A 71240-nucleotide genomic window follows, 5' to 3' on the forward strand; every position below is an offset into this window, starting at 1 on the left:
AGTGAGCGTGTAGGTTAGTCATCAGGGAGGATAGTGAGCGGGTAAGTTAGTGATCAGGTAGGTTACTGAGCGTGTAGGTTAGTGAGCGGGTAAGTTAGTCAGCAGGTAGGTTAGTGCGTAGGTAGGTTAGTGTGAAGGTGGGTTAGTGAGTGGTTAGGTTAGTGATTAGGTAGGTTTTGAGGTGGTAAGTTAGTGATCAGGTAGGTTAGTGAGCAGGTAAGTTAGTTAGCAGGTAGGTTAGGAAACAGGTAGGTTAATAATCAGGTAAGTTATTGAGCGGGTAGGTTAGTCAGCAGGTAAGTTCGTCAGTGGGTATATTAGTGAGAAGGTAGGTTAGTAAGCAAGTAGGTTAGTGAGCGGGTAGGTTAGTGAGCAGGTAGGTTAGTGCGCGTGTAGGTTAGTGCGGGTGTAGGTTAGTGAGCGGGTAAGTTAGTGAGCAGGTACGTTAGTGAGCAGGTAGGTTAGTGAGCAGGTAAGTTAGTGAGCAGGTAAGTTAGTGAGCAGGTAAGTTGGTGAGCGGGTAGGTTAGTGAGCGGGTATTTTAGTGAGCAGGTAAGTTAGTGAGCAGGTAGGTTAGGGAGGAGGTACGTTAGTGAGCAGGTAGGTTTGTGAGCAGGTAAGTTAGTGAGCAGGTAGGTTAGGGAGCAGGTACGTTAGTGAGCAGGTAGGTTAGTGAGCGGGTATTTTATTGAGCAGGTAAGTTAGTGAGCAGGTAGGCTAGTGAGCATGTAGGTTAGTGAGCAGGTAGCTTAATGAGCAGGTAAGTTAGTGAGCAAGTAAGTTCGTTAGCGGGTAGGTTAGTGAGAAGGTATGTTAGTGAGCAGGTAGGTTAGTGAGCGGGTAGGTTAGTGAGCGGGTAGGTTAGTCATCAGGTAGGATAGTACGCGTGTAGGTTAGTGAGCGAGTAAGTTAGTGATCAGGTAGGTTAGTGAGCAGGTAAGTTAGTGAGCAGGTGGTTAGTGTGCGGGTAGGTTAGTGATCAGGTAGGTTAGTGAGCAGGTGGTTAGTGTGCGAGAAGGTTAGGGATCAGGTAGGTTAGTGAGCAGGTAGGTTAGTGAGCATGTAGGTTAGTGAGCGGGTAAATTATTGAGCGGGTAGGTTAGTCATTAGGTAAGTTCGTCAGTGGGTAGGTTTGTGAGCAGGTAGGTTAGTGAGCAGGTAAGTTAGTGAGCAGGTAAGTTGGTGAGCGGGTAGGTTAGTGAGCGGGTAGGTTAGTAAGCAGGTAGGTTAGTGAGCGTGTAGGTTAGTCATCAGGGAGGATAGTGAGCGGGTAAGTTAGTGATCAGGTAGGTTACTGAGCGTGTAGGTTAATGAGCGGGTAAGTTAGTCAGCAGGTAGGTTAGTGCGCAGGTAGGTTAGTGTGAAGGTGGGTTAGTGAGTGGTTAGGTTAGTTAGCAGGTAGGTTTTGAGGTGGTAAGTTAGTGATCAGGTAGGTTAGTGAGCAGGTAAGTTAGTTAGCATGTAGGTTAGGAAACAGGTAGGTTAATAATCAGGTAAGTTATTGAGCGGGTAGGTTAGTCAGCAGGTAAGTTCGTCAGTGGGTATATTAGTGAGAAGGTAGGTTAGTAAGCAAGTAGGTTAGTGAGCGGGTAGGTTAGTGAGCAGGTAGGTTAGTGCGCGTGTAGGTTAGTGCGGGTGTAGGTTAGTGAGCGGGTAAGTTAGTGAGCAGGTACGTTAGTGAGCAGGTAGGTTAGTGAGCAGGTAAGTTAGTGAGCAGGTAAGTTAGTGAGCAGGTAAGTTGGTGAGCGGGTAGGTTAGTGAGCGGGTATTTTAGTGAGCAGGTAAGTTAGTGAGCAGGTAGGTTAGGGAGCAGGTACGTTAGTGAGCAGGTAGGTTTGTGAGCAGGTAAGTTAGTGAGCAGGTAGGTCAGTGAGCAGGTAGGTTAGTGAGCAGGTAAGTTAATGAGCAGGTAAGTTAGCGTGCAGGTAGGTTAGTGAGCGGGTAGGTTAGTGATCGGGTAGGTTAGTGAGTGGGTAGGCTAGTGAGCGGGTAGGTTAGTGAGCAGGTAAGTTAGTGAGCAGGTAAGTTAGTGAGCAGGTAGGTCAGTGAGCAGGTAGGTTAGTGAGCAGGTAAGTTAGCGTGCAGGTAGGTTAGTGAGCAGGTAAGTTAGCGTGCAGGTAGGTTAGTGAGCAGGTAGGTTAGTGATCGGGTACGTTATTGAGCGGGTAGGTTAGTGATTGGGTAGGTTAGTGAGCGGGTAAGTTAGTGATCAGGTAGGTTAGTGAGCAGGTGGGTTAGTGAGCAGGTAGGTTAGTGAGCAGATAGGTTAGTGAGCAGGTAGGTTAGTGAGCAGGTAAGTTTGTGAGCAGGTGGGTTAGTGAGCAGGTAGGTTAGTGAGCAGATAGGTTAGTGAGCAGGTAGGTTAGTGAGCAGGTAGGTTAGTGAGTGGGTAGGTTAGTGAGTAGAGAGGTTTCTTGGTTGTGTGTCTCATTTGTCTCTGGGTGGATTGATGGAAGATTCTTTAACAAGAATTACAGAAGGTGGTCAAATTATCCCTGTAGAAGTAAGACAATCTGGAAGACTGGTTGCTCCTGCAAATCCTTATGAAAACATCTTGACAAGCGCAGAAAATTAACCCCTGTGAGAGCAGGAGCTTAACTCTGGTAGGCTCCGCCCCGGGCTTCCTGGAAAACCTGTTCAACCCCACCTAAGGACAGAAACCAAACAAACACCACAGCCAAGCATGCCTGTGACAATATATTTGTGGGTGTGCTCCTGACTGGTGGATTTAAATGTATCAGTTTGTGTATTTAGTATATTGGTTTGGGTTACAGGCTGCACGGTGGTGTGGTGGTCAGCACCGTCGCCTGACTACTACACAAGAAGCAAAAAGGTTCCAGGTTCAACTCCCGCCCGGCTGGTTCTTTCTTTGTGGAGTCTGCATGTTCTCCCTGTGTATAAGTGGGTTCTCTCCGGGTTCTCTGGCTTCCTCCCACCGTCCAAAAACATGCATGTTAGGTTAACTGGTGTCTCTATAATTGTCCCTAGGAGTGAGTGTGAGCGTGCATGGCTGTTTGTCTCTGTGTGGCCCTGTGATGGACTTGCGACCTGTCCAGGGTGGTTCGGTTAGATTTAATTTGAGATTTTTGAGGCACCTCCCAGGGTCTCCTGAGTCACTCCAGCATATGAGAATAATTAAAGTGTGAGGTTTGGAACTGATCTTGAGTAGGTGTGCCTGCCTTTAGTTTCCACAACAATGTACGGGGCAGCTATTGAGCAAAAAACGGTAACAGTGATAAATGGATGAAACGCCTGCTGATACTGATGATTAGTCCTGAAATTCTAGGATATCACCGGTGTTGCCCACACTAAATACAAAAACACACCAGAAATCAAAACAGGCTCTGTAAGTAGCTGAAGGACCTGTTCATACAATAACCAAAATGCCAAAATAACACCACAACAGCAATTCTAACCTGCCTGGATCAAAGCCCACCATCAAGACAAACCTCTTTCCTGCATCATCATCATAAATTAGATTCTCCGATCCATTTTTAATCTATTAATTCATACTTTGGATGTTGTTAAAATCTCCTTCATTTTGTTCCCCCCTCCCCTTTACCCTGGATTGGATAGAGCGAGTAGAGAAAATGGATGATGGACTTGTGTCTAGTTTATGTCTTTTGTTTCAGTTTGAAATGAAACTATGTGAAGAGACGAAGAACAATAACACCTCACACAGCCCAAACTGGTGAAACAGGTCTGTACATATTTCCTCATTGAATCATTATTCAGCACAAAGCTTCCATCAGGTCATGTTTGCTGGGAGTTTAAAACCAGAATATAAAACAAATGTTTTGTCCCCTCAACATTACAGTGTGTGAGATACAGATAAACTTTTCTCATTGAGCAACAAAATGATCCAACTGCCTGATGGCACAGAGAGAAACCTGCTCCTCCCATAGTGTTTCAGGCCTCTAATGCGTCTTTTACCAATTTGGCCCTTTCTTCTATTTTCTCCACAGTGGATTTGACTGTTGTTAGAACATCCAGTTTTATTTATCAAACCTTGTTTTACTCCAATAAAGTTGGGTTTCTTTAAGTCAACTGAATCTGTACAAAGAACAGCTGATCTCCACAGAACAGACGAGTCCGACAGGAAGTCAGACGCCATAAAGATTAGGTCACTTTTCATGATAAAACACCCTGATTAATGAAGTAAAAGTAATCTGAAGTAGGTGGTTCTCAAGCATTCACCTCTACAACAGTTCCTATCTTTAATCTGTAATTATCAGTGTTAAAATCAATTCTTCAGACTTTAAAATGTTCTGATTTAGGAGGATAATAAGATGAACATTTAAACACATTCTGCAACCAGGTAAATAAAATGAGGACCGTTTGCTCGGTGTTGATGCTTAGCAATGATGCTAATGAGCTGTTATATTTTACCTTCAAATAAATGTTCAGAAAACAGGCCTGATGACAGTAATCAGAGACCTTAAGAGACTTTGTGGTGAATCAGCTTTCATATAAAGTAAAAGTGAAACCAGGACTACATGGATGTTATAAAAACCCTGTGAACAACATTCTCAGTCACACTCTGACATCTGTCTGCATCTGAAGCTTCAGCTCAGCTCGAAGAAGGTAGGATTCTTTTATAATGTTCAAAGCTGGATCAATAGTAGTTCAAATAAAATAGTGTAAATAAAATATGTTCATATTAAAACTGTCAAACATATAACAGAAATTATTCTTTATGGAAATTATTCCAGCAGCTGTTTTCTTTTATTCTTCAGCGTATTACATGTTTTTCATTTGTTTAACTTTAAATTTCCGACCTTCACAGATATGAAAGTTGTATAAATCAATAACTTACTTTTTGCATTAATTTTTTAATTGAATCTAATTATTTCTTTAAGAAAATAATTATCCAGATAAATGTCTTCTAACCCTGAACCGTAAATCCCTTTAAGTAATATGTTGTGTTGTTGTTCATCTCAGCCTGTATTCACCTCATTTTAAGACTTTTTATAAAGCATTTTATGCTTTTATATCTTGTTATACCTTGGAACTCACAGAGGGTGTACTTTCTTTTTCACACGACTGGTTCATCATAAATACGAGGTTGTTATTGAAACGCTGTCTGTGATCCAAAAACACTCAGGAAAAACTCTGCAGACATCAGTTATGATGGTCAAAAAAGAAACTTTTTCATAAAGTTCTTGGCTGAAAGAAATCATTATTCAGCACAAAGCTTCCATCAGGTCATGTCTGCTGGGAGTTTAAAACCAGGATATAAACTAAATGTTTTGTCCCCTCAACATTACAGTGTGTGAGATACAGATAAACTTTTCTCATTTGTCCCATTGAGCAACAAAATGATCCAACTGCCTGATGGCACAGAGAGAAACCTGCTCCTCCCACAGTGTTTCAGGCCTCTAATGCGTCTTTTACCAATTTGGCCCTTTCTTCTATTTTCTCCACAGTGGATTTGACTGTTGTTAGAACATCCAGTTTTATTTATCAAACCTTGTTTTACTCAAATAAAGTTGGGTTTCTTTAAGTCAGTTGACTCTGTACAGCAGTGACTGATCAAAGTACAGCTGATCTCCACAGAACAGACGAGTCCAGCAGGAAGTCAGACTTCATAAAGACATTTCAGTCACTTTTCATGATAAAACACCTGTGCAGACTCAGTTTTACAATCCAACGTTAACATATTCAGTCATAACCATTAACAGGGATTAAGGAGCAGAAAAACACAAGTTTTATGACACCACCAATAAGAAATGAAGAAGGACAAGGACGTTAAAAGACATCTTTTCTATCACCTTTAGAAACACTCTGAGTGTGATGTAAAAACATCTAAATTACAGTAGCAGCTCATCTCACAGCCTGAACCAACCACTCAGCAGTTTCTCACCATGAACAGATGAAAACCTGTCAGCTGACAGATATGTCCACGGTTTTGTTGTGTTCTTTATGAAGCAGACAAACACTGAGATAAAAACGGTTCAATGACATGAAGAAATGAATGAGCATATCTACACTACTAAAAAGGTTTTAAAAAAAGGTGAATTACAGGAAGTAAAAGTAATCTGAAGGAGGTGGGTCTCAAACATTCATTTATGGTCCATAAATTGTAATTTTATCATGTTTACACAAAATATTAAAATAATAAGAATAAACGTGGTTCTCATTTTTAAATAAATCAAAATAAAATTTCCAGTATTACATTAAGTTTAACTTCACTTTAACTATCTTCATCAGCCACAATAAAAATATAAGAGAAACATAAATCCAGAAAATATATGAAACAGTAAAAGTCAAATAAAAGACATAAAAACAACAATAAAATCAATCAGAGTGAAATTCAGTGAAAGACTGAAAGAATCAGACAAAACATCTAAAAACTGATGATTCTGTTTCCAAATCATGAAACTTCCTCTAAAAACATGTAATGTGAGTTTATCGGGTTTCAGGTCTTTTAGCATTTAATCAGTGTGTGATTAAAATATATCATGATAAGAGATATAATGATTACTATTATAACTAGTTTACTTTTACATTTAATGTATTTAGTTCAAGTTAAATTCTGTTTTTCTTGATGTTTGAACCACATAAATTGTAATTTCATTATGTTTACATGAAATATTAAAATAATCAAAATAAAGTGTGGTTCTGTTTTTTAAATAAATCAAAATAAAATTTCCACTACCCAACTTATTCAATATTTCTATGATGATTTCAGGTATTTTTATTGATTATTAGAAAATCCCAGATTTAAGTTTTCTGTCGGTTTTAACAGTTACTTTGTTAAGAGAGATGAATGTTTTATGATATATTTCTTCATGTGTTTGATACCAATGTGTTCTTCAAAAGAAAACAATAGATTAATCTAAACATGAGTAAACTGTTTTTCAGTTATGGAAGAAGAGTATCGACGTCGACCTCGACGTCGATATCGACCTGCACCTCGACCTGCACCTACACCTAGATTTTTTTCCCGCGCTCCACCTCCACCTCCACCTCCTCCTCCACCTGCACGTATGTTTCCTCAATCAACCAAAAGTCATTATTTGAAAATCTGATGTCATATCTTTAGTTTTTATTTTTCACTTTTTAGCGTTGTGTCTGGTTCTCTAGCTTAGCATGGCTACCAGTTCTCTTCCTCTATCTCCTGCTTTCACCTGCTCCTTGTGTCAGATGTTTAGTTACTCCTCTGCCTCCTTTAGTGGTAATGGTACATGTAACAAATGTAGTCTTTTTGTAGTTTTGGAGGCAAGGTTATCTGAATTGGAAGCTCGGCTCTGCACTGTTGAAAACCACCCGATAGCGAGCCAGGCCCCTTTAGCCAGTGCGGAGCCACCTAGCGTAGCTAGCTCTGTTAGTCGTCCCCGAGCAGATCCCGAGCAGCCGGGACTTAAGAGTGGCTGGGTGACTGTCAGGAAGAGGAGTCATAGTCCTAAAGTCAAGCCCGTGGTTCACCATCAACCTGTCCACGTTTCAAATAGATTTTCTCCACTCAGCGACACACCCGCTGAGGACAAAACCCTGGTAATTGGCAGCTCTATAGTCAGAAACGTGGCATTAGAGACACCAGCGACCATAGTCAAATGCATTCCAGGGGCCAGAGCGGGCGACATAGAATCCTATTTAAAACTGCTGGCTAAGGATAAACGTAAATACGGTAAAATAGTTATTCACGTCGGCGGTAATGACACCCGGTTACGCCAATCGGAGGTCACTAAAATTAATGTTGCATCGGTGTGTAATTTTGCCAAAACAATGTCGGACTCCGTAGTTTTCTCTGGACCCCTGCCAAATCTGACCAGTGATGACATGTTTAGCCGCATGTCCTCATTCAATCGCTGGTTGTCTAGATGGTGTCCAGCAAACAACGTGGGCTACATAGATAATTGGCAATCTTTCTGGAGAAAACCTGGTCTGATGAGGAGAGACGGCATCCATCCCACTTTGGAAGGAGCGGCTCTCATTTCTAGAAATATGGACGAATTTATTAGTCATCCAAAAACATGACATCCCAGGGTTGAGACCAGGATGCAGAGTTGTAGTCTTACACACTTCTCTGCGGCCTCCCACCTGATGCTGCCCCCCCCTCAATCAAAAAACACAAAAGGAGCAAATCCTCTTGTGCAAAAAAAAATTAAAACAAAAACTTTAACTGAACAAAAACATCAAACTATTAAATGTTGTTTGCTGAATATTAGATCTCTCCCTTCGAAGTCTCTGTTAGTGAATGATTTGATCTGTGATCATCATATTGATATATTTTGTCTTACAGAAACCTGGCTGCAGCAGGAGGATCATGTTAGCATTAATGAATCAACTCCCTCTGATCTATTTAAATGTTCATGTTCCTCCAACCACAGGCAGAGGAGGAGGAGTGGTAGCTATCTTCAGATCAGGGTTACTAATCAGTCCTAGACCCAAGATTAGTTTTAGCTCTTTTGAATCTCTGATTCTCAGTTTTTCCCAAAGTGGAAATCACAAAAACCTCTTGTGTTTGTTGTTGTGTATCGTCCGCCTGGCCCTTATTCTGAGTTTCTGTCTGAATTCTCAGAGTTTTTATCCCAGTTAGTGGTGAGTACAGATAAAGTCATTGTAGTGGGTGACTTTAATATTCATGTAGATGTTGAAAATGACAGCCTAAATATTAACTTTAATTCTATATTAGACTCTATTGGATTTTCTCAAAGTGTTCACAGACCTACTCACTGCCTTAATCATACCCTTGACCTTGTGCTGACTTATGGCATTGAGAGTGAACAGTTAACAGTGTTCCCTCATAACTCTGTCTTGTCTGACCATTTTTTAATAACTTTTGAATTTACATTACTTGACTACACGGTTTCTGAGAAGAATTCTACATATAGAAGGTGTCTGTCAGAGAATGCTGTAACCAGATTTAAAGAGTTGATTTCATCATCCTTTTCTTCACTGCCATGTGCTGATATGACACAGGATGGCTACCTAAATTTTACTCCAGTAGAACTTGACTCTCTTGTTGACAGCACTACAGCTTCAATGCGTACAACACTGGACAATGTTGCCCCTCTGAAAAGGAAGGTAATCAGTCAGAAAATGTTGGCTCCTTGGTATAATTCACAGCTGCTTTAAAGCAGACTGCAAGAAAGCTGGAGAGACAGTGGCGTTCCTCTAATTTAGAAGAGTCTCAATTAGTCTGGAAAGATAGTTTAATAACGTATAAGAAAGCACTTCGTAAAGCTAGAACTGCGTATTATTCATTATTGATAGAAGAGAATAAGAATAATCCCAGGTTTCTTTTCAGCGCTGTAGCCAGAATAATCCCAGGTTTCTCTTCAGCGCTGTTGCCAGGCTGACAAAGAGTCCGAGCTCTGTTGAGCCATGTATTCCTTTAACTCTCAGCAGTGATGATTTCATGAGATTCTTCATCAATAAAATTGTTTCTATCAGAGAGAAGATTAATGGAATCCTTCCCATTATTATCACTGATGTATCATCAAGTAGAGCAGCTTTAGAAGTATCTTTAGAACCTGAATTGTATTTAGACAGCTTCTGTCCAGTTGATCTTTCTGAGCTAACAACAGCAATAGTCTCTTCTAAACCATCAACTTGTATGTTAGACCCAATCCCAACCAGACTGTTCAAGGAGGTTTTCCCCTTAATTGACACTTCCATATTGGATTTGATCAATCGGTCTTTGTTGATAGGATATGTACCTCAGACTTTTAAGGTTGCTGTAATTAAACCTTTACTTAAAAAACCTACTCTTGATTCAGAAGTGTTGGCTAATTATCGACCTATATCCAATCTCCCTTTTTTGTCCAAAGTTCTTGAAAAAATAGTTGCAGTTCAACTTTGTGATCATTTACATAGAAATAATCTGTTTGAAGAGTTTCAGTCAGGATTCAGAGTGCATCATAGCACAGAAACGGCACTGGTGAAAGTTACCAATGATCTCCTGTTAGCTTCTGATAGCGGACTTGTTTCTGTGCTTGTCCTGTTGGATCTCAGTGCTGCATTTGATACGATCGATCACAGCATTCTGTTACAGAGACTTGAACATGTTATTGGGATTAAAGGAACTGCATTAGGCTGGTTTAAGTCATATTTATCTGATAGATTCCAGTTTGTTCTTGTAAATGAAGAATCTTCCTCACACGTTGGAGTAAGTCATGGAGTTCCTCAGGGTTCTGTGCTTGGACCGATTCTTTTTACTTTATACATGCTTCCATTAGGTAACATTATCAGACAGCATGGCATAAATTTCCATTGTTATGCTGATGATACTCAGCTGTACTTATCTATGAAACCAGATGAAACCTACAGGTTGGTCAGGCTACAAGCCTGTCTTAAAGACATAAAGACCTGGATGACTCAGAACTGTCTGCTTTTAAATTCAGACAAAACTGAAGTTGTTCTTTGGACCTGAGCGCTTCAGGGAGAAATTGTCTAGTTATATAGTTACTCTAGATGGTATTTCCTTGGATTCTAGTTCTACAGTGAGGAACCTTGGAGTTATTTTTGACCAGAATTTATCATTTGACGCACATATAAAACTGGTTTCTAGGACTGCCTTCTTTCACCTTCGTAATATTGCTAAAATCAGGAACATCCTGTCTCAGGGTGATGCAGAGAAACTAGTTCATGCATTTGTTACTTCAAGATTGGACTACTGTAATTCCTTATTATTGGGCTGTCCCACATATTCTCTGAAAAGCCTCCAGCTGATCCAAAATACTGCAGCCAGAGTTCTGATGAGAACTAACAGCAGAGATCATGTTTCTCCAGTTTTAGCTTCTCTTCATTGGCTCCCTGTTAAATTCAGAATAGAATTTAAGATTCTTCTTCTGACATATAAAGTTCTTAATGACCGAGCTCCATCATATCTTAAAGATTTAATTGTAAGATATTTTCCTAACAGAGCACTTCGCTCCCAAACTGCAGGTTTACTTGTTGTTCCCAGAGTTTCTAAAAGTAGAATGGGAGGTAGAGCCTTCAGTTATCAGGCCCCTCTCTTGTGGAATAAGCTGCCAGTAAATGTCCGGGAAGCAGACACCCTTTCCACTTTTAAGATTAGGCTTAAAACTTTTCTTTTCGATAAAGCTTACAGTTAGGGATGGCTCAGGTAATCCTGAAACATCCCATAGTTAAGCTGCTATAGGCTTAGACTGCTGGGGGACCTCATCTGTCACACCTTTCCTCACTTTTCTCTCTTTTTCCCCCTGTTTAATTTCAAAATTGATTTTATGTACATGTGACATTATTGTGGTTATTAACCTATGTTTCCCTGTTCCAACAGATATCCTTTGAATGGTGTTATGGTGTTTTTCCCCCCTCTTTTCTGTCTTCTCAAACCCCAGCTGGTCGAGGCGGATGGACACCCTTCCTGAGTCTGGTTCTGCCAGAGGTTTCTTCCTGTTAAAAGGGAGTCGTTCCTTTCCACAGTTGCCACAGGCACGCTCAGGACGGGAGATTGGACTGAAGACACATTTCGGTGCAATCTGTTGGTTTCCTTAGCTAGGATATTAATTTTTTGAATTAGCTCTATATGAATTAATTGGATTATGATTACAATGAATTGAATTCCAATTGGCTTGAATTGGACTATATTACTTAAGTGCCTTGAGATGACAATTGTTGTAATCTGGCGCTATATAAATAAAATTGAATTGAATTGAATTGAATACAATGAAGTCTTTTCATTTGTCTTTTCCCTTTTAGTTTTTGATGAACCGTGGAGGAGAATTAACTGGGGGTGAGAATCTGCAGCCCACAGAAAACAAGATTATTAATTTATTTACTGAGTCTTAGTGTCTGTTGTTTCAGTTTCATTAACATGATGTTTGTTTCCCTGCATAGAGACAATAGGGAGGTCCTAAAGACTGTGAAAGGCTACAAACCTCCGACTGAGGGTCAGCTGCTCAGGATTCTTCTACATGGAGCTGTTGGGGCTGGAAAGAGCAGTTTGGTCAATTCTGTCCAAAGTGTCATGCGTGGCAGAATTTACAGGCAGGCTCTGGCGGATAACACATCCGGTGACAGTTTCACTAAAGAGGTGAGAAAATCATTTAGTTAATTTAATTAATTGGTCAATTGCTATAGTAGATGGATAAAAATGTGGTGATTCTGGTGACATAATTTGTCTGAATGGCAGTCGAAATGAACAGTTTCTACAAAAGAAAGTCTACGTGGCCCTGTTGAATTATCAGATATAAACTTCCTACAGAGTCAGCTGAGAACTGGGCATAGGTCACTGGGCCATGAGTTTGGGGGCTAGAGGAACTGGCCTTTTGGTAAATGAGCTGGGATCCAAGCAGCTGTGGACATCCATGCTAGCTGAGCTAGCTCTCCAAAGTGTTTGACTGGGAACTTGGATGAAAGAGTCAGGAGACACAAACTAGCTGAGTTAGCTAAGCTGCTTCTCAGTAAAGTGGTCCTGAACCAAAGGGTCCCCTCAGTATTAGAGTATCCCAAACAGGTCAGGACTTCCAGGTTCAGCTTTTGACCAGGAACTCCTGAGCTAGCCATGCTAGCTGCCAAATGAGCAGGAACCTTAATGCAAAGCACTTGGCCTGGAACATTTGAGCTGGGACCTCTGAACATGTTGGGAGATGAGTCTGCTGCTCCTGGCCAGCGATCAACACCTTTCTGATGCTGTTGAGGATCATAGATGGTGAATACATGAAGATGGTGATGCTTCCACTTGCACTCCTAGAAATGAGCTTACTGTAAGAGATGCTTTCTGGTTCAGATGCTTCAGTACTCCAACATCAGAAGTGCTAAACAGAGCATGACATGAACAGAATCTAAGAAAAAAGGGAAGGCCAGTGACTGGGGGGATATTACATATTCATATTTAATATATTCATGAAGAAGGAAAATGGTGAAGTTGTATTTTTAGGCAACTTTGAAATGTGCAATTTTGAGGATTTGAAGAGACTGATCATTTCAGGAGTTGGACTATAAAAGCAGAACCAACTGAAATGCTCTGAAATGTGCATCACAGCTGGACCACAAAGCAGCAGCGTTCAGTGGATTCAGGAGTGATTTGGAGCTTTCATGAAGCTCAGTGTTAAAACAGAACAAAGCTGACTCGGGTCTTATCCCCGTCTTTGGCTTTTAAGCTAAGAGATGATGTTTATTCAGTGGAGGAAGACCTGCTCAGCAGCCTGTTACATGCACTAACGTGCACGCTCAGATAAATGTGCTGCCGCAGCTCAGATTACAACACAGTGACTGAGATCATCATCACACTGGTGTATCTTCACATAGTTATTAGATGTTTTCTGGTCCTTTGATATGATTCACTGATATTTATTTAATCTGTTTATATTATTTATTCATTTTTAAAAAAGCTTTTACTGAATGATTTTATGTCAGAAGCTGTACATATATTCTTCATATTTGCTTTACAGTACAAAACCTACAGAATAAAAAAGGATGATGGGTCATTATATCCTTTTGTCTGCAATGACATCATGGGTCTGAGCAAACATGGAGGTGTCCTGGTGGAAGATATCAAACTGGCTTTAAAGGGACACGTGAAGGATGGTTACAAGGTATGAATGTTTTTTGTAAAAAGTTTAATTCTTTTGAGTTAAATTTCTATTTATGGATATTAAAAGATGAAGATCCAAGATGGCGGCGCATATAGATGCAGTGGCTTTGCTCTCACTTCTAGTGCTTTGTTTAGATATTCGTTATGTATATCCTGTTTGTTTTAACTGCTTTTTGTCGAGCTAACTTCAGCCGACACGATCTGTTAAAAATCGGAGTTTCGGACTGTTACAGCGGAGTCCTCTCGTTCATACAACATCCCGGAGTTCATAACAAGGGATCTCTTTGGATCACGATACCAATGAGGAAGCTGAGGCGGTGCAGGGAGTGCAAGCAAGAGCGGGGATGCAGGGCCGGTGAGCTAGCTAGGTTATGAAAGCAGCCACACAAACCCGTCCCAGCCTCTCCCTCGAAAATGTAAGATCCCACACCAACAAAATGGACGAGCTGAGATTCCAGGAAGCTTGGGACAACTTCCCCAGAGACTGCTGTGTCCTTCATCACGAAACATGGCTACATTCATTGAGAATCCTCAATAAGAACGATATCAGCCAGAGACTGCTTGAGTCTTTTTACCGCTCCACCATGGAGAGCATCCTCACATACTGCTTCTGTACGTGGTTTGCAGTTTCACTCATGTCACCTTACTGCCTCAGGAGAGTATATATATATATATATATATACACTATCCTGAATGACTCATTCCATTCACTGAAAGGCCTGCACCTTACTTTTGGTTGTACTCGTTGTAATGACAATAAAGGATATGTGAATCTGAATCTTATAAATTCATTTAAAATTTGTTTTCCAGTTCAATCCTGTGTCTCAGCTGTCAGAGGGTGATCGTCATTACAATAAATCCCCAACTTCCAACGACCGTGTGCACGTTCTGGTCTGTGTGATTCCTGCAGACACATTAAGTTTAATGGATGATAAAGTTGTGGAGAAGTTCAGGAACATCAGAGCGGAAGCCAGTAATCTGAGTGAGAACAGAAATCTGTTTTTCTTCTCTGGGTTTGGGTTCAGTGGGACTAAACTTCTTCTGAGTATCAAATATCATGCAGCCAATCGTAGCAGAGCTCTGTTCTGTCACTTTGTCGCTTATTTACTTCTTTACTTGTTGTCCTGACAGAAATTCCTCAACTGGCCTTTCTCACCAAAATTGATTTGGCTTTTCCAGAAGTTAAAGACGTGAAGAATGCCTACAGGTCAATAGATGTGAAAGCAAAGGTATGTTTAGTTTGTAATTCTGAACTTAAAGTGTGTATTACACCATCATTTTCAGTCATTTAATTCTTAGTCTTCGGTACGTTTAGATTATCTTTGAAACCTTCATAACTCCAAACAGTTAGTAATCAGATCAGAACGAGGGAGAACGTTCTCTGGGGGAACCCTAACCCTCCTGAGAACAGAGGATCTGGATAAAGTGTCTTCTGATTGGTCGAATTCTTGGATGTTTGGGTCGATGAGACCTGATGCTGCAGTATAATCATGTTCAGCCCCTGTTCCAACTTTAATGAAATTCTCCAAAGCTGCGAGTTGTGGTTTGAGAACATGTGATGTTAATTTCTTCAATCCAGATGCAGAAGTTCAGTGCTGATGTGGGAATTCCCATGAACTGCATCTTCCCTGTGATGAACTACAGTGAGGAAACCGAAATGAACGATGACATCGACTCACTGATCCTGAACGCCATGAAACACGTCCTCCAATGTGGTGACGACTTCCTCGAGTTCACCCAGAATTAACCTGATTCTTCCTAAAACATGTTGATGAAGATAAATCACATGAAATGAATCTGTTATCATAACCTGCATGATTTTATATACAATCACACATAAAGCTCCTAAAAAGAGGAATGAATCTCCTCCGAGTGCTTTTACGGATAAAAAAGAAAGAAAATTGGAAGTTTCTTAAACAGAATTACCAAAACTGATTGGGTTTGTCCAGCAAAGCTCAACTATTAGAACACATGTAACAGTGAAAGCTGATAACAGCAGAGAATAACCACAAGAGTGTCTCATAAAGCAGTAAAATGTTGGTAGAAAGCTGTGAAGATGTCCAATTCCCTGCTTCCTATGGTACCAGTTTACCTCCAGCTTGTTTGGGTTTGTGGGATAACTGGATGTGAACCTGAAGCAGCTGGAAACAGCTGGATTCCCCTCCTGTGTTTCTATACTGGGACCAGTTTAAGCTGAGCTGTAACAGTGGCTGTATTTAACTCTGCATGTAAACGCACTGACTGACGTGGACATATATTAGATTTAGAAGCTGAACGAAAATGAAAAATAGTTTATAGTCTTTAGTTAACAGCATGACTTTCTAACAGGTTTTAAAATCCAACATTATGATTTTCTTTGGGATTAATTAATAATTTTTTCATCTACTTTCATTAAACTCTTGAACTGTAATATCTTTACAAACTATAACCACTATGTATCCTTGGTGAAAAGATGGAAGAAGTTATTAAAAACAAATCTCCATTTAAGCATTAACCTCTGTGTTTTTTATTAAATACATTATTTATCATTTTTAATTATCAGAAGGGCAAATTGATTAATTTATATTATATTATTTACTACATCATAACATATAATAATATATTATATCCTTTTTATAAAGGATATATAAAAGAATATAAAGTAAAAGGACATATTTACATGTCCGTCTTTATATTGATACATGCAACCATATTATTTAGTTATTTATCTATACCATTCAAATTGAATCAATTTCATAGTATTGTTTTGAGGCTTCCACAGTTTTCTACTTTTTTCCTCTGATTTTTATTTGCTTTTCCACATTTTAAAACAATGTAATGCTTGATTTAAGTAAACTTAAGATTTTGAACTTTACTTATTCAAATTTCAGTAAACTTTTAGTAAACTTGCTTAAATTAAACTTAACTTTTATTTCTAACTTGTGTGTTGGTGGTTTGAAATAAAGATTTACTTACAGAAGATTGAAGCAGCAGCACTAACTGGAAACAACAGAAAGTAACAGCATGCTGCCCTCTGCTGGAACTCAGCGTCACTGCAGCCAAACGATCAGTGTGTATGTGTGTGTTCTTGTTTTAGTACACAATGGGGACCTAAATGTGAAAGTACATCACCATATGGGGACCTCTGTAAATGTGGGAACAATCACTGTGTCCCCATAAATACAAAGGGAATTTTTAACTTGATTTCATGTTTTCAATGTTTGTGTGTGTGTTATCAGACCGAGCTGCAGGACAGACGAAATTACCAAAAGTTATGGAACAGCTCAAACTTCACTAAGTTGTTCACTTGTTCGAGAAGCTAACTGAGTTTTCCAAAGCCCAAATAATGCCTGGAATGAGACCCCAAATCCAGATGAGTTGAAGAGGAGACATATACAGGGATGCAGAGTAGGAACAAAATGGAGAAAAGGGAAGCGTAAGTTTAAACAATTTCTTCCTTTAATCATCAGGGGAAATGTGAGATCTCTGGTGGATAAAATGGACGAGCTCAGAGTCCTGATGAGGACACAAGCAGGAATATCAGGCAGAGACCTGGCTGCAGGAACAACTCTAACAGCTCTCTGCTCAGCTTTAAGACTATCCGGGCAGACAGAGACTGCAGACAGAGCGCTAACAGTAAAGGAGGAGGATCACAGAGCTGGTTAACAACAGATGGTGGAATCCTGGACCTGGCTGCAGGAACAACTCTAACAGCTCTCTGCTCAGCTTTAAGACTATCCGGGCAGACAGAGACTGCAGACAGAGTGCTAACAGTAAAGGAGGAGGATCACAGAGCTGGTTAACAACAGATGGTGGAATCCTGGACCTGGCTGCAGGAACAACTCTAACAGCTCTCTGCTCAGCTTTAAGACTATCCGGGCAGACAGAGACTGCAGACAGAGTGCTAACAGTAAAGGAGGAGGATCACAGAGCTGGTTAACAACAGATGGTGGAGTCCTGGACCTGGCTGCAGGAACAACTCTAACAGCTCTCTGCTCAGCTTTAAGACTATCCGGGCAGACAGAGACTGCAGACAGAGCGCTAACAGTAAAGGAGGAGGATCACAGAGCTGGTTAACAACAGATGGTGGAATCCTGGACATGTCATGCGTCTCTATACCCCAGATATTGAACTGCTGGCTGTGAATTCATTTAACCCTTAGAAATAGCTTTTTCATGAAAAAAAATGTGTCTAATATAAAACTTCAGAGTTTATGTAATTCAACTACAGATATGTCAGATATTTTAAATACCACATAAAACAGCTTGTTATGTGAGGATATGGTAGTGTAACGGTGATCAGCCGCCCTCCTTCTTTTTCTCCACTGATGCTGCATTTAACTTGTCTCAATGAACTAGATGAAACTGGCTTGATCTGGAAGACATGGAAAGTGGGCTGAATACATAATGAAGAGGGTAGCTTAAGGTGGACTGCAGGGGGACTGATGATGGTATCAATCTCATAAGGACAAATAAATCTGGGAGCCAGTTTCCTGTAAGTTTCCTTCAGAGGAATGTCCTTAGCTGACAACCATACCTGCGGACCGGAAGAATACTGGGGAGCGGGATGACGATGACGGTCAGCCCGGCGATGGTTGTGTTCGGCAATGCGAAGAAGGGCTTCTTTAGTCTGAGAGAAAATTTCAACTTGGGCATTGCTGCGGCTGCATTTTGGGTATAAAATCGACAACCCCCTATTCATTTTGGGCCACTTTTTGGTCCTTTTGGGGCACTTTGACAGTACATCACAGAGGTCCCTCTCCTTCCACTTTGGGGTACTTTTCGGTCATCTTGTGGCACTTAGGGAGCCCGGCTCCGGCTGGGGGGCCCTGGAGGCTGGTTCTTTTATAAAGTACCAGGGGGCTCGGAAGGAAGTTTTTGCCCAAGGAGGGGTGCTTAAATTCAGGTGAGGTTTCCAGGACAGGGGCCTGGAGCATGGTTCTTTTGTAAAGTACCAGGGGGCTCAGAAGGGAGTTTTTGCCCAAGGAGGGGTGCTTAAATTGGTAAATGGTAAATGGACTTGTACTTGTATAGCGCTTTTCTAGTCTAGCTGACCACTCAAAGCGCTTCACTACATGCCGCATTCACCCCACTCACACACATTCATACAGCACGTCTTAAGATATAACTACGTGCTTTTTCTAATCATTCACACACATTCATACCCCCAATGATACACTGGGGTTCAGTGTCTTGCCCAAGGACGCTTCGACATGTATCCTGGGGAAGCCAGAGTCGAACCACCGACCTTCCGATTGGTGGGCGACTGCTCTTCCTCCTGAGCTACAGCCGCCCCAAATTCAGGTGAGGTTTCCAGGACAGGGAGCCTGGTTCTTTTATAAAGTACCAGGGGGAATCGGACAAGAGTTTGGGCTCGAGGAGGGGTGCTTAAGAGCACATAACATCAGCGTCCGAAGTTCGACCGTCTCAACGCCAGCATTCGTCCTCATCCACCGGCTCTCCCGACCTCCGGGATCTAGGCTCCAATTTTTTTCCCACGAGAAGTCATTCGTCTTGCTGCCAAAAGCCGCTCTCATCCACCGCTTAAAACCGACTTCCAGGAGCTCCAATTTGGTGCACTTTTCCCCCGAGAAAAGTGTCCGAAATTCGGCCCTGTCAAGCCGGGAGCACTCGCCCTTGAGCACCCCTCACCGGTCAGTCATCCACTGCTTCTCCAAACCTCCAGGAACCAGGTCCACCACCTAGCCCTATGTACCCACACTTAAGCACCCCTTAAGCACATCCAGCCACACCTGCTGGAACTCCGCACCCCTGGTAAACGAAGGGTTCACTTTGGCACACTTTTCATTAGTTATAAGTTAATTAAGTGACTATGGATTAATTTTAAACGGTAAAGGTTTCCGAAACTGAAGCCGGTAAGAATGGGCCACTTTTTAGACAGTTTTAAGTGTCCGAAAATTCAGAATGTAAACGAAGGGTTAACTTTGGCACACTTCCGTCATTGAAAAAGTTTCCCGAATTGGACACCAGAGCTCCAGCGGGTGCTGACGGGACTGTGTGCCCGAGGAGGAGTGCTCAATTGCGGGTGAGGTTGCCAGGTCAGGGGGCCCTGAGTCTGGTTGTGTGTGCCCGAGGAGGAGTGCTGAATTGCGGGTGCGGTTTTCAGGTCAGGGGTTCTGAAGCCTGGTTCTTTTACAAAGTACCATGAAGTAGGCTCTGATGGGACAGTGTGCCCGAGGAAGAGTGCTCAATTCGAAAAGGGGTTTGAAGGGTTTTGGAAATGCAGCGTGTAAACAATGGGTCCACTTTGGCACACTTTCATCATTGAAAAAGTGTGCCGAATTGGACTCATTTTGGTGGATGGTCCAATTTGGCACACTTTTCTGATGGCACAGGTGGCCGAAAGTGAATACTCTCTCACTTAAATGCCACCTGGTGACAATAAAAGGTAAAGGTGGGCCAAAGTGCATGGGGGTTCTCACTCCCTAACGTACCTGAGTCCACACATGTTGTGTCCTCTGTATATGGTCCTGGACTGAAGGTATCTCCAGATCCCTTTCCTCCTCTGGCAATAATGGAGGCTGGTAGCTTCGAAGGGGAACAGCCCAGTATCTGAGGAGTTTAGGGAATTATGTGCGTATTCCACTCAGCACAGTTGTTGGCTCCAGGTGGAAGGATTGTTACACTGTGGTGGAAAAAATAATAATGATTATCCAAGCACTGTTAAGGTGAAAAGCACTCAGGCAGGTTTATTGAAAAGTTCTTGTAGAAGACAGACTTACAGTTTCAGTGCATGTCTTATGATACCCAAACAGGAAAACATGTGTCAGACTATGCAGGCTAACTTCTTCTTATCTCTTGATGAGCCGGACGGCCTTGTGAAGTGCGCAAAACAGAATGACCAATGAAATACAGAAATGTTTTATTGAAAACATCTTATGCCGGGAAATGAGACCAAGTTTCACAAGAAACAAATTAAATATTTTACTGAAACATCTTGTGCATCTTGTGCCTGGGAAGGAAGATCAAGTCTTACAAGTGATTTAAACATGACACAATAAATTAATAAAATTTTCCATTACTACACACAACAGAACGGAGTGCGGCCTCAAGCTCCTGATTGAGCCATTGGACTGGGGATAGTATCCTGGGATATGAACTGGGGTCCCCGGTCGGAGACAATCTCTCAGAAAAGGTTAAAAAAAGGTGAATTACAGACAGTAAAACTAATCTAAAGTAGATGGCTCTGAAACATTCAGCTCTTGTCATGGTCTCCAGCTCGGTGTGCCGACCTTCTTTGGTTCATCTCCTCTCTGTCTGACCCTGGACATGTTTTTAATCCTGATCTCCGCCCAGCCCCTGATCGGTTCTGCAAGTTTTTGACCTGCCTGCCCTGTCTGGACCTTTTGCCTGCTTCCTGGATTTTTGCCTTTGGATGAATACTTTTGGATTGTATGTTTGGATTTCTGTGGAACTCTTAGACCAGACCTGGATTTGATCTTACTTACTCCCTGAACTTGTTTTTGTGGATCTGGACTCCTGTGTTCCTCACCAGGCTTTCTGAATCATCTGTTTGGAGAAGGAACTTTGGCTCCCAGAACTCGGACCCCCTCACCTGCCACCTTCCTGCATCCACCCTGCTGTTGTGTCTCCCTGGAGAGGAGAGTCAGGCAGAGTCAGCAGTAAGTACTAGTATTCCTTCCAGATTTTTTTCCCAAGCATCAATAAACCTTCTTAACTCGCCTCCTCTGTCAGTATTTTTTTAGCCCAGTCACCACTTAACCATTATAGCTCTACAACAGTTCTTTTTTAAGCTCAAATTATCAGTGTGTGATGGAAAATTATTAATTCTCCTTTAGCATGTGCTGAGTGTTGTTTTTCTAGTGCATAGAAAGGGTGTGTTATTGTTATGTAATTATCAGTGTTAAAATTAATTCTTCAGACTTTAAAATGTTCTGATTTAGGAGGATAATAAGATAACATTTAAACACATTCTGCAACCAGGTAAATAAAATGAGGACCGTTTGCTCGGTGTTGATGCTTAGTAATGATGCTAATGAGCTGTTATATTTTACCTTCAAATAAATGTTCAGAAAACAGGCCTGATGACAGTAATCAGAGACCTTAAGAGACTTTGTGGTGAATCAGCTTTCATATAAAGTAAAAGTGAAACCAGGACTACATGGATGGTTATAAAAACCCTGTGAACAACAGTCTCAGTCACACTCTGACATCTGTCTGCATCTGAAGCTTCAGCTCAGCTCTAAGAAGGTAGGATTCTTTTATAATGTCTAAAGCTGGATTAGTAGTAGTTTAAATAAAATAGTGTAAATAAAATATGTTCATATTAAAACTGACAAACATATAACAGAAATTATTCTTTATGGAAATTATTCCAACAGCTGTTTTCTTTTATTCTTCAGCGTATTACATGTTTTTAATTTGTTTAACTTTAAATTTCCAACCTTCACAGATATGAAAGTTGTATAAATCAATAACTTACTTTTTGCATTCATTTTTTAATTGAATCTAATTATTTCTTTAAGAAAATAATTATCCAGATAAATGTCTTCTATCCCTGAACCGTAAATCCCTTTAAGTAATATGTTGTGTTGTTGTTCATCTCAACCTGTATTCACCTCATTTTAAGACTTTTTATAAAGCATTTTATGCTTTTATATCTTGTTATACCTTGGAACTCACAGAGGGTGTACTTTCTTTTTCACACGACTGGTTCATGATAAATACCAGGTTGTTATTGAAACGCTGTCTGTGATCCAAAAACACTCAGGAAAAACTCTGCAGACATCAGTTATGATGGTCAAAAAAGAAACTTTTTCATAAAGTTCTTGGCTGAAAGAAATTATAATTCAGCACAAAGCTTCCATCAGGTCATGTCTGCTGGGAGTTTAAAACCAGGACATAAACTAAATGTTTTGTCCCCTCAACATTACAGTGTGTGAGATACAGATAAACTTTTCTCATTTGTCCCATTGAGCAACAAAATGATCCAACTGCCTGATGGCACAGAGAGAAACCTGCTCCTCCCACAGTGTTTCAGGCCTCTAATGCGTCTGTTACCAATTTGGCCCTTTCTTCTATTTTCTCCACAGTGGATTTGACTGTTGTTAGAACATACAGTTTTATTTATTTAATCTTGTTTTACTCCAATAAAGTTGGGTTTCTTTAAGTCAGTTGACTCTGTACAGCAGTGACTGATCAAAGTACAGCTGATCTCCACAGAACAGACGAGTCCAGCAGGAAGTCAGATGCCATAAAGATATTTCAGTCACTTTTCATGATAAAACACCTGTGCAGACTCAGTTTTACAATCCAACGTTAACATATTCAGTCATAACCATTAACAGGGATTAAGGAGCAGAAAAACACAAGTTTTATGACACCACCAATAAGAAATGAAGAAGGACAAGGAGTGGATGTTAAAAGCAAACTTTTCTATCACCTTTAGAAACACTCTGAATCTGATGTAAAAACATCTAAATTACAGTAGCAGCTCATCTCACAGCCTGAACCAACCACCCAGCAGTTTCTCACCATGAACAGATGAAAACCTGTCAGCTGACAGATATGTCCACGGTTTTGTTGTGTTCTTTATGAAGCAGACAAACACTGAGATAAAAACGGTTCAATGACATGAAGAAATGAATGAGCCTATCTACACTACTAAAAAGGTTTTAAAAAAAGGTGAATTACAGGAAGTAAAGTAATCTGAAGTAGGTGGTTCTCAAACATTCAGCTCTACAACAGTTCTTATCTTTAAGCTGTAATTATCAGTGTTAAAATCAATTCTTCAGACTTTAAAATGTTCTGATTTAGGAGGATAATAAGATAACATTTAAACACATTCTGCAACCAGGTAAATAAAATGAGGACCGTTTGCTCAGTGTTGATGCTTAGTAATGATGCTAATGAGCTGTTATATTTTACCTTCAAATAAATGTTCAGAAAACAGGCCTGATGACAGTAATCAGAGACCTTAAGAGACTTTGTGGTGAATCAGCTTTCATATAAAGTAAAAGTGAAACCAGGACTACATGGATGGTTATAAAAACCCTGTGAACAACAGTCTCAGTCACACTCTGACATCTGTCTGCATCTGAAGCTTCAGCTCAGCTCTAAGAAGGTAGGATTCTTTTATAATGTTCAAAGCTGGATCAATAGTAGTTCAAATAAAATAGTGTAAATAAAATATGTTCATATTAAAACTGTCAAACATATAACAGAAATGATTCTTTATGGAAATTATTCCAACAGCTGTTTTCTTTTATTCTTCAGCGTATTACATGTTTTTAATTTGTTTAACTTTAAATTTCCAACCTTCACAGATATGAAAGTTGTATAAATCAATCACTTACTTTTTGCATTAATTTTTTAATTGAATCTAATTATTTCTTTAAGAAAATAATTATCCAGATAAATGTCTTCTAACCCTGAACCGTAAATCCCTTTAAGTAATATGTTGTGTTGTTGTTCATCTCAGCCTGTATTCACCTCATTTTAAGACTTTTTATAAAGCATTTTATGCTTTTATATCTTGTTATACCTTGGAACTCACAGAGGGTGTACTTTCTTTTTCACACGACTGGTTCATGATAAATACCAGGTTGTTATTGAAACGCTGTCTGTGATCCAAAAACACTCAGGAAAAACTCTGCAGACATCAGTTATGATGGTCAAAAAAGAAACTTTTTCATAAAGTTCTTGGCTGAAAGAAATTATAATTCAGCACAAAGCTTCCATCAGGTCATGTCTGCTGGGAGTTTAAAACCAGGACATAAACTAAATGTTTTGTCCCCTCAACATTACAGTGTGTGAGATACAGATAAACTTTTCTCATTTGTCCCATTGAGCAACAAAATGATCCAACTGCCTGATGGCACAGAGAGAAACCTGCTCCTCCCACAGTGTTTCAGGCCTCTAATGCGTCTTTTACCAATTTGGCCCTTTCTTCTATTTTCTCCACAGTGGATTTGACTGTTGTTAGAACATACAGTTTTATTTATTTAATCTTGTTTTACTCCAATAAAGTTGGGTTTCTTTAAGTCAGTTGACTCTGTACAGCAGTGACTGATCAAAGTACAGCTGATCTCCACAGAACAGACGAGTCCAGCAGGACGTCAGACTTCATAAAGACATTTCAGTCACTTTTCATGATAAAACACCTGTGCAGACTCAGTTTTACAATCCAACGTTAACATATTCAGTCATAACCATTAACAGGGATTAAGGAGCAGAAAAACACAAGTTTTATGACACCACAAATAAGAAATGAAGAAGGACAAGGACGTTAAAAGACATCTTTTCTATCACCTTTAGAAACACTCTGAGTCTGATGTAAAAACATCTAAATTACAGTAGCAGCTCATCTCACAGCCTGAACCAACCACTCAGCAGTTTCTCACCATGAACAGATGAAAACCTGTCAGCTGACAGATATGTCCACGGTTTTGTTGTGTTCTTTATGAAGCAGACAAACACTGAGATAAAAACGGTTCAATGACAGGTTTCAGGTATTTTAGCATTTAATGTATTTCATTATGTTTACATAAAATATTAAAATAATAAGAATAAAATGTGATTCAAATTTTGAAATAAAAAAAATGTCATAAATCCCAGATTTAAGTTTTCTGTCGGTTTTAACAGTTACTTTGTTGAGAGAGATGAATGTTTTATGATATATTTCTTCATGTGTTTGATACCAATGTGTTCTTCAAAAGAAAACAATAGATTCATCTAAACATGAGTAAACTGGTTTTCAGTTATGGGAGGATCTTCATCTAAACCTGCACCTCGACCTGCACCTCGACCTCCACCTCCACCTCCTCCTTCACCTCCAGCTCCACCTGCACGTACGTGTCCTCAATCAACCAAAAGTCATTATTTAAAAATCTGATGTCATACAATGAAGTCTTTTCATTTGTCTTTTCTCTTTTAGTTTTTGATGAACCGTGGAGGAGAATTAACTGGGGGTGAGAATCTGCAGCCCACAGAAAACAAGATTATTCATTTATTTACTGAGTCTTAGTGTCTGTTGTTTCAGTTTCATTAACATGATGTTTGTTTCCCTGCATAGAGACAATAGGGAGGTCCTACAGACTGTGAAAGGCTACAAACCTCCGACTGAGGGTCAGCTGCTCAGGATTCTTCTACATGGAGCCGTTGGGGCTGGAAAGAGCAGTTTGATCAATTCTGTCCAAAGTGTCATGCGTGGCAGAGTTTACAGGCAGGCTCTGGTGGATAACACATCCGGCGACAGTTTCACTAAAGAGGTGAGAAAATCATTTAGTTAATTTAATTATTTGGTCAATTGCTATAATAGATGGATAAAAATGTGGTGATTCTGGTGACATAATTTGTCTGAATGGCAGTCGAAATGAACAGTTTCCACAAAAGAAAGTCTACGTGGCTCTGTTGAATTATCAGATATAAACTTCCTACAGAGTCAGCTGAGAACTGGGCATAGGTCACTGGGCCATGAGTTTGGGGGCTAGCTGAACTGGCTTTTTGGTAAATGAGCTGGGATCCAAGCAGCTGTGGACATCCATGCTAGCTGAGCTAGCTCTCCAAAGTATTTGACTGGGAACTTGGATGAAAGAGTCAGGAGACACAAACTAGCTGAGTTAGCTAAGCTGCTTCTCAGTAAAGTGGTCCTGAACCAAAGGGTCCCCTCAGTATTAGAGTATCCCAAACAGGTCAGGACTTCCAGGTTCAGCTTTTGACCAGGAACTCCTGAGCTAGCCATGCTAGCTGCCAAATGAGCAGGAACCTTAATGCAAAGCACTTGCCCTGGAACATTTGAGCTGGGACCTCTGAACATGTTGGGAGATGAGTCTGCTGCTCCTGGCCAGCGATCAACACCTTTCTGATGCTGTTGAGGATCATAGATGGTGAATACATGAAGATGGTGATGCTTCAGGAGTTGGACTATAAAAGCAGAACCAACTGAAATGCTCTGAAATGTGCATCACAGCTGGACCACAAAGCAGCAGCGTTCAGTGGATTCAGGAGTGATTTGGAGCTTTCATGAAGCTCAGTGTTAAAACAGAACAAAGCTGACTCGGGTCTTATCCCCGTCTTTGGCTTTTAAGCTAAGAGATGATGTTTATTCAGTGGAGGAAGACCTGCTCAGCAGCCTGTTACATGCACTAACGTGCACGCTCAGATAAATGTGCTGCCGCAGCTCAGATTACAACACAGTGACTGAGATCATCATCACACTGGTGTATCTTCACATAGTTATTAGATGTTTTCTGGTCCTTTGATATGATTCACTGATATTTATTTAATCTGTTTATATTATTTATTCATTTTTAAAAAAGCTTTTACTGAATGATTTTATGTTAGAAGCTGTACATATATTCTTCATATTTGCTTTACAGTACAAAACCTACAGAATAAAAAAGGATGATGGGTCATACTATCCTTTTGTCTGCAATGACATCATGGGTCTGAGCAAACATGGAGGTGTCCTGGTGGAAGATATCAAACTGGCTTTAAAGGGACACGTGAAGGATGGTTACAAGGTATGAATGATTTTTGTAAAAAATTAAATTCTTTTGAGTTTAATTTCTATTTATGGATATTAAAAGATGAAGATCCAAGATGGCGGCGCATATAGATGCAGTGGCTCTTTGCTCTCACTTCTAGTGCTTTGTTTAGATATTCGTTATGTACATCCTGTTTGTTTTAACTGCTTTTTGTCGAGCTAACTTCAGCCGACACGATCTGTTAAAAATCGGAGTTTCGGATTGTTACAGCGGAGTCCTCTCGTTCATACAACATCCCGGAGTTCATAACAAGGGATCTCTTTGGATCACGATACCAATGAGGAAGCTGAGGCGGTGCAGGGAGTGCAAGCAAGAGCGGGGATGCAGGGCCGGTGAGCTAGCTAGGTTATGAAAGCAGCCACACAAACCCGTCCCAGCCTCTCCCTCGAAAATGTAAGATCCCACACCAACAAAATGGACGAGCTGAGATTCCAGGAAGCTTGGGACAACTTCCCCAGAGACTGCTGTGTCCTTCATCACGAAACATGGCTACATTCATTGAGAATCCTCAATAAGAACGATATCAGCCAGAGACTGCTTGAGTCTTTTTACCGCTCCACCATGGAGAGCATCCTCACATACTGCTTCTGTACGTGGTTTGCAGTTTCACTCATGTCACCTTACTGCCTCAGGAGAGTATATATATATATATATATATACACTATCCTGAATGACTCATTCCATTCACTGAAAGGCCTGCACCTTACTTTTGGTTGTACTCGTTGTAATGACAATAAAGGATATGTGAATCTGAATCTTATAAATTCATTTAAAATTCTTTTTCCAGTTCAATCCTGTGTCTCAGCTGTCAGAGGGTGATCGTCATTACAATAAATCCCCAACTTCCAACGACCGTGTGCACGTTCTGGTCTGTGTGATTCCTGCAGACACATTAAGTTTAATGGATGATAAAGTTGTGGAGAAGTTCAGGAACATCAGAGCGGAAGCCAGTAATCTGAGTGAGAACAGAAATCTGTTTTTCTTCTCTGGGTTTGGGTTCAGTGGGACTAAACTTCTTCTGAGTATCAAATATCATGCAGCCAATCGTAGCAGAGCTCTGTTCTGTCACTTTGTCGCTTCTTTACTTCTTTACTTGTTGTCCTGACAGATATTCCTCAACTGGCCGTTCTCACCAAAATTGATGTGGCTTTTCCAGAAGTTAAAGATGTAAAGAATGTCTACAAGTCACAAAATGTGAAAGAAAAGGTATGTTTAGTTTGTAATTCTGAACTTAAAGTGTGTATTACACCATCATTTTCAGTCATTTAATTCTTAGTCTTCGGTACGTTTAGATTATCTTTGAAACCTTCATAACTCCAAACAGTTAGTAATCAGATCAGAACGAGGGAGAACGTTCTCTGGGGGAACCCTAACCCTCCTGAGAACAGAGGATCTGGATAAAGTGTCTTCTGATTGGTCGAATTCTTGGATGTTTGGGTCGATGAGACCTGATGCTGCAGTATAATCATGTTCAGCCCCTGTTCAAACTTTAATGAAATTCTCCAAAGCTGCGAGTTGTGGTTTGAGAACATGTGATGTTAATTTCTTCAATCCAGATGCAGAAGCTCGGTGCTAATGTGGGAATTCCCATGAACTGCATCTTCCCTGTGATGAACTACAGTGAGGAAACCGAAATGAACGATGACATCGACTCACTGATCCTGAACGCCATGAAACACGTCCTCCACTGTGGTGACGACTTCCTCGAGTTCACCCAGAATTAACCTGATTCTTCCTAAAACATGTTGATGAAGATAAATCACAGGAAATTAATCTGTTATCATAACCTGCATGATTTTATATACAATCACATATAAAGCTCCTAAAAAGAGGAATGAATCTCCTCTGAGTGCTTTTACGGATAAAAAAGAAAGAAAATTGGAAGTTTCTCAAACAGAATTACTAAAACAGTTTCATCCTGTGCTGAACAATGATGCTTCCTATGGTACCAGTTTACCTCCAGCTTGTTTGGGTTTGTGGGATAACTGGATGTGAACCTGAAGCAGCTGGAAACAGCTGGATTCCCCTCCTGTGTTTCTATACTGGGACCAGTTTAAGCTGAGCTGTAACAGTGGCTGTATTTAACTCTGCATGTAAACGCACTGACTGACGTGGACATATATTAGATTTAGAAGCTGAACGAAAATGAAAAATAGTTTATAGTCTTTAGTTAACAGCATGACTTTCTAACAGGTTTTAAAATCCAACATTATGATTTTCTTTGGGATTAATTAATAATTTTTTCATCTACTTTCATTAAACTCTTGAACTGTAATATCTTTACAAACTATAACCACTATGTATCCTTGGTGAAAAGATGGAAGAAGTTATTAAAAACAAATCTCCATTTAAGCATTAACCTCTGTGCTTTTTATTAAATACATTATTTATTCTTTTTAATTATCAAAAGGGCAAACTGATTGATTTATATTATATTATTTACTACATCATAACATATAATAATATATTATATCTTTTTTATAAAGGATATATAAAAGAATATCAAGTAAAAGGACATATTTATATGTCCGTCTTTATATTGATACATGCAACCATATTATTTAGTTATTTATCTATACCATTCAAATTGAATCAATTTCATATTATTGTTTTGAGGCTTCAACCGTTTTCTACTTTTTTTCCTCTGATTTTTATTTGCTTTTCCACATTTTAAAACAATGTAATGCTTGATTTAAGTAAACTTAAGATTTTAAACTTTATTTATTCAAATTTCAGTAAACTTTTAGTAAACTTGCTTAAATTAAACTTAACTTTTATTTCTAACTTGTGTGTTGATGGTTTGAAATAAAGATTTACTTACAGAAGATTGAAGCAGCAGAACTAACTGGAAACAACAGAAAGTAATGGCATGCTGCCCTCTGCTGGAGCTCAGCGTCACTGCAGCCAAACGATCAGTGTGTATGTGTGTGTTCTTGTTTTAGTATATAATGGGGACCTAAATGTGAAAGTACATCACCATATGGGGACCTCTGTAAATGTGGGAACAATCACTGTGTCCCCATAAATACAAAGGGAATTTTTAACTTGATTTCATGTTTTCAATCTTTGTGTGTGTGTTATCAGACCGAGCTGCAGGACAGACGAAATTACCAAAAGTTATGGAACAGCTCAAACTTCACTAAGTTGTTCACTTGTTTGAGCAGCTAACTGAGTTTTCCAAAGCCCAAATAATGCCTGGAATAAGACCCCAAATCCAGATGAGTTGAAGAGGAGACGTCTACAGGCAAGAGCGTAACCATGGTTTAGACATCCAAGAAAAACAAAACTGTTAAGTGCATTATCTACAATTCTTTATTTATATATGAAAAATTGGACATTTAGAACATAGTTTAGAGGACTACATTGACCATGTAAGTTCACATCTAAAGGAATAGTGTAATTTCTCCGAGACAGTGACTGCCCCCCCACTTTGTTTTGGTTAGCTGCTTACTGTTTACTGACCTTAAACACACCTACCAATTACAATTCTGCTCTTCCAGTAGTTCTGTAGCAAATAGGACAGCTTCCAATGGAAAACGACCAAATACCCAAAGCATGTTTCTGGAAATATTTTAATAAGGACAACTAATGATGTAACAAATTACAGACTTTTCCTTTAACAAAAAATGTGCCGAGGACTTTTAAGTCCAGGTTAATTTCTATTGTGTCAGTGTCTCAAAATGTGCATTAACAATGAAAAGTCTAATAGTCTAATGCTATTTTTGTTTTAAGTTTTTTATTTTGAAAGGGGGCGGAAGTTTATTTTGTTGATTCTGTGTTGGATTTCCTGTTCTGGTACAATCTGCTCTGTTGAGCATCGGCTCCGTCAAAAGTAGAAGTCCAACGTAAAGATAAGGAGAGCCGCTGCTGAGACGGCGCCCGGTGGGTCACTCTCATTGACTAGAGTGTTAGCTAGATCAACAACGGCGACCGCGGCGCAGCCGTTACCCCGGTAACACACGGAAATAAATTGAAAATAAATAAGACATAACAAGAGACCGATCCCTTGACAGGGTTCATAAAAGGAGAACATGCATTTTACATATTTTCTTCAGTATATTGGGGGGGACAGGTTGGTATTTTCTCAATATTGGGGGGGACACGACCCCCCCAGAGAATGCGTGGTTACGCCATAGTCTACAGGGATGCAGTATAGGAACAAAATGGAGAAAAGGGAAGTGTAAGTTTAAACCATTTCTTCCTTTAATCATCAGGGGAAATGTGAGATCTCTGGTGGATAAAATGGACGAGCTTGGAGCCCTGATGAGGACACAGCAGGAATATCAGGTAGAGACCTGGCTGCAGGAACAGCTCTAACAGCTCTCTGCTGAGCTTTAAGACTATCCGGGCAGACAGAGACTGCAGACAGAGCGCTAACAGTAAAGGAGGAGGATCACAGAGCTGGTTAACAACAGATGGTGGAATCCTGGACCTGGCTGCAGGAACAACTCTAACAGCTCTCTGCTCAGCTTTAAGACTATCCGGGCAGACAGAGACTGCAGACAGAGCGCTAACAGTAAAGGAGGAGGATCACAGAGCTGGTTAACAACAGATGGTGGAATCCTGGACCTGGCTGCAGGAACAACTCTAACAGCTCTCTGCTCAGCTTTAAGACTATCCGGGCAGACAGAGACTGCAGACAGAGCACTAACAGTAAAGGAGGAGGATCACAGAGCTGGTTAACAACAGGTGGTGGAATCCTGGACCTGGCTGCAGGAACAGCTCTAACAGCTCTCTGCTCAGCTTTAAGACTATCCGGGCAGACAGAGACTGCAGACAGAGCGCTAACTGTAAAGGAGGAGGATCACTGAGCTGGTTAACAACAGATGGTGGAATCCTGGACCTGGCTGCAGGAACAACTCTAACAGCTCTCTGCTCAGCTTTAAGACTATCCGGGCAGACAGAGACTGCAGACAGAGCGCTAACAGTAAAGGAGGAGGATCACAGAGCTGGTTAACAACAGATGGTGGAATCCTGGACATGTCATGCGTCTCTATACCCCAGATATTGAACTGCTGGCTGTGAATTCATTTAATCCTTAGAAATTGCTTTTTCATGAAAAAAAATCTGTCTAATATAAAACTTCAGAGTTTATGTAATTCAACTACAGATATTTCAGATATTTTAAATACCACATAAAACAGCTTGTTATGTGAGGATATGGTAGTGTAACGGTGATCAGCCGCCCTCCTTCTTTTTCTCCACTGATGCTGCATTTAACTTGTCTCAATGAACTAGATGAAACTGGCTTGATCTGGAAGACATGGAAAGTGGGCTGAATACATAATGAAGAGGGTAGCTTAAGGTGGACTGCAGGGGGACTGATGATGGTATCAATCTCATAAGGACAAATAAATCTGGGAGCCAGTTTCCTGTAAGTTTCCTTCAGAGGAATGTCCTTAGCTGACAACCATACCTGCGGACCGGAAGTTCTTTTATAAAGTACCAGGGGGCTCGGAAGGAAGTTTGTGCCCGAGGAGGGGTGCTTAAATGCAGGTGAGGTTTCCAGGACAGGGGCCTGGAGCATGGTTCTTTTGTAAAGTACCAGGGGGCTCAGAAGGGAGTTTTTGCCCAAGGAGGGGTGCTTAAATGCAGGTGAGGTTTCCAGGACAGGGAGCCTGGTTCTTTTATAAAGTACCAGGGGGAATCGGACGAGAGTTTGGGCCCGAGGAGGGGTGCTTAAGAGCACATAACATCAGCGTCCGAAGTTCGACCGTCTCAACGCCAGCATTCGTCCTCATCCACCGGCTCTCCCGACCTCCGGGAGCTAGGCTCCAATTTTTTTCCCACGAGAAAAGAGCCCGAAAGTCATTCGTCTTGCTGCCAAAAGCCGCTCTCATCCACCGCTTAAAACCGACTTCCAGGAGCTCCAATTTGGTGCACTTTTCCCCCGAGAAAAGTGTCCGAAATTCGGCCCTGTCAAGCCGGGAGCACTCGCCCTTGAGCACCCCTCACCGGTCAGTCATCCACTGCTTCTCCAAACCTCCAGGAACCAGGTCCACCACCTAGCCCTATGTACCCACACTTAAGCACCCCTTAAGCACATCCAGCCACACCCGCTGGAACTCCGCACCCCTGGTAAACGAAGGGTTCACTTTGGCACACTTTTCATTAGTTATAAGTTAATTAAGTGACTATGGATTATGGATTAATTTTAAACGGTAAAGGTTTCCGAAACTGAAGCCGGTAAGAATGGGCCACTTTTTTGACAGTTTTAAGTGTCCGAAAATTCAGAATGTAAACGAAGGGTTAACTTTGGCACACTTCCGTCATTGAAAAAGTTTCCCGAATTGGACACCAGAGCTCCAGCGGGTGCTGACGGGACTGTGTGCCCGAGGAGGAGTGCTGAATTGTGGGTGCGGTTTTCAGGTCAGGGGTTCTGAAGCCTGGTTCTTTTACAAAGTACCATGAAGTAGGCTCTGATGGGACAGTGTGCCCGAGGAAGAGTGCTCAATTCGAAAAGGGGTTTGAAGGGTTTTGGAAATGCAGCGTGTAAACAATGGGTCCACTTTGGCACACTTTCATCATTGAAAAAGTGTGCCGAATTGGACTCATTTTGGTGGATGGTCCAATTTGGCACACTTTTCTGATGGCACAGGTGGCCGAAAGTGAATACTCTCTCACTTAAATGCCACCTGGTGATGATAAAAGGTAAAGGTGGGCCAAAGTGCACAGGGAGCTCTCACTCCCTAACGTACCTGAGTCCACACATGTTGTGTCCTCTGTATATGGTCCTGGACTGAAGGTATCTCCAGATCCCTTTCCTCCTCTGGCAATAATGGAGGCTGGTAGCTTCGAAGGGGAACAGCCCAGTATCTGAGGAGTTTAGGGAATTATGTGCGTATTCCACTCAGCACAGTTGTTGGCTCCAGGTGGAAGGATTGTTACACTGTGGTGGAAAAAATAATAATGATTATCCAAGCACTGTTAAGGTGAAAAGCACTCAGGCAGGTTTATTGAAAAGTTCTTGTAGAAGACAGACTTACAGTTTCAGTGCATGTCTTATGATACCCAAACAGGAAAACATGTGTCAGACTATGCAGGCTAACTTCTTCTTATCTCTTGATGAGCCGGACGGCCTTATGAAGTGCGCAAAACAGAATGACCAATGAAATACAGAAATGTTTTATTGAAAACATCTTATGCCGGGAAATGAGACCAAGTTTCACAAGAAACAAATTAAATATTTTACTGAAACATCTTGTGCATCTTGTGCCTGGGAAGGAAGATCAAGTCTTACAAGTGATTTAAACATGACACAATAAATTAATAAAATTTTCCATTACTACACACAACAGAACGGAGTGCGGCCTCAAGCTCCTGATTGAGCCATTGGACTGGGGATAGTATCCTGGGATATGAACTGGGGTCCCCGGTCGGAGACAATCTCTCAGAAAAGGTTAAAAAAAGGTGAATTACAGACAGTAAAACTAATCTAAAGTAGATGGCTCTGAAACATTCAGCTCTTGTCATGGTCTCCAGCTCGCTGTGCCGACCTTCTTTGGTTCATCTCCTCTCTGTCTGACCCTGGACATGTTTTTAATCCTGATCTCCGCCCAGCCCCTGATCGGTTCTGCAAGTTTTTGACCTGCCTGCCCTGTCTGGACCTTTTGCCTGCTTCCTGGATTTTTGCCTTTGGATGAATACTTTTGGATTGTATGTTTGGATTTCTGTGGAACTCTTAGACCAGACCTGGATTTGATCTTACTTACTCCCTGAACTTGTTTTTGTGGATCTGGACTCCTGTGTTCCTCACCAGGCTTTCTGAATCATCTGTTTGGAGAAGGAACTTTGGCTCCCAGAACTCGGACCCCCTCACCTGCCACCTTCCTGCATCCACCCTGCTGTTGTGTCTCCCTGGAGAGGAGAGTCAGGCAGAGTCAGCAGTAAGTACTAGTATTCCTTCCAGATTTTTTTCCCAAGCATCAATAAACCTTCTTAACTCGCCTCCTCTGTCAGTATTTTTTTAGTCCAGTCACCACTTAACCATTATAGCTCTACAACAGTTCTTTTTTAAGCTCAAATTATCAGTGTGTGATGGAAAATGATTAATTCTCCTTTAGCATGTGCTGAGTGTTGTTTTTCTAGTGCATAGAAAGGGTGTGTTATTGTTATGTGATTATCAGTGTTAAAATCAATTCTTCAGACTTCAAAATGTTCTGATTTAAGAGGATAATAAGATAACATTTAAACACATTCTGCAACCAGGTAAATAAAATGAGGACCGTTTGCTCGGTGTTGATGCTTAGTAATGATGCTAATGAGCTGTTATATTTTACCTTCAAATAAATGTTCAGAAAACAGGCCTGATGACAGTAATCAGAGACCTTAAGAGACTTTGTGGTGAATCAGCTTTCATATAAAGTGAAAGTGAAACTAAGACTACATGGATGGTTATAAAAACCCTGTGAACAACAGTCTCAGTCACACCCTGACATCTGTCTGCATCTGAAGCTTCAGCTCAGCTCTAAGAAGGTAGGATTATTTTATAATGTCCAAAGCTGCATTAATAGTAGTTTGTCTCAGATTGTAAAACCAAATCATGAAACTTCCTTTAAAAACATCTAATGTGAGTTTATCAGGTTTCAAATCTTTTTGCATTTGATCAGAGTGTGAATAAAATTTAGATATAATGATGACTGGATTAACTAATTTACTATTACATTTAATGTATTTAGTTCAAGTTAAATCATTTAAATGTTTTTCTTGATGTTTGAGCCAGATAAATTGTAATTTCATTATGTTTACATAAAATATTAAAATAATAAGAATAACATGTTATTCAAATTTTGAAATAAAAAAAATTTCACTACCCAACTTATTTAATATTTATATGATGATTTCAGTATATTTATTGAATATTGGAAAATAACAGATTTAAGTTTTCTGTCGGTTTTAACAGTTACTTTGTTAAGAGAGATGAATGTTTTATGATATATTTCTTCATGTGTTTGATACCAATGTGTTCTTCAAAAGAAAAAATAGATTCATCTAAACATGAGTAAACTGTTTTTCAGTTATGGGACAAGATTCATCTCATCCTCCACCTCCACTCCATTTTTTATCTAAACCTCCACCTCGACCTGCATGTACTTTGTGTACGTGTCCTCAATCAAATACTTTACTTTACAATTACTTTATTATTTAGATGGACAAACAGATTAATCTAAACAAGTGTACATTGTTTCTTTCCTCCTCCACCTTTTTCAGTTATGGGACAAGATTCATCTCATCCTCCACCTCCTCCTCCACCTCCACCTGCACGTACGTGTCCTCAATCAACCAAAAGTCATTATTTGAAAATCTGAAGTCATACAATGAAGTCTTTTCATTTTTCTTTTCCCTTTTAGTTTTTGATGAACCGTGGAGGAGAATTAACTGGGGGTGAGAATCTGCAGCCCACAGAAAACAAGATTATTCATTTATTTACTGAGTCTTAGTGTCTGTTGTTTCAGTTTCATTAACATGATGTTTGTTTCCCTGCATAGAAACAACAGGGAGGTCCTAAAGACTGTGAAAGGCTACAAACCTCCGACTGAGGGTCAGCTGCTCAGGATTCTTCTACATGGAGCTGTTGGGGCTGGAAAGAGCAGTTTGGTCAATTCTGTCCAAAGTGTCATGCGTGGCAGAATTTACAGGCAGGCTCTGGCGGATAACACATCCGGTGACAGTTTCACTAAAGAGGTGAGAAAATCATTTAGTTAATTTAATTAATTGGTCAATTGCTATAGTAGATGGATAAAAATGTGGTGATTCTGGTGACATAATTTGTCTGAATGCCAGTCGAAATGAACAGTTTCCACAAAAGAAAGTCTACGTGGCCCTGTTGAATTATCAGATATAAACTTCCTACAGAGTCAGCTGAGAACTGGGCATAGGTCACTGGGCCATGAGTTTGGGGGCTAGCTGAACTGGCTTTTTGGTAAATGAGCTGGGATCCAAGCAGCTGTGGACATCCATGCTAGCTGAGCTAGCTCTCCAAAGTATTTGACTGGGAACTTGGATGAAAGAGTCAGGAGACACAAACTAGCTGAGTTAGCTAAGCTGCTTCTCAGTAAAGTGGTCCTGAACCAAAGGGTCCCCTCAGTATTAGAGTATCCCAAACAGGTCAGGACTTCCAGGTTCAGCTTTTGACCAGGAACTCCTGAGCTAGCCATGCTAGCTGCCAAATGAGCAGGAACCTTAATGCAAAGCACTTGGCCTGGAACATTTGAGCTGGGACCTCTGAACATGTTGGGAGATGAGTCTGCTGCTCCTGGCCAGCGATCAACACCTTTCTGATGCTGTTGAGGATCATAGATGGTGAATACATGAAGATGGTGATGCTTCAGGAGTTGGACTATAAAAGCAGAACCAACTGAAATGCTCTGAAATGTGCATCACAGCTGGACCACAAAGCAGCAGCGTTCAGTGGATTCAGGAGTGATTTGGAGCTTTCATGAAGATCAGTGTTAAAACAGAACAAAGCTGACTCGGGTCTTATCCCCGTCTTTGGCTTTTAAGCTAAGAGATGATGTTTATTCAGTGGAGGAAGACCTGCTCAGCAGCCTGTTACATGCACTAACGTGCACACTCAGATAAATGTGCTGCCGCAGCTCAGATTACAACACAGTGACTGCACTTTCAGCTGAGATCATCATCACACTGGTGTATCTTCACATAGTTATTAGATGTTTTCTGGTCCTTTGATATGATTCACTGATATTTATTTAATCTGTTTATATTATTTATTCATTTTTAAAAAAGCTTTTACTGAATGATTTTATGTCAGAAGCTGTACATATATTCTTCATATTTGCTTTACAGTACAAAACCTACAGAATAAAAAAGGATGATGGGTCATACTATCCTTTTGTCTGCAATGACATCATGGGTCTGAGCAAACATGGAGGTGTCCTGGTGGAAGATATCAAACTGGCTTTAAAGGGACACGTGAAGGATGGTTACAAGGTATGAATGTTTTTTGTAAAAAATTAAATTCTTTTAAATTGAACTTCTATTTATGGATATTAAAAGATGAAGATCCAAGATGGCGGCGCATATAGATGCAGTGGCTCTTTGCTCTCACTTCTAGTGCTTTGTTTAGATATTCGTTATGTACATCCTGTTTGTTTTAACTGCTTTTTGTCGAGCTAACTTCAGCCGACACGATCTGTTAAAAATCGGAGTTTCGGATTGTTACAGCGGAGTCCTCTCGTTCATACAACATCCCGGAGTTCATAGCAAGGGATCTCTTTGGATCACGATACCAATGAGGAAGCTGAGGCGGTGCAGGGAGTGCAAGCAAGAGCGGGGATGCAGGGCCGGTGAGCTAGCTAGGTTATGAAAGCAGCCACACAAACCCGTCCCAGCCTCTCCCTCGAAAATGTAAGATCCCACACCAACAAAATGGACGAGCTGAGACTCCAGGAAGCTTGGGACAACTTCCCCAGAGACTGCTGTGTCCTTCATCACGAAACATGGCTACATTCATCGAGAATCCTCAATAAGAACGATATCAGCCAGAGACTGCTTGAGTCTTTTTACCGCTCCACCATGGAGAGCATCCTCACATACTGCTTCTGTACGTGGTTTGCAGTTTCACTCATGTCACCTTACTGCCTCAGGAGAGTATATATATATATATATATATACACTATCCTGAATGACTCATTCCATTCACTGAAAGGCCTGCACCTTACTTTTGGTTGTACTCGTTGTAATGACAATAAAGGATATGTGAATCTGAATCTTATAAATTCATTTAAAATTCTTTTTCCAGTTCAATCCTGTGTCTCAGCTGTCAGAGGGTGATCGTCATTACAATGAATCCCCAACTTCCAACGACCGTGTGCACGTTCTGGTCTGTGTGATTCCTGCAGACACATTAAGTTTAATGGATGATAAAGTTGTGGAGAAGTTCAGGAGCATCAGAGCGGAAGCCAGTAATCTGAGTGAGAACAGAAATCTGTTTTTCTTCTCTGGGTTTGGGTTCAGTGGGACTAAACTTCTTCTGAGTATCAAATATCATGCAGCCAATCGTAGCAGAGCTCTGTTCTGTCACTTTGTCGCTTCTTTACTTCTTTACTTGTTGTCCTGACAGAAATTCCTCAACTGGCCTTTCTCACCAAAATTGATTTGGCTTTTCCAGAAGTTAAAGACGTGAAGAATGCCTACAGGTCACGAAATGTGAAAGCAAAGGTATGTTTAGTTTGTAATTCTGAACTTAAAGTGTGTATTACACCATCATTTTCAGTCATTTAATTCTTAGTCTTCGGTACGTTTAGATTATCTTTGAAACCTTCATAACTCCAAACAGTTAGTAATCAGATCAGAACGAGGGAGAACGTTCTCTGGGGGAACCCTAACCCTCCTGAGAACAGAGGATCTGGATAAAGTGTCTTCTGATTGGTCGAATTCTTGGATGTTTGGGTCGATGAGACCTGATGCTGCAGTATAATCATGTTCAGCCCCTGTTCCAACTTTAATGAAATTCTCCAAAGCTGCGAGTTGTGGTTTGAGAACATGTGATGTTAATTTCTTCAATCCAGATGCAGAAGTTCAGTGAAGATGTGGGAATTCCCATGAACTGCATCTTCCCTGTGAGGAACTACAGTGAGGAAACCGAAATGAACGATGACATCGACTCACTGATCCTGAACGCCATGAAACACATCCTCCAATGTGGTCATGACTTCCTCGACTTCACCCAGAATGAACCTGATTCTTCCTAAAACATGTTGATGAAGATAAATCACGTGAATTTAATCTGTTATCCTAACCTGCATGATTTTATATACAATCACATATAAAGCTCCTAAAAAGAGGAATGAATCTCCTCTGAGTGCTTTTACGGATAAAAAAAAAGAAAATTGGAAGTTTCTTAAACAGAATTACTAAAACAGTTTCATCCTGTGCTGAACAATGATGCTTCCTATGGTACCAGTTTACCTCCAGCTTGTTTGGGTTTGTGGGATAACTGGATGTGAACCTGAAGCAGCTGGAAACAGCTGGATTCCCCTCCTGTGTTTCTATATTGGGACCAGTTTAAGCTGAGCTGTAACAGTGGCTGTATTTAACTCTGCATGTAAACGCACTGACTGACGTGGACATATATTAGATTTAGAAGCTGAACGAAAATGAAAAATAGTTTATAGTCTTTAGTTAACAGCATGACTTTCTAACAGGTTTTAAAATCCAACATTATGATTTTCTTTGGGATTAATTAATAATTTTTTCATCTACTTTCATTAAACTCTTGGACTGTAATATCTTTACAAACTATAACCACTATGTATCCTTGGTGAAAAGATGGAAGAAGTTATTAAAAACAAATCTCCATTTAAGCATTAACCTCTGTGTTTTTTATTAAATACATTATTTATCATTTTTAATTATCAGAAGGGCAAACTGATTAATTCATATTATATTATTTACTACATCATAACATATAATAATATATTATATCCTTTTTATAAAGGATATATAAAAGAATATAAAGTAAAAGGACATATTTACATGTCCGTCTTTATATTGATACATGCAACCATATTATTTAGTTATTTATCTATACCATTCAAATTGAATCAATTTCATATTATTGTTTTGAGGCTTCAACAGTTTTCTAATTTTTTTCCTCTGATTTTTATTTGCTTTTCCACATTTTAAAACAATGTAATGCTTGATTTAAGTAAACTTAATATTTTAAACTTTACTTATTCAAATTTCAGTAAACTTTTAGTAAACTTGCTTAAATTAACCTTAACTTTCATTTCTAACTTGTGTGTTGATGGTTTGAAGTAAAGATTTACTTAAAGAAGATTGAAGCAGCAGAACTAACTGGAAACAACAGAAAGTAACAGCATGCTGCCCTCTGCTGGAGCTCAGCGTCACTGCAGCCAAACGATCAGTGTGTATGTGTGTGTTCTTGTTTTAGTACATAATGGGGACCTAAATGTGAAAGTACATCACCTCATGGGGACCTCTGTAAATGTGGGGACAATCATTGTGTCCCCATAAATACAAAGGGAATTTTTAACTTGATTTCATGTTTTCAGTCCAAATTAGATCATAGTTAGGTTTAGGATTGGGATTAAGGTTAGATATTCTGTTGTGAAAATTTGGATGATTTTCTAGCGGCGAGTCTTCACGGGCAAAATAAACCAGACATGTTTGTGTGTGTGTTATCAGACCGAGCTGCAGGACAGACGAAATTACCAAAAGTTATGGAACAGCTGAAACTTCACCAAGTTGTTCACTTGTTGGAGCAGCTAACTGAGTTTTCCAAAGCCCAAATAATGCTTGGAATAAGACCCCAAATCCAGATGAGTTGAAGAGGAGACGTTTACAGGGATGCAGAGTAGGAACAAAAAGTAGAAAAAGGAAGTGTAAGTTTAAACCATTTCTTCCTTTAATCATCAGGGGAAATGTGAGATCTCTGGTGGATAAAATGGATGAGCTTGGAGCCCTGATCAGGACATCTGGGGTGAGGAGGATCATTTTGTTATCACTGTTTGGTCTGTTATGTTAAATTATAGAACTGTGAGTAAGTGGATTCCAGTAGAGTAGAGGTAGTGCTTTATCCAAAAGGAGTCATATTTATAAGGAGTAATTCCAGAAAATTTGTGAAAAAGGTATATGCTAAGTAAACTAGAATTGTTTTGGCTAATCCCCAAGAAGACTGGTTGTACTAGTTATATAATGATTAGTTGCAGTCACTGATTTTCTATGGTTTATTTTTAGTAAACTTGCTTAAATTAAACTTAACTTTTATTTCTAACTTGTGTGTTGATGGTTTGAAATAAAGATTTACTTACAGAAGATTGAAGCAGCAGAACTAACTGGAAACAACAGAAAGTAATGGCATGCTGCCCTCTGCTGGAGCTCAGCGTCACTGCAGCCAAACGATCAGTGTGTATGTGTGTGTTCTTGTTTTAGTATATAATGGGGACCTAAATGTGAAAGTACATCACCATATGGGGACCTCTGTAAATGTGGGAACAATCACTGTGTCCCCATAAATACAAAGGGAATTTTTAACTTGATTTCATGTTTTCAGTCCAAATTAGATCATAGTTAGGTTTAGGATTGGGATTAAGGTTAGATATTCTGTTGTGAAAATTTGGATGATTTTCTAGCGGCGAGTCTTCACGGGAAAAATAAACCAGACATGTTTGTGTGTGTGTTATCAGACCGAGCTGCAGGACAGACGAAATTACCAAAAGTTATGGAACAGCTCAAACTTCACTAAGTTGTTCACTTGTTTGAGCAGCTAACTGAGTTTTCCAAAGCCCAAATAATGCCTGGAATAAGACCCCAAATCCAGATGAGTTGAAGAGGAGACGTCTACAGGCAAGAGCGTAACCATGGTTTAGACATCCAAGAAAAACAAAACTGTTAAGTGCATTATCTACAATTCTTTATTTATATATGAAAAATTGGACATTTAGAACATAGTTTAGAGGACTACATTGACCATGTAAGTTCACATCTAAAGGAATAGTGTAATTTCTCCGAGACAGTGACTGCCCCCCCACTTTGTTTTGGTTAGCTGCTTACTGTTTACTGACCTTAAACACACCTACCAATTACAATTCTGCTCTTCCAGTAGTTCTGTAGCAAATAGGACAGCTTCCAATGGAAAACGACCAAATACCCAAAGCATGTTTCTGGAAATATTTTAATAAGGACAACTAATGATGTAACAAATTACAGACTTTTCCTTTAACAAAAAATGTGCCGAGGACTTTTAAGTCCAGGTTAATTTCTATTGTGTCAGTGTCTCAAAATGTGCATTAACAATGAAAAGTCTAATAGTCTAATGCTATTTTTGTTTTAAGTTTTTTATTTTGAAAGGGGGCGGAAGTTTATTTTGTTGATTCTGTGTTGGATTTCCTGTTCTGGTACAATCTGCTCTGTTGAGCATCGGCTCCGTCAAAAGTAGAAGTCCAACGTAAAGATAAGGAGAGCCGCTGCTGAGACGGCGCCCGGTGGGTCACTCTCATTGACTAGAGTGTTAGCTAGATCAACAACGGCGACCGCGGCGCAGCCGTTACCCCGGTAACACACGGAAATAAATTGAAAATAAATAAGACATAACAAGAGACCGATCCCTTGACAGGGTTCATAAAAGGAGAACATGCATTTTACATATTTTCTTCAGTATATTGGGGGGGACAGGTTGGTATTTTCTCAATATTGGGGGGGACACGACCCCCCCAGAGAATGCGTGGTTACGCCATAGTCTACAGGGATGCAGTATAGGAACAAAATGGAGAAAAGGGAAGTGTAAGTTTAAACCATTTCTTCCTTTAATCATCAGGGGAAATGTGAGATCTCTGGTGGATAAAATGGACGAGCTTGGAGCCCTGATGAGGACACAGCAGGAATATCAGGTAGAGACCTGGCTGCAGGAACAGCTCTAACAGCTCTCTGCTGAGCTTTAAGACTATCCGGGCAGACAGAGACTGCAGACAGAGCGCTAACAGTAAAGGAGGAGGATCACAGAGCTGGTTAACAACAGATGGTGGAATCCTGGACCTGGCTGCAGGAACAACTCTAACAGCTCTCTGCTCAGCTTTAAGACTATCCGGGCAGACAGAGACTGCAGACAGAGCGCTAACAGTAAAGGAGGAGGATCACAGAGCTGGTTAACAACAGATGGTGGAATCCTGGACCTGGCTGCAGGAACAACTCTAACAGCTCTCTGCTCAGCTTTAAGACTATCCGGGCAGACAGAGACTGCAGACAGAGCACTAACAGTAAAGGAGGAGGATCACAGAGCTGGTTAACAACAGGTGGTGGAATCCTGGACCTGGCTGCAGGAACAGCTCTAACAGCTCTCTGCTCAGCTTTAAGACTATCCGGGCAGACAGAGACTGCAGACAGAGCGCTAACTGTAAAGGAGGAGGATCACTGAGCTGGTTAACAACAGATGGTGGAATCCTGGACCTGGCTGCAGGAACAACTCTAACAGCTCTCTGCTCAGCTTTAAGACTATCCGGGCAGACAGAGACTGCAGACAGAGCGCTAACAGTAAAGGAGGAGGATCACAGAGCTGGTTAACAACAGATGGTGGAATCCTGGACATGTCATGCGTCTCTATACCCCAGATATTGAACTGCTGGCTGTGAATTCATTTAATCCTTAGAAATTGCTTTTTCATGAAAAAAAATCTGTCTAATATAAAACTTCAGAGTTTATGTAATTCAACTACAGATATTTCAGATATTTTAAATACCACATAAAACAGCTTGTTATGTGAGGATATGGTAGTGTAACGGTGATCAGCCGCCCTCCTTCTTTTTCTCCACTGATGCTGCATTTAACTTGTCTCAATGAACTAGATGAAACTGGCTTGATCTGGAAGACATGGAAAGTGGGCTGAATACATAATGAAGAGGGTAGCTTAAGGTGGACTGCAGGGGGACTGATGATGGTATCAATCTCATAAGGACAAATAAATCTGGGAGCCAGTTTCCTGTAAGTTTCCTTCAGAGGAATGTCCTTAGCTGACAACCATACCTGCGGACCGGAAGTTCTTTTATAAAGTACCAGGGGGCTCGGAAGGAAGTTTGTGCCCGAGGAGGGGTGCTTAAATGCAGGTGAGGTTTCCAAGACAGGGGCCTGGAGCATGGTTCTTTTGTAAAGTACCAGGGGGCTCAGAAGGGAGTTTTTGCCCAAGGAGGGGTGCTTAAATGCAGGTGAGGTTTCCAGGACAGGGAGCCTGGTTCTTTTATAAAGTACCAGGGGGAATCGGACGAGAGTTTGGGCCCGAGGAGGGGTGCTTAAGAGCACATAACATCAGCGTCCGAAGTTCGACCGTCTCAACGCCAGCATTCGTCCTCATCCACCGGCTCTCCCGACCTCCGGGAGCTAGGCTCCAATTTTTTTCCCACGAGAAAAGAGCCCGAAAGTCATTCGTCTTGCTGCCAAAAGCCGCTCTCATCCACCGCTTAAAACCGACTTCCAGGAGCTCCAATTTGGTGCACTTTTCCCCCGAGAAAAGTGTCCGAAATTCGGCCCTGTCAAGCCGGGAGCACTCGCCCTTGAGCACCCCTCACCGGTCAGTCATCCACTGCTTCTCCAAACCTCCAGGAACCAGGTCCACCACCTAGCCCTATGTACCCACACTTAAGCACCCCTTAAGCACATCCAGCCACACCCGCTGGAACTCCGCACCCCTGGTAAACGAAGGGTTCACTTTGGCACACTTTTCATTAGTTATAAGTTAATTAAGTGACTATGGATTATGGATTAATTTTAAACGGTAAAGGTTTCCGAAACTGAAGCCGGTAAGAATGGGCCACTTTTTTGACAGTTTTAAGTGTCCGAAAATTCAGAATGTAAACGAAGGGTTAACTTTGGCACACTTCCGTCATTGAAAAAGTTTCCCGAATTGGACACCAGAGCTCCAGCGGGTGCTGACGGGACTGTGTGCCCGAGGAGGAGTGCTGAATTGTGGGTGCGGTTTTCAGGTCAGGGGTTCTGAAGCCTGGTTCTTTTACAAAGTACCATGAAGTAGGCTCTGATGGGACAGTGTGCCCGAGGAAGAGTGCTCAATTCGAAAAGGGGTTTGAAGGGTTTTGGAAATGCAGCGTGTAAACAATGGGTCCACTTTGGCACACTTTCATCATTGAAAAAGTGTGCCGAATTGGACTCATTTTGGTGGATGGTCCAATTTGGCACACTTTTCTGATGGCACAGGTGGCCGAAAGTGAATACTCTCTCACTTAAATGCCACCTGGTGATGATAAAAGGTAAAGGTGGGCCAAAGTGCACAGGGAGCTCTCACTCCCTAACGTACCTGAGTCCACACATGTTGTGTCCTCTGTATATGGTCCTGGACTGAAGGTATCTCCAGATCCCTTTCCTCCTCTGGCAATAATGGAGGCTGGTAGCTTCGAAGGGGAACAGCCCAGTATCTGAGGAGTTTAGGGAATTATGTGCGTATTCCACTCAGCACAGTTGTTGGCTCCAGGTGGAAGGATTGTTACACTGTGGTGGAAAAAATAATAATGATTATCCAAGCACTGTTAAGGTGAAAAGCACTCAGGCAGGTTTATTGAAAAGTTCTTGTAGAAGACAGACTTACAGTTTCAGTGCATGTCTTATGATACCCAAACAGGAAAACATGTGTCAGACTATGCAGGCTAACTTCTTCTTATCTCTTGATGAGCCGGACGGCCTTATGAAGTGCGCAAAACAGAATGACCAATGAAATACAGAAATGTTTTATTGAAAACATCTTATGCCGGGAAATGAGACCAAGTTTCACAAGAAACAAATTAAATATTTTACTGAAACATCTTGTGCATCTTGTGCCTGGGAAGGAAGATCAAGTCTTACAAGTGATTTAAACATGACACAATAAATTAATAAAATTTTCCATTACTACACACAACAGAACGGAGTGCGGCCTCAAGCTCCTGATTGAGCCATTGGACTGGGGATAGTATCCTGGGATATGAACTGGGGTCCCCGGTCGGAGACAATCTCTCAGAAAAGGTTAAAAAAAGGTGAATTACAGACAGTAAAACTAATCTAAAGTAGATGGCTCTGAAACATTCAGCTCTTGTCATGGTCTCCAGCTCGCTGTGCCGACCTTCTTTGGTTCATCTCCTCTCTGTCTGACCCTGGACATGTTTTTAATCCTGATCTCCGCCCAGCCCCTGATCGGTTCTGCAAGTTTTTGACCTGCCTGCCCTGTCTGGACCTTTTGCCTGCTTCCTGGATTTTTGCCTTTGGATGAATACTTTTGGATTGTATGTTTGGATTTCTGTGGAACTCTTAGACCAGACCTGGATTTGATCTTACTTACTCCCTGAACTTGTTTTTGTGGATCTGGACTCCTGTGTTCCTCACCAGGCTTTCTGAATCATCTGTTTGGAGAAGGAACTTTGGCTCCCAGAACTCGGACCCCCTCACCTGCCACCTTCCTGCATCCACCCTGCTGTTGTGTCTCCCTGGAGAGGAGAGTCAGGCAGAGTCAGCAGTAAGTACTAGTATTCCTTCCAGATTTTTTTCCCAAGCATCAATAAACCTTCTTAACTCGCCTCCTCTGTCAGTATTTTTTTAGTCCAGTCACCACTTAACCATTATAGCTCTACAACAGTTCTTTTTTAAGCTCAAATTATCAGTGTGTGATGGAAAATGATTAATTCTCCTTTAGCATGTGCTGAGTGTTGTTTTTCTAGTGCATAGAAAGGGTGTGTTATTGTTATGTGATTATCAGTGTTAAAATCAATTCTTCAGACTTCAAAATGTTCTGATTTAAGAGGATAATAAGATAACATTTAAACACATTCTGCAACCAGGTAAATAAAATGAGGACCGTTTGCTCGGTGTTGATGCTTAGTAATGATGCTAATGAGCTGTTATATTTTACCTTCAAATAAATGTTCAGAAAACAGGCCTGATGACAGTAATCAGAGACCTTAAGAGACTTTGTGGTGAATCAGCTTTCATATAAAGTGAAAGTGAAACTAAGACTACATGGATGGTTATAAAAACCCTGTGAACAACAGTCTCAGTCACACCCTGACATCTGTCTGCATCTGAAGCTTCAGCTCAGCTCTAAGAAGGTAGGATTATTTTATAATGTCCAAAGCTGCATTAATAGTAGTTTGTCTCAGATTGTAAAACCAAATCATGAAACTTCCTTTAAAAACATCTAATGTGAGTTTATCAGGTTTCAAATCTTTTTGCATTTGATCAGAGTGTGAATAAAATTTAGATATAATGATGACTGGATTAACTAATTTACTATTACATTTAATGTATTTAGTTCAAGTTAAATCATTTAAATGTTTTTCTTGATGTTTGAGCCAGATAAATTGTAATTTCATTATGTTTACATAAAATATTAAAATAATAAGAATAACATGTTATTCAAATTTTGAAATAAAAAAAATTTCACTACCCAACTTATTTAATATTTATATGATGATTTCAGTATATTTATTGAATATTGGAAAATAACAGATTTAAGTTTTCTGTCGGTTTTAACAGTTACTTTGTTAAGAGAGATGAATGTTTTATGATATATTTCTTCATGTGTTTGATACCAATGTGTTCTTCAAAAGAAAAAATAGATTCATCTAAACATGAGTAAACTGTTTTTCAGTTATGGGACAAGATTCATCTCATCCTCCACCTCCACTCCATTTTTTATCTAAACCTCCACCTCGACCTGCATGTACTTTGTGTACGTGTCCTCAATCAAATACTTTACTTTACAATTACTTTATTATTTAGATGGACAAACAGATTAATCTAAACAAGTGTACATTGTTTCTTTCCTCCTCCACCTTTTTCAGTTATGGGACAAGATTCATCTCATCCTCCACCTCCTCCTCCACCTCCACCTGCACGTACGTGTCCTCAATCAACCAAAAGTCATTATTTGAAAATCTGAAGTCATACAATGAAGTCTTTTCATTTTTCTTTTCCCTTTTAGTTTTTGATGAACCGTGGAGGAGAATTAACTGGGGGTGAGAATCTGCAGCCCACAGAAAACAAGATTATTCATTTATTTACTGAGTCTTAGTGTCTGTTGTTTCAGTTTCATTAACATGATGTTTGTTTCCCTGCATAGAAACAACAGGGAGGTCCTAAAGACTGTGAAAGGCTACAAACCTCCGACTGAGGGTCAGCTGCTCAGGATTCTTCTACATGGAGCTGTTGGGGCTGGAAAGAGCAGTTTGGTCAATTCTGTCCAAAGTGTCATGCGTGGCAGAATTTACAGGCAGGCTCTGGCGGATAACACATCCGGTGACAGTTTCACTAAAGAGGTGAGAAAATCATTTAGTTAATTTAATTAATTGGTCAATTGCTATAGTAGATGGATAAAAATGTGGTGATTCTGGTGACATAATTTGTCTGAATGCCAGTCGAAATGAACAGTTTCCACAAAAGAAAGTCTACGTGGCCCTGTTGAATTATCAGATATAAACTTCCTACAGAGTCAGCTGAGAACTGGGCATAGGTCACTGGGCCATGAGTTTGGGGGCTAGCTGAACTGGCTTTTTGGTAAATGAGCTGGGATCCAAGCAGCTGTGGACATCCATGCTAGCTGAGCTAGCTCTCCAAAGTATTTGACTGGGAACTTGGATGAAAGAGTCAGGAGACACAAACTAGCTGAGTTAGCTAAGCTGCTTCTCAGTAAAGTGGTCCTGAACCAAAGGGTCCCCTCAGTATTAGAGTATCCCAAACAGGTCAGGACTTCCAGGTTCAGCTTTTGACCAGGAACTCCTGAGCTAGCCATGCTAGCTGCCAAATGAGCAGGAACCTTAATGCAAAGCACTTGGCCTGGAACATTTGAGCTGGGACCTCTGAACATGTTGGGAGATGAGTCTGCTGCTCCTGGCCAGCGATCAACACCTTTCTGATGCTGTTGAGGATCATAGATGGTGAATACATGAAGATGGTGATGCTTCAGGAGTTGGACTATAAAAGCAGAACCAACTGAAATGCTCTGAAATGTGCATCACAGCTGGACCACAAAGCAGCAGCGTTCAGTGGATTCAGGAGTGATTTGGAGCTTTCATGAAGATCAGTGTTAAAACAGAACAAAGCTGACTCGGGTCTTATCCCCGTCTTTGGCTTTTAAGCTAAGAGATGATGTTTATTCAGTGGAGGAAGACCTGCTCAGCAGCCTGTTACATGCACTAACGTGCACACTCAGATAAATGTGCTGCCGCAGCTCAGATTACAACACAGTGACTGCACTTTCAGCTGAGATCATCATCACACTGGTGTATCTTCACATAGTTATTAGATGTTTTCTGGTCCTTTGATATGATTCACTGATATTTATTTAATCTGTTTATATTATTTATTCATTTTTAAAAAAGCTTTTACTGAATGATTTTATGTCAGAAGCTGTACATATATTCTTCATATTTGCTTTACAGTACAAAACCTACAGAATAAAAAAGGATGATGGGTCATACTATCCTTTTGTCTGCAATGACATCATGGGTCTGAGCAAACATGGAGGTGTCCTGGTGGAAGATATCAAACTGGCTTTAAAGGGACACGTGAAGGATGGTTACAAGGTATGAATGTTTTTTGTAAAAAATTAAATTCTTTTAAATTGAACTTCTATTTATGGATATTAAAAGATGAAGATCCAAGATGGCGGCGCATATAGATGCAGTGGCTCTTTGCTCTCACTTCTAGTGCTTTGTTTAGATATTCGTTATGTACATCCTGTTTGTTTTAACTGCTTTTTGTCGAGCTAACTTCAGCCGACACGATCTGTTAAAAATCGGAGTTTCGGATTGTTACAGCGGAGTCCTCTCGTTCATACAACATCCCGGAGTTCATAGCAAGGGATCTCTTTGGATCACGATACCAATGAGGAAGCTGAGGCGGTGCAGGGAGTGCAAGCAAGAGCGGGGATGCAGGGCCGGTGAGCTAGCTAGGTTATGAAAGCAGCCACACAAACCCGTCCCAGCCTCTCCCTCGAAAATGTAAGATCCCACACCAACAAAATGGACGAGCTGAGACTCCAGGAAGCTTGGGACAACTTCCCCAGAGACTGCTGTGTCCTTCATCACGAAACATGGCTACATTCATCGAGAATCCTCAATAAGAACGATATCAGCCAGAGACTGCTTGAGTCTTTTTACCGCTCCACCATGGAGAGCATCCTCACATACTGCTTCTGTACGTGGTTTGCAGTTTCACTCATGTCACCTTACTGCCTCAGGAGAGTATATATATATATATATATATACACTATCCTGAATGACTCATTCCATTCACTGAAAGGCCTGCACCTTACTTTTGGTTGTACTCGTTGTAATGACAATAAAGGATATGTGAATCTGAATCTTATAAATTCATTTAAAATTCTTTTTCCAGTTCAATCCTGTGTCTCAGCTGTCAGAGGGTGATCGTCATTACAATGAATCCCCAACTTCCAACGACCGTGTGCACGTTCTGGTCTGTGTGATTCCTGCAGACACATTAAGTTTAATGGATGATAAAGTTGTGGAGAAGTTCAGGAGCATCAGAGCGGAAGCCAGTAATCTGAGTGAGAACAGAAATCTGTTTTTCTTCTCTGGGTTTGGGTTCAGTGGGACTAAACTTCTTCTGAGTATCAAATATCATGCAGCCAATCGTAGCAGAGCTCTGTTCTGTCACTTTGTCGCTTCTTTACTTCTTTACTTGTTGTCCTGACAGAAATTCCTCAACTGGCCTTTCTCACCAAAATTGATTTGGCTTTTCCAGAAGTTAAAGACGTGAAGAATGCCTACAGGTCACGAAATGTGAAAGCAAAGGTATGTTTAGTTTGTAATTCTGAACTTAAAGTGTGTATTACACCATCATTTTCAGTCATTTAATTCTTAGTCTTCGGTACGTTTAGATTATCTTTGAAACCTTCATAACTCCAAACAGTTAGTAATCAGATCAGAACGAGGGAGAACGTTCTCTGGGGGAACCCTAACCCTCCTGAGAACAGAGGATCTGGATAAAGTGTCTTCTGATTGGTCGAATTCTTGGATGTTTGGGTCGATGAGACCTGATGCTGCAGTATAATCATGTTCAGCCCCTGTTCCAACTTTAATGAAATTCTCCAAAGCTGCGAGTTGTGGTTTGAGAACATGTGATGTTAATTTCTTCAATCCAGATGCAGAAGTTCAGTGAAGATGTGGGAATTCCCATGAACTGCATCTTCCCTGTGAGGAACTACAGTGAGGAAACCGAAATGAACGATGACATCGACTCACTGATCCTGAACGCCATGAAACACATCCTCCAATGTGGTCATGACTTCCTCGACTTCACCCAGAATGAACCTGATTCTTCCTAAAACATGTTGATGAAGATAAATCACGTGAATTTAATCTGTTATCCTAACCTGCATGATTTTATATACAATCACATATAAAGCTCCTAAAAAGAGGAATGAATCTCCTCCGAGTGCTTTTACGGATAAAAAAAAAGAAAATTGGAAGTTTCTTAAACAGAATTACTAAAACAGTTTCATCCTGTGCTGAACAATGATGCTTCCTATGGTACCAGTTTACCTCCAGCTTGTTTGGGTTTGTGGGCTAACTGGATGTGAACCTGAAGCAGCTGGAAACAGCTGGATTCCCCTCCTGTGTTTCTATACTGGGACCAGTTTAAGCTGAGCTGTAACAGTGCTGTATTTAACTCTGCATGTAAACGCACTGACTGACGTGGACATATATTAGATTTAGAAGCTGAACGAAAATGAAAAATAGTTTATAGTCTTTAGTTAACAGCATGACTTTCTAACAGGTTTTAAAATCCAACATTATGATTTTCTTTGGGATTAATTAATAATTTTTTCATCTACTTTCATTAAACTCTTGGACTGTAATATCTTTACAAACTATAACCACTATGTATCCTCTGTGAAAAGATGGAAGAAGTTATTAAAAACAAATCTCCATTTAAGCATTAACCTCTGTGTTTTTTATTAAATACATTATTTATCATTTTTAATTATCAGAAGGGCAAACTGATTAATTCATATTATATTATTTACTACATCATAACATATAATAATATATTATATCCTTTTTATAAAGGATACATAAAAGAATATCAATTAAAAGGACATATTTACATGTCCGTCTTTATATTGATACATGCAACCATATTATTTAGTTATTTATCTATACCATTCAAATTGAATCAATTTCATATTATTGTTTTGAGGCTTCCACAGTTTTCTACTTTTTTCCTCTGATTTTTATTTGCTTTTCCACATTTTAAATGTAATGCTTGATTTAAGTAAACTTAAGATTTTAAACTTTACTTATTCAAATTTCAGTAAACTTTTAGTAAATTTGCTTAAATTAACCTTAACTTTCATTTCTAACTTGTGTGTTGATGGTTTGAAGTAAAGATTTACTTACAGAAGATTGAAGCAGCAGAACTAACTGGAAACAACAGAAAGTAACAGCATGCTGCCCTCTGCTGGAGCTCAGCGTCACTGCAGCCAAACGATCAGTGTGTATGTGTGTGTACTTGTTTTAGTACACAATGGGGACCTAAATGTGAAAGTACATCACCTCATGGGGACCTCTGTAAATGTGGGGACAATCGTTGTGTCCCCATAAATACAAAGGGAATTTTTAACTTGATTTCATGTTTTCAGTCCAAATTAGATCATAGTTAGGTTTAGGATTGGGATTAAGGTTAGATATTCTGTTGTGAAAATTTGGGTGATTTTCTAGCGGCGAGTCTTCACGGGCAAAATAAACCAGACATGTTTGTGTGTGTGTTATCAGACCGAGCTGCAGGACAGACTAAATTACCAAAAGTTATGGAACAGCTGAAACTTCACCAAGTTGTTCACTTGTTGGAGCAGCTAACTGAGTTTTCCAAAGCCCAAATAATGCTTGGAATAAGACCCCAAATCCAGATGAGTTGAAGAGGAGACGTTTACAGGGATGCAGAGTAGGAACAAAAAGTAGAAAAAGGAAGTGTAAGTTTAAACCATTTCTTCCTTTAATCATCAGGGGAAATGTGAGATCTCTGGTGGATAAAATGGATGAGCTTGGAGCCCTGATCAGGACATCTGGGGTGAGGAGGATCATTTTGTTATCACTGTTTGGTCTGTTATGTTAAATTATAGAACTGTGAGTAAGTGGATTCCAGTAGAGTAGAGGTAGTGCTTTATCCAAAAGGAGTCATATTTATAAGGAGTAATTCCAGAAAATTTGTGAAAAAGGTATATGCTAAGTAAACTAGAATTGTTTTGGCTAATCCCCAAGAAGACTGGTTGTACTAGTTATATAATGATTAGTTGCAGTCACTGATTTTCTATGGTTTATTTTGTAGGTTGGAGTTGGTTCTGTGTTTCTTACAGTGAACTCGTCAGTAGCTTTAATACTAAAATGATAAATGTTATGGATACCATTGCTCCCATTAAGGTGAAGGTTATCTCTGGAAGGAAGAAGTCTTCATGGCGAAATTCCACACTGGTGAAAAATAGGAAAAGAGAGTGTCGGAAAGCTAGTAGTCAGTGAGCATGTAGGTTTGTGAGCGGGAAGGTTAGTGAGGAGGTAAGTTAGGGAGCAGGTAAGTTAGTGAGCAGGTAGGTTTGTGAGCAGGTAGGTTAGGGAGCAGGTAAGTTAGTGAGCGGGTAGGTTAGTGAGGAGGTAAGTTAGTGAGCAGGTAGGTTAGTGAGCAGGTAGGTTAGGGAGCAGGTAAGTTAGTGAGCAGGTAGGTTTGTGAGCAGGTAAGTTTGTGAGCGGGTAGGTTAGTGAGCAGGTAAGTTAGTGAGCATGTAAGTTAGTGAGCGGGTAGGTTAGTGAGCAGGTAGGTTAGTGAGCAGGTAAGTCAGTGAGCATGTAAGTTTGTGAGCGGGTAGGTTAGTGAGGAGGTAAGTTAGTGAGCAGGTAAGTTAGTGAGCATGTAAGTTAGTGAGCGGGTAGGTTAGTGAGCAGGTAGGTTAGTGAGCAGGTAAGTCAGTGAGCATGTAAGTTTGTGAGCGGGTAGCTTAATAAGCAGGTAAGTTAGTGAGCAAGTACGTTCGTGAGTGGGTAGGTTATTGAGCAGATAGGTTAGGGAGCAGGTAGGTTAGTAAGCAGGTAAGTTAGTGAACAGGTACGTTAGTGAGCGGGTAGGTTAGTGATCGGGTAGGTTATTGAGCGGGTAGGTTAGTGATCGGGTAGGTTAGTGAGTGGGTAGGCTAGTGAGCAGGTAGGTTAGTAAGCAGGTAAGTTATTGAGCATGTAAATTAGTGAGCAGGTAGGTTAGTGAGCAGGTAGGTTAGTGAGCAGGTAAGTCAGTGAGCAGGTAGGTTTGTGAGCAGGTAAGTTAGTGAGCAGGTAGGTTAGTGAGAAGGTACGTTAGTGAGCAGGTAAGTCAGTGAGCATGTACGTTTGTGAGCAGGTAGGTTAGTGAGCAGGTAGGTTAGTGAGCAGGTAAGTTAGTGAGCAGGTAGGTTTGTGAGCAGGTAAGTTAGTGAGCGGGTAGGTTAGTGAGCAGGTAAGTTAGTGAGCATGTAAGTTAGTGAGCGGGTAGGTTAGTGAGCAGGTAGGTTAGTGAGCAGGTAAGTCAGTGAGCATGTAAGTTTGTGAGCGGGTAGCTTAATAAGCAGGTAAGTTAGTGAGCAAGTACGTTCGTGAGTGGGTAGGTTATTGAGCAGATAGGTTAGGGAGCAGGTAGGTTAGTGAGCATGTAAGTTAGTGAGCGGCTAGGTTAGTGAGCAGGTAGGTCAGTGAGCAGGTAGCTTAATAAGCAGTTCATTTAGTGAGCAAGTAAGTTCGTGAGTGGGTAGGTTATTGAGCAGATAGGTTATTGAGCAGGTAGGTTAGTGATCGGGTAGGTTAGTGAGTGGGTAGGCTAGTGAGCAGGTAGGTTAGTAAGCAGGTAAGTTATTGAGCATGTAAAGTAGTGAGCAGGTAGGTTAGTGAGCAGGTAGGTTAGTGAGCAAGTACGTTCGTGAGTGGGTAGGTTATTGAGCAGATAGGTTAGTGAGCAGGTAGGTTAGTAAGCAGGTAAGTTAGTGAGCAAGTACGTTCGTGAGTGGGTAGGTTATTGAGCAGATAGGTTAGTGAGCAGGTAGGTTAGTAAGCAGGTAAGTTAGTGAACAGGTACGTTAGTGAGCGGGTAGGTTAGTGATCGGGTAGGTTATTGAGCGGGTAGGTTAGTGATCGGGTAGGTTAGTGAGTGGGTAGGCTAGTGAGCAGGTAGGTTAGTAAGCAGGTAAGTTATTGAGCATGTAAATTAGTGAGCAGGTAGGTTAGTGAGCAGGTAGGTTAGTGAGCAGGTAAGTCAGTGAGCAGGTAGGTTTGTGAGCAGGTAAGTTAGTGAGCAGGTAGGTTAGTGAGAAGGTACGTTAGTGAGCAGGTAAGTTAGTGAGCAGGTAGGTTTGTGAGCAGGTAAGTTAGTGAGCGGGTAGGTTAGTGAGCGGGTAAGTTAGTGAGCATGTAAGTTAGTGAGCGGGTAGGTTAGTGAGCATGTAAGTTAGTGAGCGGCTAGGTTAGTGAGCATGTAAGTTAGTGAGCGGCTAGGTTAGTGAGCAGGTAAGTCAGTGAGCATGTAAGTTTGTGAGCGGCTAGGTTAATGATGGAGGTAAGTTAGTGAGCAGGTAGCTTAATAAGCAGTTCATTTAGTGAGCAAGTAAGTTCGTGAGTGGGTAGATTATTGAGCAGATAGGTTAGTGAGCGGGTAGGTTAGTGATCGGGTAGGTTAGTGAGTGGGTAGGCTACTGAGCGGGTAGGTTAGTGAGCGGGTAGGCTAGTGAGCAGGTAAGTTAGTGAGCAGGTAGGTCAGTGAGCAGGTAGGTTAGTGAGCAGGTAAGTTAATGAGCAGGTAAGTTAGCGTGCAGGTAGGTTAGTGAGCGGGTAGGTTAGTGATCGGGTAGGTTAGTGAGTGGGTAGGCTAGTGAGCGGGTAGGTTAGTGAGCAGGTAAGTTAGTGAGCAGGTAGGTCAGTGAGCAGGTAGGTTAGTGAGCAGGTAAGTTAGCGTGCAGGTAGGTTAGTGAGCAGGTAAGTTAGCGTGCAGGTAGGTTAGTGATCGGGTACGTTATTGAGCGGGTAGGTTAGTGATTGGGTAGGTTAGTGAGCGGGTAAGTTAGTGATCAGGTAGGTTAGTGAGCAGGTGGGTTAGTGAGCAGGTAGGTTAGTGAGCAGGTAGGTTAGTGAGCAGGTAGGTTAGTGGTCAGGTAGGTTAGTGAGCAGATAGGTTAGTCAGCAGGTAGGTTAGTGAGCAGGTAGGTTAGTGATCAGGTAGGTTAGTGAGCTGGTAAGTTAGTGAGTGGGTAGGTTAGTGAGTAGAGAGGTTTCTTGGTTGTGTGTCTCATTTGTCTCTGGGTGGATTGATGGAAGATTCTTTAACAAGAATTACAGAAGGTGGTCAAATTATCCCTGTAGAAGTAAGACAATCTGGAAGACTGGTTGCTCCTGCAAATCCTTATGAAAGCATCTTGACAAGCGCAGAAAAGTAACCCCTGTGAGAGCAGGAGCTTAACTCTGGTAGGCTCCGCCCCGGGCTTCCTGGAGAACCTGTTCAACCCCACCTAAGGACAGAAACCAAACAAACACCACAGCCAAGCATGACTGTGACAATATATTTGTGGGTGTGCTCCTGACTGGTGGATTTAAATGTATCAGTTTGTGTATTTAGTATATTGGTTTGGGTTACAGGCTGCACGGTGGTGTGGTGGTCAGCACCGTCGCCTGACTACTACACAAGAAGCAAAAAGGTTCCAGGTTCAACTCCCGCCCGGCTGGTTCTTTCTTTGTGGAGTCTGCATGTTCTCCCTGTGTATAAGTGGGTTCTCTCCGGGTTCTCTGGCTTCCTCCCACCGTCCAAAAACATGCATGTTAGGTTAACTGGTGTCTCTATAATTGTCCCTAGGAGTGAGTGTGAGCGTGCATGGCTGTTTGTCTCTGTGTGGCCCTGTGATGGACTTGCGACCTGTCCAGGGTGGTTCGGTTAGATTTAATTTGAGATTTTTGAGGCACCTCCCAGGGTCTCCTGAGTCACTCCAGCATATGAGAATAATTAAAGTGTGAGGTTTGGAACTGATCTTGAGTAGGTGTGCCTGCCTTTAGTTTCCACAACAATGTACGGGGCAGCTATTGAGCAAAAAACGGTAACAGTGATAAATGGATGAAACGCCTGCTGATACTGATGATTAGTCCTGAAATTCTAGGATATCACCGGTGTTGCCCACACTAAATACAAAAACACACCAGAAATCAAAACAGGCTCTGTAAGTAGCTGAAGGACCTGTTCATACAATAACCAAAATGCCAAAATAACACCACAACAGCAATTCTAACCTGCCTGGATCAAAGCCCACCATCAAGACAAACCTCTTTCCTGCATCATCATCATAAATTAGAATCTCCGATCCATTTTTAATCTATTAATTCATACTTTGGATGTTGTTAAAATCTCCTTCATTTTGTTCCCCCCTCCCCTTTACCCTGGATTGGATAGAGCGAGTAGAGAAAATGGATGATGGACTTGTGTCTAGTTTATGTCTTTTGTTTCAGTTTGAAATGAAACTATGTGAAGAGACGAAGAACAATAACACCTCACACAGCCCAAACTGGTGAAACAGGTCTGTACATATTTCCTCATTGAATCATTATTCAGCACAAAGTTTCCATCGGGTCATGTTTGCTGGGAGTTTAAAACCAGGATATAAAACAAATGTTTTGTCCCCTCAACATTACAGTGTGTGAGATACAGATAAACTTTTCTCATTGTGCAACAAAATGATCCAACTGCCTGATGGTATAGAGAGTCTGTTACCAATTTGGCCCTTTCTTCTATTTTCTCCACAGTGGATTTGACTGTTGTTAGAACCTCCAGTTTAATTTATTTAATCTTATTTTACTCCAATAAAATTGGGTTTCTTTAAGTCAACTGAATCTGTACAAAGAACAGCTGATCTCCACAGAACAGACGAGTCCAGCAGGAAGTCAGACGCCATAAAGACATTTCAGTCACTTTTCATGATAAAACACCCTGATTTATGAAGTAAAAGTAATCTGAAGGAGGTGGGTCTCAAGCATTCAGTTCTACAACAGTTCTTATGTTTAAGCTGTAATTATCAGTGTTAAAATGAATTCTTCAGACTTTAAAATGTTCTGATTTAGGAGGATAATAAGATGAACATTTAAACACATTCTGCAACAAGGTAAATAAAATGAGGACCGTTTGCTCGGTGTTGATGCTTAGCAATGATGCTAATGAGCTGTTATATTTTACCTTCAAATAAATGTTCAGAAAACAGGCCTGATGACAGTAATCAGAGACCTTAAGAAACTTTGTGGTTAATCAGGTTTCATATAAATTAAAAGTGAAACCAGGACTACATGGATGGTTATAAAAACCCTATGAACAACATTCTCAGTCACACCCTGACATCTGTCTGCATCTGAAGCTTCAGCTCAGCTCGAAGAAGGTAGGATTCTTTTATAATGTTCAAAGCTGCATTAATAGTTTGTCTCAGATTGTAAAACCAAACATAAAACAGAAATTATTCTTTATCGAAATGATTCCAGCAGCTGTTTTCTTTTATTCTTCAGCGTATTACATGTTTTTCATTTGTTTGACTTCACTTTAAATACCTGCAGCCACATCTCAGACTCACATAAATACTGAAAAACAATGCTTAAAAACAATAGAAATATAAGAGAAACATAAATCCAGAAAATATATGAAACATTAAAAGTAAAATAAAAGACATAAGAGCAACAATAAAATCAATCAGAGTGAAATTCAGTGAAAGACTGAAAGAATCAGACAAAACATCTAAAAACTGATGATTCTGTTTCCAAATCATGAAACTTCCTTTAAAGCAGCTAATGTGAGTTTATCAGGTTTCAGGAGCATGTTGTTCGAAAGAACAATAAAGACATCCAGGATAAGTGGGAAAGCCAGGATGGACAAAGTCTCATAAGTTCAACCTGGCTTAGTTGGTTGAATGAACAGCGGATCTGAATGCTGACGTAAGGTGACGCACCTCTCATAAAATGAAGCACCGCTGCTGTCCTGAAGTGTAGAGACGGGCTGATTAAATGATTTAGGGAAAGCAAACCCTGGCCCGGCACACGGCTCCTTTATTAAGATTTTCAGCATCCCTGACCATCTGTGGAACCGTCATTGCGCGGCTCCGGGCTGCGCGCCGCTGGATTTTGGGACCCAGTATTCCACACAGGCAGCAGGTGCCCTCTCCTGAAAATCTGTATCTTTCTAATAGATACCCGTCAATAAAGTGGATCTGAGCTGTCTCTAACCACCCTCTGAGGTCGAAATGCCCACCGAACAATTGCAACCTCATCATCCACAATGTCCCCCAAAATAGGACACGCCATGAAGGAAAGGACACGTTAATGGGACGTGGTATTATTACCCTAATCGCTGACTTAATTGCAAGCACCTTTGCAAGTGCAGCCATTTCTAATTACTGTAATAACTGCAATAAAATTAGATTTGAGCTGGCAAACAATATGAAGGGTTTTATTTACAATGACGAACACACGAGAAGGCCCCAATTATGCAAAAGAACTATCGTAATATGCTAACTTTAATTTTTTTTTATTTGATCATGTTTTGTTTTATTTCTTTTTGTAAAATAATAATTTAGCCAACGTGTTGTTTGTTTAAAAACGAGGCCAATGCGTAGCCTTCATATTACTGATCAGTGCAGCTGCTGACTCCAAAGATAAGACAACAGAATCAACTAAGCCTGGCATTTAGCAACCCAGTCTCACAGCAAAATGTGTAATAGCTACGTTGGTCCACAAGGGAAAACGTAGTTTTTTCACAATTTGGCCCCCAAAATTACGAAAAGACTACGTTTTATTTGGCTTATTCATTTACATTGCCTTGCAACCATGTCACGTGACTATCAGGTTTCCCTCAGTGCAAAAAAGAAAATGGCGGCATTTGTATGCATTTTGATGACATTTCAAGCGACAACTATGCATAATATTTTCATAATCTTCGTTCAAGGAATGTAGACGATCTTTCGTTTCTTAGTTTCGCCGAAGATTTTAGTATCTCCTTATAAAAACGTAAGAATAAAAACTTTCCTACCGTTGTTAAGGTGGTTGCTATGAACGTCGCAATCTCTACGTCACCGACCTGCGCCGACATTCCCCGTACTTTGTGTTTATGTATATATGTATATATATTTCTTTTAGATATAGTCACACCAGGTGCAGAGAACAAATCACCATGGTAACTTCACCAGGTTCTTATGCTGACTTCATATGCAACTTCATATGCTTTCGAACAACCGACTGCAGGCTAAATTCAGCCAGGGTAACCAACATATCCCGGCTTTTGCATTTAATCAGTGTGTGATTAAAATTTAAATATAATGACTGAGTATAACTGTTTTAACTCCGTTTTAACTTACTATTACATTCATTGTATTTAGTTCAATTTAAATCAATTTAAATGATGTTTTTCTTGATGTTTGTACCACATAAATTGTAATTTAATTATGTTTACATGAAATATCAAAATAATCCAAATAAAATGTGGTTCTGATTTTGAAATAAATAAATTAAAAAAATTCACTACCCAATTTTTTTTATTTTGGTAACTTGTTTAATATTTTTAAATATTAAATATTTTTCTTATTTAAGATTTCAGGCATTTTTATTGATTATTGGAAAATCCCAGATTTAAGTTTTCTGTCGGTATTAACAGTTACTTACTTTGTTAAGATGAATGTTTCATGATATTTCTTCATGTGTTTGATACCAATGTGTTCTTCAAAAGAATAAATAGATTAATCTAAACATGAGTAAACTGTTTTTCAGTTATGGGACAAGATTCATCTTCACCTCCACCTCCACGTACGTGTCCTCAATCAACCAAAAGTCATCATTTGAGAATCTGATGTCATACAATGAAGTCTTTACATTTATCTTTTCCCTTTTAGTTTTTGATGAACCGTGGAGGACAATCAACTGGGGGTGAGAATCTGCATCCCACAGAAAACAAGATTATTCATTTATTTACCAAGTCTTAGTGTCTGCTGTTTCAGTTTCATTAACATGATGTTTGTTTCCCTGCATAGAAAAAAGGACAACAGGGAGGTCCTACAGACTGTGAAAGGCTACAAACCTCCGACTGAGGGTCAGCTGCTCAGGATTCTTCTACATGGAGCTGTTGGGGCTGGAAAGAGCAGTTTGATCAATTCTGTCCAAAGTGTCCTACGTGGCAGAGTTTACAGGCAGGCTCTGGTGGATAACACATCCGGCGACAGTTTCACTAAAGAGGTGAGAAAATCATTTAGTTAATTTAATTAATTGGCCAATTGCTATAATAGATGGATAAAAATGTGGTGATTCTGGTGATATAGATCGTCTGAACGTCAGTCGAAATGAACAGTTTCCACAAAAGAAAGTCTACGTGGCCCTGTTGAATTATCAGATATAAACTTCCTACAGAGTCAGCTGAGAACTTGGCGTAGGTCACTGGGCCATGAGTTTGGGGGCTAGCTGAACTGGCTTTTTGGTAAATGAGCTGGGATCCAAGCAGCTGTGAACATCCATGCTAGCTGAGCTAGCTCTCCAAAGTGTTTGACTGGGAACTTGGATGAATGAGTCAGGAGACACAAACTAGCTGAGTTAGCTAAGCTGCTTCTCAGTAAAGTGGTCCTGAACCAAAGGGTCCCCTCAGTATTAGAGTATCCCAAACAGGTCAGGACTTCCAGGTTCAGCTTTTGACCAGGAACTCCTGAGCTAGCCATGCTAGCTGCCAAATTAGCAGGAACCTTAATGCAAAGCACTTGACCTGGAACATTTGAGCTGGGACCTCTGAACATGCTGGGAGATGAGTCTGCTGCTCTTGGCCAGCGATCAAAACCTTTCTGATGTTGTTGTTTCCATGCCGAGAAGAAGATAAACTGTTATATAATGACATAACACCACTGTTCTGATACCTGTTATCTCTAAGTGGAGTTGTGTTCCTCAGGCACATAACAAAGAAATGTTGGCTTTAACGTACTTGGTTATGTATGTATCGATTTTCTTCATATGTGTTTTACAGTACGCAACCTACAGAATAAAAAAGGATGATGGGTCATACTATCCTTTTGTCTTCAATGACATCATGGGCCTGAGCAAAGGTAAAGGTGTCCATGTGGAGGATATCAAACTGGCTTTAAAGGGACACGTGAAGGATGGTTACAAGGTAAGAATGATTTTTGTGATTCTTTTGAGTTTTATTTCTATTTATAGAGATTAAATATTAATTTTAAATTTGTTTTCCAGTTCAATCCTGTGTCTCAGCTGTCAGAGGGTGATCGTCATTACAATAAAACCCCAACTTCCAACGACCGTGTGCACGTTCTGGTCTGTGTGATTCCTGCAGACACATTAAGTTTAATGGATGATAAAGTTGTGGAGAAGTTCAGGAGCATCAGAGAGGAAGCCAGTAATCTGAGTGAGAACAGAAATCTGTTTTTCTTCTCTGGGTTTGGGTTCAGTGGGACTAAACTTCTTCTGAGTATCAAATATCATGCAGCCAATCGTAGCAGAGCTCTGTTCTGTCACTTTGTCGCTTATTTACTTCTTTATTTGTTGTTATTTACAGATATTCCTCAACTGGCCGTTCTCACCAAAATTGATGTGGCTTTTCCAGAAGTTAAAGATGTAAAGAATGTCTACAGGTCACAAAATGTGAAAGTAATGGTATGTTTAATCTGTAATTTTGAACAGTATAATCATGTTCAGCCCCTGTCCCAACTTTAATGAAATTCTCCAAAGCTCCGAGTTGAGGTTTGAGAACATGTGATGTTAATTTCTTCAATCCAGATGGAGAAGTTCAGTGCTAATGTGGGAATTCCCATGAACTGCATCTTCCCTGTGATGAACTATCGTGAGGAAATCAACATGAAGGATGACATCGACTCACTGATCCTGAACGCCATGAAACAGGTCATCCACTGTGGTGACGACTTCTTCGACTTCACCCAGAATGAACCTGATTCCTCCTAAAACATGTTGATGAAGATAAATCACATGAAATGAATCTGTTATCCTAACCTGCATGATTTTATATATAATCACACATAAATCTCCTAAAAAGAGGAATGAATCTCCTCCGAGTGCTTTTACGGATAAAAAATAAAGAAAATTGAATGAAAATGAAAAATATTTGAAGTCTTTCGTTAACAGCATGACTTTCTAACAGGTTTTAAAATCCAACATTGTGATTTTTCTTTTGGATTAATAAAAAAAAATTTCATCTACTTTCATTAAACTCTTGGACTGTAATATCTTTACAAACTATAACCACTATGTATCCTCTGTGAAAAGATGGAAGAAGTTATTAAAAATAAATCTCCATTTAAGCATTAACCTCTGTGCTTTTTATTAAATACATCATTTATTCTTTTTAAGCATCAGACGGGCAAACTGAGCACACTGAAACTTTCCTTTTAGTATTCTTCATCTGTTAAAGTTGCTTCATAAAGTTTTCACATTTCTTACTTAGGGCACAATATATTAGATTTAATTAATTACAATTAATCACAACATTAAACTGGAACAAACAACTATTTCTGAGTTCACATTAGAAGTGTTTTAATATGCTTATATGGGACAGAAGAACTTATAAATGTTATAAAATATACATGTTATGAATGTATTTGTTCTTCCATATTATATTATATTATGTTACATTATATATCATATTATCCATTATCGGGATTGTCGGGAGCACCAGCTTGAGCAGAGAAACCCGGGCGTCCCTGTCCCCGGCCACTTTCTCCAGCTCCTCTGGGGTGACCCCGAGGCGTTCCCAGGCCAGCCGAGAGATATAGTCTCTCCAGTGTGTCCTGGGTCTTCCCCGGGGTCTCCTCCCAGTGGGAGAACGTTCTCCAGTGGGACTGGGAGGAGACCAATCGGAGGAGGTGTATCTCTCTGATTCTGTTCAGGGACGGCTACATTCTCCTGATTCAAGCCCCTACCATGCTGCCGAGTTTGTTCTGCTGCAGCTGGAGAAGGTAAAGAAATAAGATTTGGTGAGACAGTATCTGATGCTGAAGTTTGAGAAGCACTATTCGCTGAGGCTGTATCTAGTGATGTGACACAAGGAGCTGGATTTGGTGAGACAATATTCAGTGACTCATTTTGCAAACTCAGGGCGGGTGGCGGAGGCCCGTTTAAATTCAGGATTGATGATTCTAATTCGTGTAACACACCAATTTCATCATTTTCATCTTCTTCAATATTCGTAGGAGATGACTGATAATCGACATTAAGGAGCGCATACTCCAGCGGTGTAAAGTAATTCCACACATGAACCGGTATGGGAATGGTTTCCAAATTTCCCACAGCCTCGGATATTACAGCCGGCACAGCTCTGCCTGCTTGATTATCCATCTTTACACAGAATTGAGAATGGCTAAGAGGGGATAAGATATTTACTTATATATATATATATATACACACATTTACTTTACTTCGAAATCACCTTCAAGTCACGGTTAATTTTCTGTATAAGAATCATGCTACTTCTCATGAATGCCCGAGCTCTTGATTTTTCACGTTGGATGGTGGCATTTCTTTTCCTCCACAGACGAGGGTCGGGCCGGATTCTAGGACTTATCCATTCTATTGACAGGTCAGCCTCTGTGGATGAAGGAGAAATAACCATAAAAGTATTTTAAATATACCTGGTTCCGTGATTGTGAATGTTTAAAAAATAAGTAAATAAATAAATAATAATAATAATAATAAATTTTTTAAAAAAAAGTAGAGAAAGAATCTGCACCTCTGATTAACCCTTGGACAAGCGAGAGCCTTGAGCGCACCGTTGATTCTTTACCACGGACCTCACAGGAACTGTCAAATTGAAACACAGTTTAATAGCATAAAAATAGATAAATAAATAAAAAACCTTCCTTAAGTACACACTATGTGAAATTTGCATAGATGTTACCATGTAATGCTCCCGTTGAAAGCAGCACAGAGAAGTGAACAGAACAGTAATAATATATCAACTGGGTTATTTTACAGAGGGTTACACATTGCAGTTCACATGAGTTCTACTGAAAAAGACTGCGCTCTTTTAACCACTACCCCCCTCCCACCCTCACTCTCTCCCTATGCGTCACATATTGTGGCTGTAGCTCAGGAGGAAGAGCAGTCGCCCACCAATCGGAAGGTCGGTGGTTCGGTGGCTTCCCCAGGATACATGTCGAAGCGTCCTTGGGCAAGACACTGAACCCCACGTTGCTCCCCCAGTGTATCATTGGGGGTATGAATGTGTGTGAATGATTAGAAAGCACGTAGTTATGTATCTTAAGACGTGCTGTATGAGTGGCATGTAGTGAAGCGCTTTGAGTGGTCAGTTAGACTAGAAAACTTACCCCGCAGATCAGGCTGTTTAGCGAGGGGTCCTTCCTCTCCGCGAACAAGGCCTGGCGCCTCTAATAGCTGCGCCGATATGCAGCCTAGTAAACCGACAGCCCGTGCCCCCTCGCCCGCAACCATCTCGGTGTTGAAGCCGCTCACTGGCGACTCGGGCCGCGGTATTATTCGAGGGGAGAAACGTATGCTCGGTGGTGTGTGTAACACCGATGATTCCAACTGCCCGTTCTCTGTAGTAACACTCGGACACTCTGTTGAAAACTGATTGTGCTGAACAGGGAGCAGTCTTCGTCGTAGCCGAGATTTATTCAGGGAAAGTCAGTTTCCCCCGCTCGGTGTGATGAAAGTCAAATCTCCCTCAAACACGGCTGGGTTCTTCTTTCGGGGAAGCCCTTGCTCCACACTGTTTAATAAATCTGTAAACGGTTACATCTGATGTTATTTCATTGAAACATTTCACTTATTAAAGGTTATTAAAGTTAAAGAAACATTACCATAAATCGGCTTGCGTCAATATGAAGTCAGCCAGATCCTCCGCATCCAACTCTGGAAATTAACACTCTGTCATGATGTGGTAATATAATTATACACGCATTCATGTTTATCATCAGATCTTTTTACTCACTGTTGAATACTCCAAAGAGGCCCAAAGAACCGCCGGGTGGTTGTGTATGGATGTCAGCTCTTGTTTTCCGTCCTAAAAAAGTTGTTTTTTACTATTACAAGTACTGACCTAAGAGATTTAAAGATTTAAAGTTTTAAGGAGACTTTTGCGTACCAGAGTCCATGATTCCTGTCCTGCCTCGGTTGAGCCCCCGAGGTAAATGCCTGAACCATTTTATATAGTCTTACATCCCCCTCCATAGAAATAAGGGAGTGTTTTAAAAATTTCTTGAAGTGCTAATTTCAACCCATTTGCTCTTCACACTTAGTCTACACCCATCCTACGGTTAGTAACAGATGTATTGATTCTGTTTACTTGTGGACTGAGACAGCAACACTTGATTCTTTCCCACACTGTACTTTGCATTCTTATGACCCCTGGCCATTTGTTCCTACTGTTCAGTGCCACTGTATGATGCATTCTTGCGACCCCCTGCAGTTGAGTCTCATGGTATGAGTTGATCAGTCAGAGAGAACCAGATGTAAACTTTATGGGCAACCTGGTCTATTAGTGAATTCTCTGTAGATCAACCCTTGATACCATATGCACCATGTATGCAAACTAAGAGGGAAACCTTTTTGTGTAATTTAAACCTACCTCTATTTGCTATAAACACCCCATTCTCTGTTCTGTGTCACAGTATGGTGCATTCTTGTGACCACCCTCACACGTTCAGTCTCATGGTATGAGTTGATCGGTCAGAGAGAGCCAAATGTCTGTTACCTCCCCCCCACATCTAATTATTTTCTCATCTTTACCTTACAGGGACCGGTCTTTGAAGCTGTTAAAATGTTGACGTTCCACTTCCCAAGAGCCAGCTTCAGTAGCCGAGGATCAGACCGCAAAGCTCTCCGCCTTCAGCTGCTACCCAACTCACACTGCACCCGACCCCCTTGGTCCAACCCCCGGGCCTGGGCCCGGTGATCCACATCCGGGCAAAGGATAACGTTGTCTGATAATCTTTTTCATCATATATATATATATATATATATATATATATATATATATATATTATGAGATATTATATTATATTATATAAATCAAAAAGAATAAAAGAATATGAATTAAAATATATACTGTATATCTATATACTCATACATGCAACCATATTATTTAGTTTATCTATATTATCTACCAGTTTATGTGCATCCAGACTCACTTTCAGGATTGGTAATTTATCCCAGATTGACCCACACAATTATAGTCTTTGTACCTCATTCGTTTGCTTGGATCTGGTCATCCTGCTCCCAGTCAGCCACAAACATGTTAATTATATCATCAGCGGAGACATGAATTATTGAATAAAACTTAAAACTGTACACGTTTTATTGTAAGGCTTTTATTCAGTGGTGATACAGCTGTGCCTCTTTAAACCTTTTTAATATAAATGTCTCTTTCCTTTTCAACTAAAGAAATGCAAAGACACGTTGGTGTGTAAATCAAACAGCAACAAAAAGCTGTGACATTCATCAATGAAACATTCACCGTTACAGAGTTTGCATCTTTAAAATGGTTTCATCAGTAAATATTAATTTGACATTCAGTTTACAAACAGAAAAACTGAAAATCTGTAAGTTAGCTGATTATTAAGTGAACTTATTATTTAGATTTATATTACATCTGGACACCCTTGAAAACCCTTAATGATGAAGAGAAGTTACCCTCCATGAGAATGTTAGCATGTATACGAAGGATTTTCATTTTAAAGTTAGATTTAGTAAATTAGCTGGGAAGCTAACATGCATTTGGATGAGTTTTGGATTGGGTATTTTGTAATGAAACATCACATTCTCCTCTTCCAAATGCATTTTTATCAAATATAAGACAATGAACAGTGCAAAACTTCTAACATTTAAACTTTAATATGCTTTTCCACATTTTAAAACAATGCAATGCTTAATTTAAGTAAACTTAAGTTAAACTTTACTTATTCAAACATTTATTAAACTTGTTTATTTTAATCTTTACTTTTATTTCTAACTTGTGTGTTGATGGATTGAAATAAAGCTTTGAAGCAGCAGCACTAACTGGAAACAACATAAAGTAATATAATGTTGCCCTCTGGTGGAGCTCAGCGTCACTGCAGCCAAACGATCAGTGTGTATGTGTGTGTTCTTGTTTTCAGACATAATGGGGACCTTAGTGTGACAGCACATCACCTTATGGGGACCTCTGTAAATGTGGGGACATTAATTTTGTCCCCAGATGTTGAACTGCTGGCTGTGAGTTTCTGTCCATGTTGTCTTCTGATGCCCCTTTTCCACCAAATCGGTTCCAGTGCTTAGTTTGGAACCGTGTCTTCTGTTTCCACTGACAAAGAACTGTCTCTGGGCCAGAAAAACGGTTCCAGGGTACCACCAGCTCTTTGCTGGGCTCAAGGAAACAACTGCTTATGTTAGCAGGGGGTACGATTCCAGCAGGGACATAACGCTAACGTTAGCTCATAACAAAGGTTAACATAACCATCTCATATTCAGTGTAAATAAGACTCAAAACGTTATTAGGTTATTACCTGTTTCCTAGAATGTAATCACCATCCACTCAAAACCTGTCGATCAACACAAACATATTGGATCTACTGTTTTTTTTATCCTAATGAAGCACCTGTACGAGCGCAAAGTACAGCCTGCATCAAAACTTGAGAGCCCTGTTTAAATTGAGTTTTGGATTGGGTATTTTGTCATGAAACATCACATTCCCCTCTTCCAAAGCCCTTTGTTATCCCATATAAGATAATGAACAGCACAAAGCTTCTAACATTTAAACTTTAACATGCTTTTCCGCATTTTCAACAATGTAATGCTTAATTTATCCGCTTTTTATTGGCTCCATTTTTAAACAGATGAAGGCATAATCTGGTGGTGGAAAGATGAATAAATAATCAGAGGATATGTTGTTAATTTACTGCACCAGATCTAAAGTTGTAGTAAATAAAAAATGTGTTGTATGAGTGAAGAAAAGCTGTGATCTCTGAGCTCAAGGTGTTTTAAGTTGGAGCTCATCATGAAAGTCGTTAGTTCATGAGACATGAAATCCTGCTTTTTTCTTTATGACATAAAGGTGAAACATGAGTCCTGAAGCAGCAAAAATATCATCTGCAGAAGCTCATAAACGAGGCTTTGATTTTTCTCAGCTGGAGTTTTCCATTTGCTTGAATGTGTCCCGTTTTCCACATGAACTGCCAGATTTGATGGTGAAATGCTGACAAATTAACTGCTTTCTTGTCTACATTGAGATTTTTTTTTTGCAGGTTTGAAGCTTTTTCTGAGAGCAGCTGTGGGCGTTTAGCTCAGCGGCCTCTTTTTCTTGGCAGGAGTGATTGACAGCTCACTCAGGTTAGAGGACACTTCGACCACCAAATGTACTCGATACTGTGGAGGCGCCATCTCCATTGTGCTTATGTTTCACCTCGAAAAAGACTGCATGTCCTCCTCATACAGCTGAAACAGAGGGGGTGTGTGTGCAGAGTGCATCCAACCGTGCTGAGAAGATAATGGGAAAGCAAAGAGCATCATTACCTCTCTCCACGCTGCTCTGCACTTCCCACCTCCCCCCGAACTGTCAGGAAAAGACGGCGTGGATGTCGTCTTTTCCTGACAGTTTGGATCTGGACTTGCTTAAACCTCCAACAACACTGAGTTAAAGAAGCTCAGTTATGCTTTTATCACCTCAGACACAGTGTCTAATAACAGGCTTTCTTCACTGTAAGCTGCAAACAGCATCTGCAGCACAGACAACATGCACACACTGATGGTTTCAGGCCCAAAGCAGACGTCAGAGAACCGGCACCAGCTTTAGATAATAATGCAACATGCACTCCGTGAATTTCCTGTAGTTCGTCACCGGACATCGTAGCTAAAACATTTTGTCGAATCTAACTTTTCCAACAAAACTCCTGGAAAGTTTCCTCAGAATTCCCTAAAAAATTGCTGTAAATTACAGCACATTTTTAACACATCTCTGCTTGATTTGGTACCAATTATAAATATAAAGCATAAAGTTTTCGTTTTTAGAGAAATTTCCACTTAAATGCTACTGGTCCGGTCAGTTAGTCATTAGATCATATTTGAATGAAACATCAATATTTAATTTGCTCCAGAATTACTACACATCAGTATCTGGGCTGGAAAAAATAATGAAATAAACATTCTTAGTATAAATGTTGATGGTTTATCCTGCATTCAGAGGAGTACACTTCCTGCTTCTTAAAATATGCATTTCTTAAATTTAAAATTTCAGCTGAAATTATGCAGAATGATGGGCGGAGCCTGATCAGACCAATCAGAGCGGACCAATCAGAGCGGACCAATCAGAGTTTGTTTGGGAAGCAGCGACCTCCCTTGCTTCTATTTCAACAGAAAATATGAAAATAGCAGTCTGTTACATTGAGAATTTAAAATATGAAACTAATGCTTTGTTCCTTCATAAATCTTCATGATAGGCTATACATTTCTAACTCAGCCTTCGGATTTTATTTGTTGAAAACGTGCAGCTTTTGTAGCTAATTTTGGAAACAAATCACAGTCCATGACAGAAACTTGGATCAAATTAATTAACGACCAGGCCAACTTCATGTGACATCGAATTAATCACGACTGCTTTGGTCACATTTTCAGGCAAAAACTTCATATTTGTAGCCAACAGCAGTATTGAACTGATCTGTTACTCTGTGTGTTTTAACATCTTTAAGAAAACTGACTACACACCAGGCCCAAACATCCTTTTTCCATTTGTGGC

General features: G+C 40.4%; 4 protein-coding genes across 4 annotated transcripts; all 4 read left to right on the plus strand.

Moving 5' to 3' along the window:
- The first annotated feature begins 6866 nt into the window (after positions 1-6866).
- On the plus strand, positions 6867-15961 carry LOC140267564 (interferon-induced protein 44-like). Its single transcript, XM_072362879.1, has 7 exons — positions 6867-6987; positions 11671-11704; positions 11809-12004; positions 13365-13508; positions 14318-14489; positions 14639-14736; positions 15087-15961. Exons 1-7 carry the CDS (start codon positions 6867-6869, stop codon positions 15252-15254), a joined length of 933 nt encoding a protein of 310 aa, XP_072218980.1. The 3' UTR covers positions 15255-15961.
- A 9445-nt stretch (positions 15962-25406) lies between these two features.
- Positions 25407-29343, plus strand: LOC140266955 (interferon-induced protein 44-like). Its single transcript, XM_072362104.1, has 6 exons — positions 25407-25436; positions 25541-25736; positions 26847-26990; positions 27802-27973; positions 28123-28220; positions 28571-29343. Exons 2-6 carry the CDS (start codon positions 25671-25673, stop codon positions 28736-28738), a joined length of 648 nt encoding a protein of 215 aa, XP_072218205.1. The 5' UTR covers positions 25407-25436; positions 25541-25670; the 3' UTR covers positions 28739-29343.
- Positions 29344-34039: 4696 nt separating this feature from the next.
- LOC140267565 (interferon-induced protein 44-like) lies at positions 34040-39926 on the plus strand. The gene is made up of 8 exons (XM_072362880.1): positions 34040-34101; positions 34774-34893; positions 36225-36278; positions 36503-36698; positions 37821-37964; positions 38776-38947; positions 39097-39194; positions 39545-39926. Exons 1-8 carry the CDS (start codon positions 34040-34042, stop codon positions 39725-39727), a joined length of 1029 nt encoding a protein of 342 aa, XP_072218981.1. The 3' UTR covers positions 39728-39926.
- Positions 39927-46125: 6199 nt separating this feature from the next.
- On the plus strand, positions 46126-63823 carry LOC140267567 (interferon-induced protein 44-like). Its single transcript, XM_072362881.1, has 8 exons — positions 46126-46187; positions 46860-46979; positions 48311-48364; positions 48589-48784; positions 49907-50050; positions 50862-51033; positions 51183-51280; positions 63278-63823. The coding sequence occupies exons 1-8, from the start codon at positions 46126-46128 to the stop codon at positions 63458-63460; spliced, it is 1029 nt and encodes a 342-aa protein (XP_072218982.1). The 3' UTR covers positions 63461-63823.
- The last annotated feature ends 7417 nt before the right edge of the window (positions 63824-71240 follow it).

Source organism: Leuresthes tenuis, unplaced genomic scaffold, assembly GCF_036924035.1.
Source record: "Leuresthes tenuis unplaced genomic scaffold, fLeuTen1.0.hap1 SCAF_13, whole genome shotgun sequence".
NCBI lineage: Eukaryota > Metazoa > Chordata > Actinopteri > Atheriniformes > Atherinopsidae > Leuresthes > Leuresthes tenuis.

Coding starts and splice junctions, on each gene's coding strand:
- LOC140267564 (XM_072362879.1), top strand. CDS start 6,867: ATGGAAGAAGAGTATCGACGTCGACCTCGACGTCGATATCGACCTGCA. Junction 6,988..11,670: donor ACCTCCTCCTCCACCTGCAC/GTATGTTTCCTC, acceptor TTTCCCTTTTAG/TTTTTGATGAACCGTGGAGG. Junction 14,737..15,086: donor CAATAGATGTGAAAGCAAAG/GTATGTTTAGTT, acceptor TCTTCAATCCAG/ATGCAGAAGTTCAGTGCTGA.
- LOC140266955 (XM_072362104.1), top strand. CDS start 25,671: ATGCGTGGCAGAGTTTACAGGCAGGCTCTGGTGGATAACACATCCGGC. Junction 26,991..27,801: donor ACGTGAAGGATGGTTACAAG/GTATGAATGATT, acceptor TTCTTTTTCCAG/TTCAATCCTGTGTCTCAGCT. Junction 28,221..28,570: donor CACAAAATGTGAAAGAAAAG/GTATGTTTAGTT, acceptor TCTTCAATCCAG/ATGCAGAAGCTCGGTGCTAA.
- LOC140267565 (XM_072362880.1), top strand. CDS start 34,040: ATGTGTCAGACTATGCAGGCTAACTTCTTCTTATCTCTTGATGAGCCG. Junction 34,102..34,773: donor GAGCCGGACGGCCTTATGAA/GTGCGCAAAACA, acceptor GTTCCTCACCAG/GCTTTCTGAATCATCTGTTT. Junction 36,699..37,820: donor GTGACAGTTTCACTAAAGAG/GTGAGAAAATCA, acceptor TTTGCTTTACAG/TACAAAACCTACAGAATAAA.
- LOC140267567 (XM_072362881.1), top strand. CDS start 46,126: ATGTGTCAGACTATGCAGGCTAACTTCTTCTTATCTCTTGATGAGCCG. Junction 48,785..49,906: donor GTGACAGTTTCACTAAAGAG/GTGAGAAAATCA, acceptor TTTGCTTTACAG/TACAAAACCTACAGAATAAA. Junction 51,034..51,182: donor AGCGGAAGCCAGTAATCTGA/GTGAGAACAGAA, acceptor TTGTCCTGACAG/AAATTCCTCAACTGGCCTTT.